At 31.9% G+C, this 72089-nt stretch overlaps 3 protein-coding genes and 1 pseudogene across 3 annotated transcripts; 1 reads left to right on the plus strand and 3 right to left on the minus strand.

The window, feature by feature from the left end:
* Positions 1–8582: 8582 nt before the first annotated feature.
* Positions 8583–15532, plus strand: LOC118062651 (casein kinase 1-like protein HD16). The gene is made up of 16 exons (XM_035076485.2): positions 8583–9220; positions 11661–11792; positions 11891–11964; positions 12093–12162; positions 12270–12331; positions 12420–12491; positions 12712–12806; positions 12920–12986; positions 13111–13240; positions 13360–13578; positions 13726–13865; positions 14094–14268; positions 14426–14516; positions 14602–14759; positions 14863–15051; positions 15135–15532. Exons 1-16 carry the CDS (start codon positions 8804–8806, stop codon positions 15192–15194), a joined length of 2151 nt encoding a protein of 716 aa, XP_034932376.1. The 5' UTR covers positions 8583–8803; the 3' UTR covers positions 15195–15532.
* Positions 15533–15830: 298 nt separating this feature from the next.
* Positions 15831–20117, minus strand: LOC118062652 (protein SAWADEE HOMEODOMAIN HOMOLOG 1). Its single transcript, XM_035076486.2, has 9 exons — positions 19985–20117; positions 19668–19753; positions 19487–19532; positions 19259–19397; positions 18206–18266; positions 17130–17181; positions 16896–17039; positions 16205–16324; positions 15831–16063 (listed from the first exon to the last, which is right to left on the minus strand). Exons 1-9 carry the CDS (start codon positions 20009–20011, stop codon positions 16019–16021), a joined length of 720 nt encoding a protein of 239 aa, XP_034932377.1. The 5' UTR covers positions 20012–20117; the 3' UTR covers positions 15831–16018.
* Positions 20118–36916: 16799 nt separating this feature from the next.
* On the minus strand, positions 36917–39356 carry LOC118062649 (1-aminocyclopropane-1-carboxylate oxidase). The gene is made up of 3 exons (XM_035076484.2): positions 38697–39356; positions 37562–37922; positions 36917–37287 (listed from the first exon to the last, which is right to left on the minus strand). The coding sequence occupies exons 1-3, from the start codon at positions 39233–39235 to the stop codon at positions 37060–37062; spliced, it is 1128 nt and encodes a 375-aa protein (XP_034932375.1). The 5' UTR covers positions 39236–39356; the 3' UTR covers positions 36917–37059.
* Positions 39357–53829: 14473 nt separating this feature from the next.
* LOC140954514 (uncharacterized) lies at positions 53830–62541 on the minus strand (annotated as a pseudogene).
* Between the last annotated feature and the right edge of the window lie 9548 nt (positions 62542–72089).

Genomic DNA, 72089 nt, shown 5'->3' on the forward strand with positions numbered 1-72089 from the left:
ATACCCTGCCACCATGTCGAAGAAAAGACAGGGCGCCATGCCCTGCAAACGTGCTCTAAGGTGGTAGCAAAGAAGCCACCACACACCTCCCTGCCCTGCACCATGATAAGATAGGGCAGGGTGCACTCTCTCCTTTTGCCTATAAATACCGAGAGGTAGAAAAGAGAAAAGGAAGGGACGAAAAAATTAAAAGGGGTGGAAGAATAGAAAAAAAAACAGATGGGGGGATTTGGGTAAAGAAAGATAAGAAATAAGGGGCTTGTGTCTCTATATAGAAGAGAAGAAGAACAGCGACAGAACCTTTGTCACTCTACTTCATCACCGACAACACTGCCACCATGAGTTACTAGCACCGCTAAGACCGTCATCAAGTTTGCTCCCCCATATCTTTCTTCTTCTTCATTTCACCCTACCTCCATTGTTCACATGCAATGTGAATAGTGGAGAGCATCTCCGCTGTTTATTAGGCTAGACAGCATCGCCCCAAACCAAAATGGCTAGGCTGGGTCTGGCCTATTCCCAAAAATTTTTTTAAAAAAAAAACTACCAAAAATCCTTTCAAAAAATTTATGATTTTCCCTCGTATTTTTCTATTAATTTTATTTAATATTGATTTATATTTTTATACCATAAAGATATAAATCTGGTATTAAAATACTAGTTTTTTCGGTGAAACATTGCAAAAACAATTATAAAACAAAAAAAAAAGGTCTTGTATTCATACATACAACCAAGTATCTCAAAAAATCATATCATATTTTCATATAACAAAAATTCAAAAATATGTTTTAGCATGCATTTTGGTTTTAATAAAATGTTTATTAAAGCCATGAGAACTAGGCCAATATTTTCAAAAAAAAACCCAAAAAAATATTTTGTTTTTTTTAGTATATGGGATTGCAAATTTATATGTGAAATTTATTCTCGATATTAAAAATGTACTTCTTTTATAGACATTAGAATGGTTAGGTTTAACCCAATAAAATAAGGATCTCCTTACTGAGGAGGACTTTTCTTAAACCATAGACGAATCAACAATTAGAAATACAATAACACCTTAGCATATATTAGACAATTAAACAATGCAGTTTACTAGTTAGGGTTCCTAGTGATCAAAATACTAGATGACGACTCTCATTCCCTCATTCCATTAATAAAAGATAAGAATTCCTTTTATATCCCCTACTTTCCTGATCTTTCCAGGATAACAAAACTTGAGAGTGGCTGATCGCCGTCAACATCGTGCGGGCACGTGCGACAATGGGTATCACAACAAGTTTGCAATTATCTATTAGGATTTTGCTAATATTTCAAATAAAAAACCTTTTTTTTTCTTGGGTTTTATAATGGTTAGTTTTTAATATAGTAAGATAAGAATCTCCTTACTAAGAAGGACTATTCTTAAATTTTAGACAGACTTTTCTTGTCATTTTAGAATGGCTAGGTTTTAACCTAATGAGATAATGATCTCCTTACTAAGGAGGATTTTTTCTGAATCTTAGATTGACTAATGAATAGAAACATAACTTAGAGCATACAACAAAACAACTTACTATAGGTCAGGTGCACTGGGGTGATATGTCTTCCCCTTGCATAACTAGTCCTCTTACCCAGACTCTCATAGACCATTGGTTTTCTATTGACCATAATACTAGGTGACGACTCCTTTTCCCCTTGTTTTATTAAGAAAGGACGAGGATTCCTTGTCCTTTCCACCCATATTATTTTATTTATTATATTTTTTTAAATTCATCATTCAACATTGTTTTTTTTTTAAAAAAAAATAGGTTTTGTGATTTTATTATTTTCTTTTCTATTGGTGATGCAAACCTCATGATCACGTGGTCACACAACCCACAATCAAGATTGAGATCTGATCTCGAAAAGTTGAAATAGGTTTGATAGGAGTGTGATACAATAGAAGCATGCCTCAAGGCACCAATACTATTGGAATGAAGTAGAATGACGAACCAAGGCCAGTTAATCTTCGTTAAGTCAGATTCAATTTGTTCAAGAACTGAAGAATGCAATAATCATTCTCACACGTTAAAACTAAAAAATTCTGAAGTAATATTTATCAATGGCTGCCGAAATTTAGATTACATGAGTTTAAATAGTTCTTGAAAAATTAACCCTAATGAATCTACTCTAGTGGACTGATTTGGCCTACTTACAAAACTGACCCAAAATCCTTAAACTACAAAAACCCCATAACGTGATCTAAACAAGCCTTAGGTTGTAGCTAACAAAATAAAATAAAGCCCATAATACCAAATACATGTTCTGCCATGAAAAGAAGAGAAAGAAATAAAATATTATAAAATTGATTCAATACTTATTTATAGCCTTCCATGCAGTCATTAATCCTAGAAACAAAAGGAAAAGGTAGCCACCCATGTTGTTTCCAAGTTATGGTAAGATTCTTTATTTCTTTTGTTGTACTAACCTCATAGCCCAAATAAGGTTGGATTGCATGTAATGGGTCCTTATTGGTGTTTTTAGGCTGGTTCGCATTAATTGGGTTATCCTAATCTCATGACCTAGTTGCAAGTTTGATAGGTTAATTCAGATTGACTTACTTGAGTTAGTGGTTTGTATGCTAACTTGGGTTGACTTAGGCCGAGTTTTTTTTTTGTCATTTTTTACCTAGTTTTGTCCTTTTATGTTTAATTGCTAAGAACTGAACTATATTGGTTTACCCATTTTAGAAAAAGGTTTTTTTTCCCCAAGTTATCATGATCAATTTCTTTTTGGTCCATTTGTTGTTGCTGCTTATTTTTTTTTATCATCTAATTAAAATAAAACCAAATCAATGTTAAAGGATATAATAAAAAAACTAATCTAAAAAAAATCAATCTAAAAAATCTGGGACTGAGTCAAAGAGATTTTAAAAATCAAATGACTAAACTAAAAGAAGAAGGGAAAATGACAAATATTAAAAACAAAATATGGGATTGAACCAAAGAGATTTCCAAAATCGAGAGACTAAATTAAAAGAAGAGAAAAAATGTGTAAGGGATATGTCATGACATGAGAAAGGTCCGCCGCCTTTAGGTGGCGCCTTATCATTCCTCTATTCTTCAATTCATGTATTCTTTGATGTCGTTGGAATCTTTAAGGCGTCCTTTTTTTTTTAGGCGACATATGTTGTGAAAATTTGATAAATCATAATCTGAATAAAATAAAATATCGAGTAGATTAAATAAAATGATCAAGTATTGTAAATAGACACAATTGAATAAAAGGTAAGGTGTTGTGGTGTAATTAAGTAAAAAGAGGAATTAAGAGACAAAAATAGAAATAGAAAGTAATGAGGGCTAATGTGTAAATAAACAAAACTTAGACTATAAATACTCCAATTTGTCTCTCCTTTAGCCGAGAGTGTGAAACCAAGAGAGGGGAAGAAATTGTGTGATTTTTCTACACAAATTCTTGTTAATTTCACCAATTAAAGTGAGTAATTAGAGTGCTTAGCTTAGTTAAACATCAAGAGAGGGTGATTTTAAGGTGGTGAGTGCCTTGGAAGAAGAAATTCAAGCTAGGGTTTGAAGAGGGAGGAGAAGAAAACTTGATTTTTTCTTGCATTCTTTCCATAAATCCTTATCAGAGGTAAATAACATGCTCCAAATGATTTATTCCTCTAATTTTATGTATGATGAAGGATTATGTAGAATTGAAATTGTCACAACCGACATCGCGGCGGCTCTAAAAATAGTTCTCTTGAATTATGAAAAAAGAACAGATTCCTGGCATCTGGTTCTTTTAGGAAAATCTGTCTTGTTTGAAGAGTCGTCACCTAGTATTATGGTCACTTGAAACCCTAACTGGTCAACAGAGATTCTATGGCTCGGGATTGGTTACATAAAAGGGAAAATATTATCACCCCTTAAACATTCTGCCTAAGGCAGACTGCATTGTTGGTTTTGTCTTAAATTGCCAAATATTTATTAATTTATGCTATGATGATTTATTTATAATATTCCTGACTCTGGCGTCAGTGAATATTCAAGCTCGAATAATTCCAACTCTGGCGTTGGTAAAAATTCGTAGCTAAGAAACAATTAGATCAATATTTTTTTATTTCTTATTCTAGCACCAGTGAACAAATAAATAAAAATAAATTTATTTTTATGCATGCATATATTTTTTTTATTTTTCTAGCTAAATAAAATAAAGTACAACGAATAAAAATAATATAAATTTAAACCGGTATTTTTATTCCTGACTCTGGCGTCAGTGAATAAACCAATAAATTTACATTATTTTTATTCATGATACACATTTTTTATTTTTTCTACCTTTTTTATTTTTCTGTTTTTTATTTTATTTTTATTTTTTTTAGGGCTGGGCCCAACTCAGCCCATATGGGCTGGGCTGGACCCAGCCAGCCCAACCCGGTCACTGGCCCAAGCTAGTGACCCGACTGGGCAAAAAGTGAAAGAAAGCAGGAAATGAATTAAAATCCAAAGTAAACAGTAACCGGTGAATTAAAAATGAAAAGCGGGGAAAGAGAAGATTACTTACCTGGTAGCTGCACTTGAAGATGTGATGACAGTAATGGAGGGCCGGCCGGTTAATGTTACTTTCTCCTCCTGCGTTTGGTTTGTTCCTTTTTCTGGTTTCCTTCTCCTTCTGCCCCTCTCTATATCACTTCTCTCTCTGTCCTTTGCTTCTTCTTCTTCGTCTTCCGTCCTCTGTCTCTGGTTCTACCACGTTCTCGGTATCGTCTTCTTTGTTCTACTGCCTCTGGTTCTGGAGGTTGGTTGCTGAAGACTGTGAAGAAAATGGTCAACGCCGGTTCTCGTCTCTACGCTTTCGTCTGATGGGCTGAGTTTGCGTCTCCTTTGCTTCTGGTTTGAGATTCTATCACCTTCAGTTCTGAGATGAAGGGATAAAGATGATGGTAGGGTTGCTCCTTGTCTCTGCGTCGTTCCTTTGCTTTTCTCTCTGGTTTCGCTTCTGCTCAGGACGAAGGAGATGGTGATAAAAGCATGACGTTCTGCCGGTTGAACGTGAGCTCCCTCTGGTTTTTCTTTGTTTTTTTTTTAGTTTCTTCTTCCTCTGTTTTTCTTCTTCCTATCCTCGGTTCTGCCCTATCTTATCTCTTCCCCCAACTCTCTCCAACCAGCCCTTGCTCTCGGTGCTGCTCGGTTTATATAGGGCTCGACGGGTGATAACGGGCGGTAGGCTAAGGGTCGACCACCGTTAAGGCAGCCATAACTGAAACCAACGGACGACGATTACTACTGCAACGTTTGGCCCCTTTTACTGTAGAAAACGGTCACTGGCTTAAAGGAGAAGAAGATGAACAGCGTCTTTAAAACGACATCATTCGGCCATTTTACGTTTTGATCCATGCGGTTTTGAACGTCTTGTAATTAAGCCCCTGGTTTGAACTGTAATTGGCCCCCTGCATTTGCACGTCTTTTTCAATTTTGTCCTTGGATTTTAATTTCACAATTTGGACCCCAAACATTAATATTTCTTCAATTAGGTCCCTGATTTCATTAATTTAACTAAATCCAAAGTCCAATTAAGTCTAAAACTTATCAATTCTCCAATTAAGCTCCTGATTGGATTAATTAAATTAATTCCAAGCTTAATTAAGTCTCAAAACTTTATCAATTCTCCAATTAAACCCTTGATTGGATGAATTAAATTAATTTCAAGCTTAATTAAGTCTAAAAAATTATCAATTCTCCAATTAAACACTTAATTGGATTAATTTAATTCCAAGCTTAATTAAGTCTCAAAACTTATCAATTCTCCGATTAAACCCTTGATTGGATTAATTAAATTAATTCCAAGCTTAATTACATCAAATTCCAAAGTTTAATTAAACCTCAAAACTTCCAATCATGTTGCCCTTAACCCAAATTTTAATTCATTCTTCATTTATTTCATTTTTTTTTTCATCATCATCATTATTATTTTTTTCATCAATTTTTTCCTTTTCAGTAAATAAAATAATAATAATAATAAAAATAAAATGGTCAAAAATTGGGTTATGACAGAAATTATGTGAAATTGTGGGATTATGTTATAAATTATGGGAATGATACAAATTATGATTGAACCATGTTAGAGTGCATGTATTAAGATTGGGTAAGTGTTTAATTTTAAATAAAAGAAACAAAAATTATTTCCTCCCTATTTTGATTGAACTTTAGGCCAAAAGAGGAAATAATTAGGGGATTTAAGGTTTTAATACAATTGTTTGGAAAATGTGGGAAGAAATAGGTTTATAAGTGTTGTTATTATGAAAGGAGTAAGAATTTTTCAAATAGAAAAGAAAAAAAAATCTCTACTTACTTCCTTAGGTTGATTTCGGTTAAAAGAAGAAAATTAGAAGAAAACAAATTGAGTTTTGATAATATTATTGAGGGATCTTGTCTTATTGAATATAATTGATGTTGATAAGTTAATTTGAATAATGATTTTTGTAAATAAATGAATGTTTCAGTTAAGCTTAATTAAGGGTGTTGAGTATATTCAATAAGTATGTAATTGGTATTAGAAATTTTACCGATACCAATAAATGAAAATAACGTAGTAATTTGTGTTGGTGCAGAGGAGGCCATAAGACCTAATCTGGAACAAGAGACCTCTTCACACACACAAACACCAGGTAGATGTTCGACACCTTGAAATAATTAATTAGTTTATTTTTTTATTATAGAAGGAATTTTATAGGTTGTAAATTCTAGTGCTGGTTATTGGAAATAATGTCCTGATAAATGGGCAAGTCTTGAAAAATTATTTCTTGGTTACTGGAAATAATACCCTGGTGAATGGGCAAGCTTTGAAAACAAAAATAAACTATTTCCTGGTTACTAGAAATAATGCCCTGATGAATGGGCAAGCCTTGAAATATATATATATATATATATATACCCTGATTTCCTGGTTGCTGAAAATAATACCCTGGTGAATGGGCAAGCCTAAAAAAATTATTTCCTGATTACTGGAAATAATACCTTGTTAAATAGACAAGCATTGAAAATTATTTCCTGATTAATGAAATTTATGCTTGGTTGAATGGCCATGTTAAGAAAAATTAATTATGAATTTATGGGATAATCACATGATATAAAATAGATTAATTGTAAAACTTTAAAGTTAAATATGTTGGTTTGTAGGAGATATTCTTGATGTTTTTATTTTAGTAAACTTATCTCTATGTCTAGATGAAAATTTATGAAATTAGAAATTAAAAATAAAATTAAGACAATTTATTTGATAATATGAAAGTCATTTTAATGTATATGAATAGTTAGTCCTTAATTAACTACTTATTAAAAGGTGCAATTTTTTTAATAATATTTAATGGGATTATGTTTTTAGGTACATTGCACCCTCGATCTGAAAATTAGATGCTGGATAAATAATTTTTGCTATGTGATTAATGTCATTAGAAAAACTAATATTTTGTTGTAATGTACTTTTATATCTAAAAATTGTAATATTTAACTTATTATCTAGTATATGATGTAATTTATAATGTTATTATTAAGTTGAATTATGATTGGTTGTATATATTTTTATGAATTTATTAGCTTTTATCATAGTGTTCTATATAAAATAGAATTGAGATATTGAAATATGCTGTAGTTTTGGAAGTTCCTAATGATGGGATGAATATTGTAATTGATGTTACAGTTGAGAAATGACTGAGTTGATAACTTGGTATCTAAAAAATACAAAGAAAACTCTACCAAAATTTTAGAAAAATAATATATTTATATCTAAAAAAAATTGGTAACTACAAATATACACATCATATATTTTGAAGTTTACAAGTTGAGATTGTTACATATGTGGCAGTAGGAGGTTTAATGTGGCTCCAACAATCTATTTTTCTTTCCTTTCTCTTTTTCCATGTCTCAAGTTTTTAATTCTTCAATTGTAGTACCTTCACTATCAATCTTTAGAAAAAAATTAAGAATTCGAATAATACTCACAAAATTAATTACTAACCCTAGGATATTCTTTTGATAATATGATAACCATATAAAGGATAAATTAAAATAAATTATCAACTCTAACTCCCAATAAATATATAATGTAAGAACTAGATTTAAAAAAAAAAATCAATATTCAAAATAAAAAAGGTTCAAAAAGCAAAAAATAATAATTGCTAAATACTGTGTATTACTATTATAATGCAATTGTTTATAGATGTGAGAGAATAATATTTTTTTCAACTATTTAGTTTATATTTGATATTGTAGTAGTTTTTACTTTAATTTTTTTAAAAAATAATTTTAAAAATATATATGTTGGTTAAACTTGTTATGAGATTGATTTTTCATGCAAAATAAATGAAAAAAAAATGGATTTTCATAAATAAAAAATAAGGTATTAAAATTTAAAATATAATTATAAATTAAATTAAATATAAAAATTATTTAGCTAAATAAATAATTTTTTCTACGTGTTTGGGTAAGAAGTAAAGCTACCGCAATAGTTTTTCCTAAAAAAAAAAAAAACCCAGCTCTCAATTCTATCCAAATCAACGTATAAACATCTGCCACGTAATTAAATCACTTTTTAATATTCCAGTTAAAATAATAAAAAATTCTCTCTTTCGATTCACTGTCCACAGCCACGGATCCCTAATTAATAAAAGGAATCCCTAATTCCTCTTTCCTTCAATCGATTCGATTCTATTCGATTACGCGATTCTCAATATTTCGATCAATTCTAGCAACTCACTCACGACGTCGTTTCGGTTCTTGATTGTGATTCTTATTTTTATTTTTATTTTAAATTGTGGATGAGAATTGGAATCAAAGAATGAAAAATGCCTGTGCTGCGTAGTCGAGTGCGCAGAGGCCGAGGAGCAGCAGCAGCAGCAGCAGCAACACCGGAGCCAGAAAAGAAACAGCAGGAGGAGGAGGAGAATCCAGTCGAAGTGGTAGAACCGATTGCGAAGAGGACAAGGAGAAGGAGGGCAGCAGCGGAGGCGGGATTGGCAACGCCTAAAACTGACGATAAGGAACATAAAACTCGCAATGAGAGGGTAGGAGTGGGTGGTGCTGTTTCAGGGGCGGTTAAAGAAGAGGAGGAGAACAGGGATTTAGAGGTTGCTAGAGAGAAGAAGGGAGTGTTGGGAGAAAAGAAGCCGATGGATGTGTTAGATAGTGGTGGAAAAAGTAATGATAAGCCGCTTGTTGGTGGCGGTGACGATGAGGGAACCGCTGCCCCTATACCCGACCAGGTTCTTTTTTTTTCCCTGAATTTTAATTTTAAGCTAAATTTGCTAATTTGAAAGTTGCTTGATGGCGATCGCTATTGTCATTGTAATTAAAAAGTTATTTTTTTCCTTAAGAATTTCGATTCTTGAAGTTGTGATCTAGTATATTTTCTTTGGTTATTATATTATTCTCTACTTCTGATTGAACAACCAGATAGTAATAGTTAATGCAGATAAAATTTTAAAAGATTCCGTCGATTGCGTATGAGACTGAGACCGCTATAGAAACCTTTTTTTTTTTTTTTAATCTGAAATGCTACTTGTTCAATCCTAAAATTCGTAAATTTTTTTGCCAAATCTTGAAATCAGCTGTGCCAAGACAGAATATTTGTAGTTTGTGAGATATTTTTTTTTAGGTGGGTTGCAGAATTTTTTAGTTTTGTTAAAGATTTCTTGAAGAACTATGAAAGTGTTGGAAAGATGTTTTTCCCAACAATAATTTTCTTTTTCATTTTGAAAAAGGGCTTTATCTTGTCTCAAGTACTGTTGTTTTTCGATGTCGTGGAATTGATATTTGGTAATTTTGTTTTATTTATTTATTTTAATGAAATAAAAAAAATAGGATTATGAAAATAGATCAGTGGAGTGCAGAAGAAAGTGAAAACTACTTAGCAAAAGTAGGCACACTGCACCCTGTAGCCCTTTTACTGGGGGATAATGCCAAAACTCTTAAATCCATGTCCATATACAGTACTGTTTTTCATAAATGGAATTCTCTGTTGGATTGATGGGGTAGTCGTTGCACTGTTGGATGGCAGATTATAAGAAAGTATAGGATTCAAAACTGGAATATTTAGTATAATTTTCAAAGGTTTGAGATGGAGAAAATTATTAAGTACTCCCGGTGTAGTGCATGTCCCTCACTTAAAAATGGGACCTATCATGATAACTCCGTGGATTCCATTTTTAGCAAGGAGCATTGTACCGGGAGCACCAAGTAATCTCTCTTTGAGATGAATGAAAGAAAATTAGGGAAATATGTTGTAATATGTTGGCCCCATTTGTGAGATAGAAAGCAACAATTGAATGTACCACTTGTCATATTGACTAATTGTTTAATTAGATGTAAGATTCAGATGTTTCTATATTTCTCGGCTAGATACTACATGCACATAAAATTATAGTTTCCAAATATTTCTGTCTAATCTAAATAAAAGTTATGGTTGCCAACAGATGGACAAGAATATAATCACATTTAAACAATGAAATACCAATTAACTATTAAAGAAAATCAATCAATCAACTAGCAAAGAAAATCAAGGGTTATTAGGAAACAAATTAATGGCAGAGTTTTTAGTGAAAGTTTATTCAGTTATTCATGTACTGTCATTAAAAGTTCCTCCTAATCTGAATACCTTGATCTTTCTGTGACTAATTATCTGTTATTATGTTGTCAAAATTGCTATTCTATAGTCAAGAGTTTGCATGAGTTAGAGAGTTAATATAACAACTTTGGTGCATAACTCTGCTGCAAGTAATCGTCAGTCCTGATTATGAAACTTGTATTTTTCATCTGTCAGAAAGGAGTAAAGACCCTGTTTTTGTGGGATTATTTAAAAAAACCCATGTTTGTCTTTAGTGAATGCAATTCTTTGTGAATGTTCATCATGTTTCCTCCTCTTGTAGAACTGATTCCTAGTTTGATTCTGCATTTCACTATGTCTACTAGGGGTTTAAAATAGGAAGAATGTTTTCTTTTTCTGACATTGATGGCAAGCATAATTTTCAGCTGTTATTGTTGACAGATTATTGTCTGTGTTGACCAAAAAATAATTCTTGTGTTTTTCCAGTCTCCGTAGCAAGTCCCTAGGCCCCTCCTTGACTTTTTTTTGTCATTGCTAATGCACTCAGCTTGATTATCATTAAAAAAGATGAAATTTTAGTTCTTTTTAACACATTTCTTTTACACTATGCCTATTTTTTTCATAGAAAATATTATTCTTGTTTCTAAATCACCTCATTATTTTTCTCCTTGTTTATTCGCTAAAAGTAAAAAGTTCTTTAGTTTGCATGGAAGCACCTCATTGCTACTTTGTCTACTCCATTTGCAGTCTCTTTTTTTAAAAAAAAAAAGAAAAAGAAAAAAATTGAATCTGCTGGAATAATGATCGGGTGACTAAAACTAATGCAGTAATCTAGGAGGCAATATGAAGAATTTACAGTGTTGTCTGTTCATGATGGCATTGATCAATTATCTAAATTGGGAGTCTTCCTTGAAAATACTTTTGTAGAGCTTGAAAAGGTAATGTGTTCAGACATGTAGAGAAAGAAATGATATGACCATTTTGTGCAGGCAGCAGCTGCTGAACTATGGCAGTACTTTTATCTGCGCTCCCCTTTACTTTTTTTTTTTTTTTCTGAATCTCTTGTGGATGAATGTAATTTCTTGGCTATGGTGCTGCAGGTTCAGGTTGAGGATTCCCCTGTGTACAAAGTAGAAAGAAAGTTGGGAAAGGGTGGCTTTGGTCAAGTGTATGTTGGTCGACGTGTGTCTGCTGTAAATACAAATGATAAAGCTGGTGCAGGAGCTGTAGAGGTATAGCTGTTGTGTTTTTATACACGTGTGATGATTGAGTGTGATCTGATCTTTGATCTCAGTGTTTTATACGATCACCTCTGAACTTTGGATTTTAGGTGGCACTAAAATTCGAGCATAGAAGTAGTAAAGGATGTAATTATGGACCACCGCATGAGTGGCAGGTTTATGAGTGAGTATTAGATTATATCCATCATGCTTTCTTATGACTGTTGCAAATTAATAATACATATTCAAATCCCTTTCCTTTTCTTTTTTGGAGCAATAATTTTGAATCCATGACTTTGTGTCCCTGCACAGCACTCTTGGTGGCAGTCATGGTGTACCACTAGTACACTATAAGGGTCAGCAAGGTGATTATTATGTCATGGTATGCTATCTTTGCGTTTGTTTCTGGCTCAAGATTGGTGGATTCCTTTAGCTGTATTTTCATCTTGTTTTGGAATTGTTTTTAACAGCAAACCCTTCTACTTGTAGGTTATGGATATGTTGGGTCCAAGCCTGTGGGATGTTTGGAATAACAATATTAACTCAAACTTGTGAGTTCAATTGCTCAATTGTTTTGTTGTCTATTAGTTTATCTTTTGTGCATAAGTTTGCTAAATTAAGTCCTGGTCTTATTGGCAGAATGTCCACTGAAATGGTTGCATGTATTGCCATTGAAGCTATATCCATATTGGAAAAGATGCACCTTAGAGGGTAAAAGTTCTTTGCATATGTTATACTGCTTTCTAATTTTAGTCTTGATAAGATGAATTGGATTGGTTTGGTCCGGCATGTGGATTGGATGATATACACTTCTATTTGTGGAACTGTTAGTTGGCTATTTATGTTATGTGTGATTAATCTGTGAATTTTTAATGTCATATTTAAATGAAAAATATGTGATTCTCAGACTACATTACACAAACCTCTGCAGTTATGTCCATGGAGATGTAAAGCCTGAGAATTTTCTGCTTGGCACTCCGGGAACTCCTGATGAGAAAAAATTATTTCTTGTTGATCTTGGATTGGGTAATTAGAAAAATGTCATTCTCATCTCTTAAATTAACTTTAAACTGTTGATTTTTGGGTATTCTGACTATCTCCATTGAACCACAATTTTCTGAATTGTTCTGGCCATTCAGCTACTAGATGGCAAGAAAGCTCAACTGGTTTGCATGTTGAGTATGACCAAAAGCCAGATGTTTTCAGGTCTGACTTTTGATTGTATCATTTTTTATATTAAGAAATTAATTGAAATAATTTTTACTGTCTTTAGATTTGTTTTAATTAAAATTTTTTGATTGTTGGCTTTGTGATAATTTTGTTCGGGCAGGGGAACAGTGCGTTATGCTAGTGTGCATGCTCATTTAGGGAGAACTGGTAGCAGGAGGGATGATTTGGAATCTCTTGCTTACACACTTATTTTTCTTCTCCGTGGTCGTTTACCTTGGCAAGGGTACCAGGTAGGTCCTTTATTTTTAGCGTGGGGAACATGTTTGTCACTTCTGGTTCACTTGTGCCTAAACAAATAACTGAAAGTTCACTCTTTTTGCTTATACTTTTAACATTATTGTGTTCTTAGGGAGAAAACAAGGGTTTTGTTGTTTGCAAGAAGAAGATGGCAATAACCTCAGAGGCGCTTTGTTGCTTCTGTCCACAGCCTTTCAAACAGTTCGTTGAATATGTGGTGAACTTAAAGTTTGATGAAGAGCCTAATTATGCAAAATGCATTTCCCTCTTTGATGGAGTTGTAGGTACAAATCCAGATATGAGACCACTTAACACAGAAGGTGCCCAGAAGGTTCACGGGTTGTTCCTTTTTTGTTGGAGTTATTAGTTGTTTTTTCTTAACTTGGACTTATTGAGCTCTTAACTTTATTTTTAATGAAACAGTGCTTCAATTTTTGAATTTCAGATGTATTTAATCTATACTTTTGGTCTTGTGAAGCTTATTTATCAGGTTGGTCACAAGAGAGGTCGTTTGACTATGGAGGAAGATGATGAACAACCAAAGAAGAAGGTTCGCATGGGCATGCCAGCAACACAATGGATTAGTGTGTACAATGCATGCAGACCAATGAAACAAAGGTACAAAATATGCCTCAGGTCATTAGTCCTTTGCCTTTTTTCATTGATTTAATCGGCCACTGTTTTGAGTCTGTTTTGCACTGTGAATCTTTTTTTAATTCCAAATATTTTAAAGTTCCATGTTCTCATGCTTATTGTGCATGATCTTTATATTGTGTTGTTCGGACATTAGAGTGGTCAAATTAACTCAAATTAGGTGAGGTTGAGAACTTTGACATGCTTTCTTAGGTATCACTATAATGTGGCTGATGCAAGGCTTGGTCAGCACATCGAAAAAGGAAACGAGGATGGCTTATTTGTTAGCAGTGTAGCTTCATATCAAAATCTATGGGCCATTATTATGGATGCCGGTACGAATTACTCTGCACAAGTCTATGAGCTCTCACCATATTTTCTTCGCAAGGTACATGATTATATCTTTTTATCTACCTGAAGCATTTCTATCACTGTTATTCTGAATGCGCTCTTGTTCTTTGGAGTGTAAGTAGCTCATTGACATAGCTTCTAAACATGTATAGTAACAATTGCATTATTATTGTTTTCTTTTTGGTTGGGTGAAGGAATGGATAATGGAGCACTGGGAAAAGAATTATTATATCAGTGCCATAGCTGGAGCCAATAATGGAAGCTCATTAGTCGTAATGTCTAAGGGTCAGTCTAAACTGTTTGAATTTTTTATTTTGTAATTGTCTCTACTTCAATTTTGTCTGATTTGCTGTATTCTTTTTGAGTTCAGGTACTAGTTATATGCAGCAGTCGTATAAAGTTAGCGATTCATTTCCTTATAAATGGATTAATAAAAAATGGAAGGAGGGCTTTTATGTGACTGCAATGGCTACCTCAGGAAGTAGATGGGGGGTTGTTATGTCCCGTGGAGCAGGATTTGCTAAGCAGGTCATCTTTGATTTTAATTTTTATTAAAATATATTGTATTCCATATAGTGTTTTAATATATTTTAGCATTGGATGGCGAACTAATTCTATGTATTAATTTCAGGTGGTTGAACTTGATTTCCTTTATCCTAGTGAAGGCATCCATCGACGATGGGATTCTGGATATCGTATCACGGCAACTGCAGCAACTTGGGACCAGGCGGCTTTTATTCTGAGTGTGCCGAAAAGGAAACTTGCAGATGAAACACAGGAGACCCTTCGAACCTCAGCTTTTCCTAGCACACATGTTAAGGTTTGTCTCTCTACATAGCATCAATTTTTCTTCAATACTAGTTTTCAGGTCTCAGGATCTAAAATTTGAGATGGACCTTGCAGGAGAAATGGGCCAAAAATCTATATATTGCATCCATGTGTTATGGACGGACAACATCATGAGCTGCATCTCGCCAGCCTCCCCCGTGATCCCATTTAAGCTATGATGGTTTTTGTCAAGTAGCATTCATTTAGGCTTAGAGAAATTTTGATTAGTATATAGGTTATCAATTTTAATAAAAAATATAGAAGCTTTTGTTTTTCCTTAAGTCGTGTCTGTCAACCTGTGAAACTAAGTGGGCTTTCTCTTGTGCTGATTGTATGCCATCGAGCAAAAGCTAGGAGGATGGCGGTGCCTCTGTTTAACTTTGTACAGTTTTTAATAATTGGCACCCTGATTAGGGCAATTTGTAAAATTTACGTTTCTATTTGGGTATGGATTCTTTCATTTTGATCTGTCATGTTGATGGTTTTTGTTTTCTAACCATGTTTTATCAATGCATCAGACGTGAATTCTATACAATTACAAGTACGATTCCACAATGCGCTTTGTGCAAGTTGATTATTAAACTCGTAGATGGCTCAAGTGACAGGAAGCTGCATTGTCAGATTAGACAGAGTTTCAAATTTAATGGGCATTCACTTCAAATGGAAGAGATGCTTAATATCGTTCATTTGGGTTTGAGAGATGACGAGCTACCTGGTACTAGTAACCTTGCTGACGGTGTGATGAGTGCAAATTCAAGATAAAAATCAATATAAGATGAAAAATTATACTTGTTTAATTATGGTCTTATTTCAAGTTGGGAGAAATTTGTTTATGAAGGCCAGTATTTACTGTTATGTGATGAAAACGATGAATTACAAAGAACATACCAGGCACCCTTCTTTTTACAAACAAAGAAATGCAATTTCCACCTCTCATCCTCTGTCCACTGCTTGAGAATCTATGGCGTTGGTCTGCCACATAACCTATCCAACCGAACTTCTTCCTGGTGTATCACATGACACCAAAGTCAGAATCAGTTTTATAGCTTCTCCACGGCCAGGAAAGAAGAAAGATGAGGATGGATAAAGACATGGAATTCTAGAACATCAAAGACACAAGCAGGTAAGCATACACACATTATTACCTCTAAGTCATCATGCTCATAACGAACTACAAAGGTGCATCTACAACCGTTTATATCATGTAATTTCCTGTTGATCTCTACAATATGGGCATCACAGTAGACTGCTCGTTCTTCTCTTTCCTGAAAATCATGCATGAGCCAAAAGCTAAGACAGATATGACTAATAGAAACTTTTAAAAAATAAAATAAGTTCTGTTTCAATGATGGGTGTGCCTCCCATTGATTCAGGTAATTGCTCATAAAACTAAATTAGCCTAAATGCAAATCAAATACAATCTTAACAGGTGGTATGATGGTGGGTGATCATAGCTGAAATCATTGGAAAAATAGATCAAAGGTGAGTCTGACCCAACATTTCCTAATTTAAGTACTTGTATGCATGAATGAATGTGTGTCTCTGTTGACCTTCTTGGAGGCCTGCGAATTGCAGAAGAGCTTGGATCCATCATTCACTGGAGGAAATGAGGATTTTGAGCTATATGGATTCATGCATGTATAAATTGACAGTGCATGCATGAAAATGGAGGATTGGACTCCAAATGCGCCAATAAAATGTCAATTGTAAGATAATATTAAACATTTAAGTCAACAAAGGGAAGACATTGTGTACTTGTTCAGCCAACAAGTTCTATTCCATAGCTTTTCAGAGAATTTGTTTTTGCTTTTCTTAAAAAAGGATAATAAAAGGTACCTGAAAGCACAGCACAAGATCGCCAACTTTGACCCTCTGACATTCTGAAGATTCTAAAGGAATAGATCGTTCCCGCACTGCCCTTCTCACATTCACCCACTCATCATCTGTATTACGAAACCCAGCAAATCTTACTCGCACTTCCTGTATTGCAAAGAAAGACTCAAAACGTTCAGCAGGTTGAGTGTTCACACAACCAACAATGAAAATATAATAAGTGTAAAATACTCTTACAAGTTCACCAGAGCAAACAACTCTATAGTTGAGGAAAGAAGCAACATCATACCTGGAAGTCAAAGACATATTTGTTACACATGCTACATTAATATAGAATTATAACAAGCTTAAAATTTTTACATTGACAAATTTACATTCACAACCAAACGAGCACTTAAAAAGAATAGTATGCATATATATATCATTAAGAAACCTGGATTGCAAGAAGAAAAAAGTAACTTTCAAGTGTATTTGATGTTTAGACATATGAACAACCAGAATATCAATATGTGAGATAAATCTGCAGAAGTTTATGAAGAAAGAAGAAAAATGGCGCATTTGTGTTGTATGATTGAATCTGACTTTCAATGCAGTTCATATATCCTCTCCATATTCCCAAAATGATGAATTTTGTTTGTCCAGTTTTTGAATTCAGAACACTAACGAAATATTTCATGGATATGTTCTCCATGCTGCTACAAGAGATCTTCAAAAATTGAAGAATGGCAACTGGGAAAACAAAAATCACTGAAAACAATTTTATTGCTTGTTTTATGATGGTGGAGCAAGCTGGTAACATAAAAAAAAATGCATATTTTAAACCCATGGTATAGTTCTTTTGGAATCTTTAAATCACCTTTTCTTTTTCTCCCAATTCAAGCAATATCCAAACTGGCATCTTTGGCCTCGGTCAAATTTTGACTAGCCTGCTCAATTTCTACCCCACATTCTAAATTTTATTCCATTTGAAAAATCCTACCCTTTTTCTGAAAAGAAAATGATAAAGAATGAATACAAGTACACATGCATCTGATATCTCATTAGAAAACAAAGATTGAGCTCTCAAGCAAATTAAAGAGACCAAAAAATGATATAATTATGTTGTTCTTCATAAATCTCATCTTTCAATGTGTTAAAATTTGAGAAATGCACATAAAGATTCCTTTTTCTTTCTATCTTTTTTTTTTTAATTGTGACACCAAAGGCTTCTTCCAAATGACGTGTTTATGAATTACTTTATATTTTCATTATTTGTGCATATACAGCATTTAAATATACACTTGTGCATTTCTGTATAGAAAGTGCATCCTCACCAAGCATTATCTTTTGAGGACAAAGCTTCAAAAATCAACTCTGAAAGATCAGAGGCATTGCCTGTATAACAATTGACAATGAAGATTACTAGATGCCATAACTTTATTTAGAAAGAGAGGAAAGGTTTCCAAATTTTACAAATACATGAAAAAATTCTATCAACAACACAGACAAAAGCATAGTGGCAATATGCTAACTGAAGATTCATAGGATAACAGGACCTGAATATGATGGAATATCGTATAAAATGTTATGAGGTTGAATCATGTTGCAACACTTTTTATCCGTGAATAAACCATACATAATGGTCAGAGTTAAGAGCAAAAGCAGCATGCTTCCATTCAAATTGAGAAAACAATTGACACAGAAGGAAAACTCAGACAGGAAAGAAGTTATTGCTGAAAGCAAAGCATATAAAAACCTCAAAACAGACAGAAGATATCAACTACTGAATCCTGCTGACCAAAAGATAGATAGCAGAATGGAAAGCCACAAACACACCTGAATGATCAGGAGGTCAATCAGAAATTACATCACAAGATAGGTTACCTCTAAAAGAGCAAGTCTTTGCCTACTAAATATGAGTCTACACAAATATTATTGTCAGTGAATCACTCTTGACGAGGTTAGGCACCATGCAAGTACATGTTCAACTATTCTCACCCAAGAATGATACAAAAGCAATTTGATTAGATTGTTGTCATTCAAAAGAATTCTAATCTACTATCAATAAGGATGAGGATAAGAGCCTGCTACTAAATAATAACCAATCCCACCCCATGATGATGCGGCACAGTTGCACTACTATGCCTCAATGGCTTATGGCCTAAGGTAAGAACTAAAAAGATGCAAAATTATTGATGCATGCTTTTTGCCTGTTTTCTTCTTAGATACCCAAACCAGAAAGCTATAATCACAGGCACAATAAACATAAGTATGTGATTGGATGATGGTGTAACGACCCGCCATTAAGGACATCTAAAAGTTTTGAAATGAAAGACCATCACTACAATCTTAATTATAGTTCCACCAATGCGAGTTAAATGCAGAACCTTTGAGCTTTTGTGAACTCTCAGTTGCACCGAAAGAAGCACTTGCATCAGAGAGATCAGCGAATAATTTGAGAGCCATATTTGAAGAAGCAACTCGAGGTTGTGACTTCTTTAGTCTATCCTGGAACCAGCTTTTAACCTAGATCACAGCAAGAGTAAGGTAGGACTTAGGAGATGACCAAGAAATTAAAAAGAAATGCCTGGAAGATTAAGAAGATTAAGAAAAACCTGTCGAGGTGTAATGGCTTGCTTTCCTGCACGACTTGGCGCTAAACTGAAAATGACACACAGTAATCTTTCACATAAACATTTATTCTAGGAAGGCAAGCACGTAAATACAACAATGCATGAATTCCTTCATATAAATTGAATAAATGGTACAGCAAGAATACCCTAAAATAGATTTTACCTAAAGCTGCTTGCAAGCTTCTCACAAAACTGCGGAGCTAGTGGTCCCTCCTCTAAGTCCTTGAACATATTCTCCATTTCCAGCATCTTTTGTAAAATGTAAAATAATTATTATACAGTAGGCTAGTCAGTTAGTAATTGAGACATCCTTTACAGCCAAGAGAAAAATATAAGCACAAAAATATATCAGAGAGCAACCCATTATTGAAAATCACAGAGAGTGAGAGAGAGAGAGAGGGTTTAAGCAGGAATTTGGAGCCTAATGTTCACAACTTAGGGCAATGATAGAAAAGAGCGAAAAAGGAAGATATATATTACCTCAGAAAGTGTGAATTCAAAATCCATGGCTGTGATGAAATGGGAACCAAAGAGAGTAAGGGTTTTGCCTTGCCTGGTTTTCTTTTGTTTCTACTTTCTACGGGATTTTGAGGTTTTAGTCCTTCAATGAGTGCTTTACCTTTTTCCACTTTTTTTAACCGTTTTTCTGCTTTTCAATTCTTCGCAACCGGTAAGAATTTTTTTTTTTCAAAAAAATTATATTTAAAATATTTTTAAGTTAAAATTAAAAGAAAAAAAATTATACATAATTAAATAAATTGATAATTATATGTGTTAAAAAATAAAAATAAAAAAAATAAAAAATAAAAAAAATAAAGAGATATATTTAAATCAAGATATTTAATCTTATAAAAAAAATATTTATTTGATTGTGTTTGATAAACCTTTTTTATTAAATAATATTTTTATATTAGCAAACGATAATAGAAATAGAAACACAAATTAAATTGATTGAATAAAATAAAAAAACTTATACAATACTGCACATATTAGAAATATTATCTGAAAATATTTTTTATTTTAAAAAATAAAAAGATTAAAAAATCATAAAAACTCTTCAAAATTTAAATGTATAAAAAAAATATATAAATAATAATTTAGAGAAAAAAATATAAAAAAATTAATTTTAAAAAAAAATTAGAAAAATATATTTTAGAAAAAAAAAAAAACAAAGGTCTCATATTGCTGGGCTTGGCCTATAACGTTAGAGCCCACGCATGGGCCTGCCTTGTTAGGCCCTTGCAACTAGGCCCTTATTTTTTTTTTGTTGGAATTGGAGTGGACTTGTCTATTTAATTTTATTTAAAAAAAAAAAAAAAACAGACTACACATTGTCTAATTAACCCCGATTCTGGCCATAATGGTTGCTGGAAAAATAGGAACTAAAGTTTCTTTGACACAAAAACCAGTTTTTCAACCCATTGTTTACATAAAAACACCTTTGAAACCATTATAAACCTATCAATGGTCAAAAAACCATCCCAAAAACTGAAATTAACACAAAACCAAAAATCAAATCGAGTTTAGATCTATTTTTTCATAAACTTTTAAGGTAAAAAAACAACACTTAATATGAACTTTTCTCATTAAATATAACTATTTGACACAAACATCGATCATTTTGATGACATAAATTGATGTCAACGATATTTTTCTTTTATCTACTATCGAAATACAACAACCTCTCTCTTCTCTCTCAACTAATGACTAAAAAATAACAAAAATAAACTTTGATATCAAAAGTGCATTTGAAAACAATTGAGACACCAAAATCCTTATAATTTGCGTTATTTTAAAATTTAGATGACCAAAATATATCTTTCCCAAAACTTTTGGCACGCTTTTCATGTTTGGTGTCTTTTTCATTTCGATCTCTATTATTTCAATTTCATTATTGACTAAGAAATCAGAAGCAATTAATTTTAAATTAGAATTAAATCACCTAAAATAAAACTTTGAGAACCAAAATGAATAATCAAATAATGAATAGGCCACTGTTTCACCATTGTGTGGGGTTTGTTGGGTAGGTTACTAAATCTGAAATTTTTGTCTGAAAGTTTTGATTTTGCGGATTTTTTAGGTTTCTTATCACAGTTCTTCATTCCTCTTTCTCTTATTTATTTAAGATTTTTATTTTTTATGTTTTAATTGTTGGTAATATATTCAAGATTGTTACTTTTAATTCATCTTCTCTTCGCAAGACTTTGAGCAATAATTATATAGCAATTTCTTGATAAAATAGAAGGTTACACAAAAACTTAACAAATTTAACTTAGTGACAAATTAGCAACTCATGAAAATAACTATTATAGTAGCTCACTGTTTTTCTATGAACAGGAATCAATCATATTAGATATTAGATGACATTTGCATAATAATTCTTTTCTTTTTCTTTTTTCTTTACTAAGTACTTTTAATAATTCTTTTCAGTAAATTTGTGTACATGCCACATGTGCATCTAGCGGGCATTCGTTATGAGATGTAGACATTTTTATATTTGATAAGTCTACGAAAGTTGATTTCCCAAAAATCTATTCCTGCGTGTGGGAATGTTATTTGTATTGAATTAACCTTTTTTACCATCAATATTTTATTATTTGACGAATATGTCCTCAAAACTAGTGATAACTGTTATCATTTTAAAAAAAAATTTACTATCCTTGTACTTTCATTTTAGAATAAAAACTATATCATTGTCGTGCTACCTTGTAAATCAAATCAATTTTGTTTTGAATAAAAGAAAATATTTAGATACTATTAATATGTTTTTAAGCAAAAATAGTTATGGAGATTAACCAAATGTGACATGATTGACATGGTAGGTTCAAAAACAACCCAAATAACTGATAAGAATGTAATTTAGCTAAAAAATCAAGACACTTTTTTTTAAAAAAATATTGAAATAACAACATAGTATATCGACTCAGATTAATTCGGGTTAACCTATAAAATTCATTACTTAGGTCATGAGACCTTGATAACCCTATGAAATTTTTTTTTTTTTATTAAAATCAATTCTTAATCAAATCAATAATGAAGGATGAAATTGAAAATAAAATTCAATTAAAAATTTGAATGGAGTCAACTAAGATTAACTTATCAAACATAAATCATGATATCGGGGTAATCTCATAGAAAATCAAAGTAAATCATAAAACTCAATTTACAATCAACCCAATATTGAAGGATAACATTAAAAAAAAAAATTTGTTAACAATGACATAAAAAACCACCTAAGTCAACTAACTAAACTCGTGGCTCATGTCATAAGATTATAATAACTTTATGGAAAGCAAACTAAAACAAATTATGAAACCTAATTCCCAATCAACCTAATGTTAAAAAATAAAATTGAAAAACAAAATAAAAAAAAAAGATTAAAGAAATAACCCTAATTACTCTGGGTTAACCTACCAAACCCTAAGTCAGGAGACTGTGATAACTCAATAAAAACAAATTATAAATTTCAATTCAAAATCAACATAATGTTAAAGGATTAACTTTGAAAAAAAATAAAAAAAAAAACAAAAAAAAACTCAAGTCAACCTAGCTAACCTGCAAATCTTGTGACCTGAATTATAAAACTATGATAACTCTATAGAAAGTAAATCAAAAAAATAATTATGAAACTCAAATATCAATCAACCCATTGTTGAATGATGAATTTGAGATTAAAATCAATTTAAAAAATTGCTCAAGTCAACACAACTAACTCGTAAAACTCGTGACCTGAGTTATAAAACTAGAATAATATCATAAAAAACAAATAAAAATAAATTATGAACTTCAATATTTAACAAACCTAATATTAGATAATAAAATTAAAAAAAATAAAAATATTAAAGATTAAAGTGAAAAGGCTTGGCATTTCACTTTTCACTACTATAGTATGCCAAAGCCTTTTAGTATATGTTAATTGTTTATTTTCCATGTAACAAGAATTCCTCAACCTGATATATGACGATTTGACATGCTATCATATGTGGATATTATTAGTTATTTAATTGAAAAATAGGTAATTATATCACATCATGATTTAAAAAAAATAGAGAAAGCTTAAAAATACAAAGAAAAAAAAAAGATATGATACTTAGATAAATTTAATTAATTATTTGATAATTGAACTTTTTTATATTTTAACATTAAACTGAAAGAATTCATATTACCTTGGACGTAGAATAGGTAAATACAAATCCAAACCTAATTTAAAAAAAACTCAAATTTACATATAATTAAAAATTTAAAACCTAAAAACAATAAGGCTTTAATCCAAACCCAAACTTGAAAATAAAAGCTCGTTTGGAATTTAGTAGTGGTTATTTTTCAAAGTGTTTTCTCTTAAAAATACATCGAAATTTTTTTTGTAATGATCGGAAAACACCAAACAAATTTAATTTAAAGCAAATAAAAAAATAAAATTTTTAAAATTTTTCAAAAGCGCTTCAAAATGCAAAAAAAAAAAAAAAAAAAAAGGCTCTAGGAATCCCTCATCCCAAAATCAAATAGGTCGTTTTAGCCTCTCTCTGCAAACTAAAACTCTTGCCTCTTATTTTTTTTCTTCCTTTCTTAGGGTTGTCATTGACTATTTAATGGCTAGACCCAAAACCTTCATCTTTCTTGTTACTTTTTTCTTCTTTTTCTTCCTTCCTTTCCCTTATCCTTATTTTTCCTTTTATCAAATCTGAATCTATATTTCTAGATCTTGATGTGTTTTTTTCTTAATAAAAGTGATCTAGATCTTTAAAAATCTAAATCTTAGTTTTTTTTATTATTATAAATTCAAATATGGACTATCTAGATGTAGATCTTTGTTTAGTTTCTCCATTTATTAGGGTTGGTTTTCATTAAATTAAAGTATGGTGCTTGTTTATAGATGTTTTGAAAATTTTGATAAAGGTTGGAAAAGATATTCATCAATGCCATCTTATTTGTGAATGCATTATGTTTGCAAAGACAATTCAATCTTGGAGAGTATTCCTATTACGAATAAAAATGACAATTGCATTGCAATAATAAAGAATCATAAGTTTGGATATTCTTTAAGAGAAAATCTGGTGAACCACCTATAATGCTATTTTAATGGAATCATCTTTAGTTATTCTAGTCATAAGGGAGTTGTTTTGTTGGTTGCATTTTTTTAAGAAAATTATATCTAATAAGAGAGTTTATTAGTTATGAGTTTGTGGTCCTATTTATTTATTAAAGTTATGTTAACTCCAAGACTTGTACTATTCATTTAAAGATGAATTTCAATTAAATGAATTTCAATTAATAATAGACACAAGGTTTATGGATACCTTCACTGTCAAATTTAATTTAACAGATTATATTCTTGTCAAAAAATAAGAATTAACATTTGGTATTAAAGCCTAAACTTTTGAAGGGAGTGAAAAATGAGAGGAAACTTATTAAGAGAGTAAAACACAAGAGAAAAGTGGGGGGGGGGGAAAAACCACTTTAAAATTGCAGCAGAAATCACCAATGGTATCTGATAACTTTGTACAACATGTAATTTCATGTTTCGATGGTCATTATGACCATTGGAGTTTGTTGATGGCAAAATTTCTAAGATCTAAAAAGTATTAGCATCTTATAAAGTATATCCTGAAAGATAAATATCAATCAATACAACACAAAAAAGAATTCATGATGAATAAAAACTAAAGGACCTTAAAGCAAAAAAAAGCTACTTGTTTCAAGCTATAGAGCATTTTATGCTTATGCTTTGAGACTATTCTTCAAAAAAATATCTCTAAGTAGATATGAGACTCCATGAACAAAAAATATCAAGGGACAACTAGAGTGAAATGATAACATCTTTAAGCTCTTTACAAAGAGGTTGAAACTCTTCAGATGAAGCCAGGAAAATCAATAGATGATTATTTCTTTAAAACACTAGCTATAACTAGTAAAATGAAACTTTATGGAGATAGAATTAAAGATGTTATTATGGTAGAGAAAATTCTATGACCAATGAGAATAAAGTTTAACTATATTTTTTGTTCAATTGAAGAGTCTAACGACATTGATTCCTTTTCAATTGATGAGCTATACAATTCATTGCATATTCATAAGCAAAAACTTTAACAATAAGAAACTATAGAAGAAGAGCATACATTACAAGTTACAACAAGAAAGAGGAAGAAGAAGAGGTAACACTAAAGATGGGGAAAGAGGAAGCATAGATGAAGCCTATGATCCAAAAGAAAAATAAAAAGGATACATTGACAAGTTCTAGGCAAAGAAGTTTTATAAATCTAAAATTAAGTGTTTTTGATATGATCAATATGGTCACAATAAATTTGAATGCTACACTAACTTCGAAAGAAATAAGATTGAAAAGGTAACATTTGTATAACCAAAAACAAAAAATGAAGATGAGGCTACATTACTGATGGTATGTTAGGAAATAGAAGAAACAACCTCAAACCTATGGCATCTGAAAACATGTTGTAGCAACCATATGTATAAGAATACATCAATGTTCTCACAGTTAGATTACTCATATAGATCAACTATGAAACTTAGAGATGACTCAAGAGTAACTTTAAGGGGAAAAGGAAACATTAGAATTCAAGCTAAAAATAATCAATCGCACATCATTATCAGTGTCTTCTATATTCCATAGTTGAAAGGCAATCTTTTATGCCTTAGATAGTTCCATAAAAAAAGTTATTCAATCATCATAAAGGATGAAGCCTATTACATCCAAGTTTAGAAGAAAGGGTTAATCACAATGGCTTAAATGACTATAAATAGAATGTTTCCTCTAAACATTCAAAGCTCACAAAATTCATATTACTCAGCTAAATAAAATGAAACTTGGTTGTGGTATGCATGATATGGACACCTGAATTTCAAATGGTTAAAAACTTTTCATGATAAGCAGATAGTAGTTCAGCTCTCTCAAATCACATGCTTAGATACAATTTGTGAAGATTATGTTATAGACAATCAAGCATTGAGATTCATTCCTACAAAAAAAAAAAAAAAAAAGAGCATACAAGCCACTACAAGTTGATCCATTACAATATACATAGTTATAGTCATCTAATTTCTAATGGGAAAAAAAATATATGCTTCATTATGTTCATAAATGACTTCAATTAGAAAAATTGAGTGCAATTTCTATAAGAGAAAATTAAAAGCATTGAAAGCATTTAAGAAGTTTAAAGCTTTAATGGAGAAGAAAAATGCTTTAGGATTCAAACCCTTCACAGTGATTAGGTAATAGAATATACTTTAAAAGAACTTGGAGGTTTTTACAATAGACATTGAACTCAAAAACATCTCACAACATCATATACACAAAAACAAAATTATGTATTAGAAATAAAGATTTGTACCATTTTAAATATGGTACGAAGCACGCTAGTGGAAAAATAACAAAAACATTATAGCCTGAAGTATTTGCAGTGAAGAATATGAATTCCGAAGAGGAGTGGTCAAAGGCCTACAATCAATCATTTTAGGATTTTATATGCTAGATCAAAATCAATAGAAACTTGATGGTAATAATGTGAAATGTATCTTTTTTGGTGTAAATGACTTCTAAAGCTTACAAATTGTATGATCCAATTTTTTAACAAACTTGCATCAATAAAGATGTAGTTTTTTATGAGAAGAAGAAATGAAGATGGGATACAAATAAATCAGGGCAACAATCATACAACTTGTCTGTTAACTTTGTTAAAGAAAAAAAAATTGTTTAAATTGATCATCAGACTACAACTTAAGATTCCTTTAATGAACATACATCAATAGAATTTGAAAGATAAAAAGAATCATGTATAAAGAAAAAACCAACTTGGATGATAGATTATATTAGTGAAAGTGAATTATCTAATGAAAAAACAACTACATACTATATTTTACTTGCTAACAATGACCCTATCACCTTTAAAGACACAATCAAAAAAACAAAATGGTATAGGAAAATGTCATAAGAAACTCAAGCTATAGAAAGGAACCAAACATGGGAATCAACAAGACTTCCTAAAAGGAATAAAGTAATTAATGTAAAATGGATTTACAAGACAAAGGGGAATGAAGTTTGTATTATAGAGAAATATAAGACTTGTTTGGTGGCAAAGAGATACAATCAAGAATTGAGAGTTGATTATAAAGAAGTATTTGCTCCAATTGTTAAACAAGATACCATCCAATTAGTTCTTTCAATTGCAGCACAACATTCATGGTCCATTTCATATTGATGTAAAATCATCCTTTTTGCACGGAGATTTATAAGATTATATGTACATTAAGTAGCCTTCTAGTTTTGTATAAAAAAGGAATGAAGATAAAGTTTAAAAATTGAGAAAAACATTATATGGATTAAAACACGCACCTAAAGCTTGGTATAGTCGAATAGAGTCATACTTCAAAAGGGAAGGCTATCATAAATATATTTATGAACATGCATTATTCATAAAGACTAAAGAAGATGGAAGATGCTACTAGTTTATTTTTATATAAATGATCTTATTTTCATAGGAAATGATGAAACAATGGTTATACAATTTAAAAGTTTAATGAAGACGGAGTGTGAGATGACAATATGGGATATATGCATCACTTTTTTGGCATTGAAGTAAAGTAGTCATCAAGAGGAACTTTCATTACTCAAAAGAGGTATGCATAAGAAATACTAGATAAATTTTAGATGAAGGACTGCAACTCTGTCATCACTCCAATTGAACTAGGATTGAAGTTGTATAAAGATGTTGAAGGAAAAAAGATGAAGGCCACTCTTTACAAATAGATTGTAGAAAGCCTAATGTATCTAACTACAATAAGTCTAGATATTATACATGTTGTTGAGTATCATAAATAGATATGTAGAGCATCCAACAAGGCTTCATCTTGGTGCAGCAAAAATAATATCTTGTTATTTGAAGAGAATGATTGATTATGGAGTTTTATATTCAAATGAGTCATCAATGACAATGTATGGATTTACAAATAATGATCATGCAGGAGATGTAGATGAAATGAAAAGCACTTTTGGTTTTGTATTTATAATGGGATTAACAACAATTTCATGGTCAACTAAGAAACAATCAATTATGATTTTATCTATACAAAAGCTAAATAAGAAGAGACTAAGAAGTTTACTTAGGATATATTCCACAAAAAGTTCTAAAATAAATATGTAAATTGGTGTCTAAAGACTTTCAGTTTAAAAGAGAGTATGTTAGGAATTAAATTTACAGTTGCATTTCAATAATAAGAAACCATAAACATGGATACTTTTTAGGAGGGAATCTGGTGCTGAGGTATTCTTTAGTAGTCAAACAACTATAATGCTATCTTGATGGAATCATTTATAGTTTTAGTCATGTTTTGTTAGTTACACTTTCTGAAAATTATAATTAGTGCTATCTTTTTGTAAGAGTTGCATTAACTTTAAGACTTGTAATGTCTATTTATAGAAGTTTTGTGTTTGAATGAACCCTTATCTTTTACCATTAGAATGAAAGAGATATAAATAATACAGTGAGTCCAATAAAATATAAGAACTAACTCCTATATCTCAACAAGGATCAAGCTAGCCTATCTTTACTGAATTACATTCAAAATTCAAATATGATGTAAATTTAAATAGCTTGATCGTAAAAACTTCTATATGGCCCCTCAAGATGGGTTGTAAGTAAAGAGGTCTATCTTGTATTGTAACTGCAGGAACTGAAAAGTAGGCAATGACTTATTGAGAATATCGGCAAAAGAAACATGAGCCATTCGAAGTAAATCAAATTGAACTTGATCTTTGATAAAGTGATAATCAACAACGACATGTTTTATACAAGAATAAAAGATAGGATTGGAACTTAATTGTTTTGCACCAACATTATCACAATATCTAACTAGAGAATTTGGTAAGCCAATTCCAAGTTCTAAAAGGAGAGAGCAAACCCAGCGAAGTTTAACAACAATGGTAGTAATAGAGCGATATTCTGCTATATGGACGAGCGTGCAATAATTGATTGCTTCTTTCAGCTCCAAGAGACAAGGTTGTGCCCTAGGTAAACCAAATAGGTATTGGTTAAAGAATAATCATCTCTATTACCAGCTTAGTTTGCATCTGAAAAGGCATAAAGCGAATTAGAGAAGCCATGAAGAGCGAGAAGAGAATCACGATAGGGTAGTAGGCCTTTATCTAATGTACCACACAAGTAGCGTAGAATACGCTTAACAAGAACCTAGTGCTCGTTGGTTGGCTTGTGCATAATTTGGGCTATTCTACTGACTGCAAAAGAGATGTCTAGTTGAGTTCAAGAGAGGTATTGCAAGTTAGCAACTATTGCATGATATGGAGTGGGATATAATAGGGGTGTGCTTGATGTTAAAGAGATTGCTGCAAAGCTTGTTGATAAGGGAATGAGAACAGGTTTTGCATATTTCATATTGTCCCATTTGAGTAAGTCTTGAATGTATCTTTTTTGTGAGAGTAAGATGCCAAGACAATGTGGGACAACTTCAACTCCAAAAAAATAAAGAAGAGAACCAAATTCTTTTAGAGAGAACTGTTGAGCAAGACATTCAACAAACTGTGAAACAAAAGCATCATTGTTACTAGTTAAGATAATGTCATCAACATACACTAGAAGATACAAGATATGACGGCTATTGTCAAGAACAAAGAGAGAGTTATTTGAGTGTGAATTCCTGAAACCAGAATCTAGTAAAAACTAACGCAATTCATGATACCAAGCCCCAAGAGCCTACTTGAGGCCATAGATGGATTTATAAAGCTTATAGACATATGTGGGATGATTAAAGTCTACAAAGCCTGATGGTTAAGCCATAAAGACATCTTTAGAAAGCTTGTCTTGAAGAAAGGCATTGTTGATGTCCAATTGGCAGAGAGACTAGCCATTACTTACTACAATAGTAAGCACAAGTTTCATTGTGGTAGGCTTAACAACAAGACTGAAGATTTCATGATAATCTATACTCGATCGTTGATAAAAGCCTTTGGCTATAAGATGAGCTTTGAACCTGTCAATGGAACCATCAAAATGTCTTTTAATATAGTAAATTCACTTACAACCAACCAGATTAAAAATGCCATTAAGGGGAACTAGTTCCCAAGTTCCATTATGAACAAGTGCATCATACTCTTTAGATATAGCTTGATACTAATTAAGGTCTTTGAGAGATTATGATATGGATGACGAATGTAGGTGCAGTAGTTTGGGAAGTGGTTTTGAGGATGTGATTTGGTGATATTGTTTTTGGCTCGGGTAGTCATGCTATATTGGGTGGGAGGTGGAATTGTGTTTTTTTGTTCGGTGGTTTGATGGGAAGGATTAGGTGATGGATGGTTTTCAAGAGCTTCCTATTGTGATGATGAAATGATTGGTTAGGATATGGTCTTGGGCAGAGGCAATTCCTAAGAGCTAACTGTAAATGGAGTGTAGTCTGTTTGTTGGGATGATGTGGAAATATAAATAATAAGGATATGTGGAATCCAAGTGTTTAAGGTAGTGAAAGTGGGACGGGTGAGAGTGTTATGTAGAGAGGTGTATGGGAAAAATGTTTCAACAAATTAAACATGGTGAGAAACATAGATTTTTAATGTTGAAGGGTTAAGATAGAGATAAGCACTTTGAGATAAAGAGCACCCAAGAAATACGATATAAATCAATTGACTAAGTTTGTGAGATACATAGACGCAAAGCCAAGGGTAACATAAATATCCAAAAACTTTGAGTTTAAAGTAATTAAGACTTTTATGGAAAATTAATTCATAGGTAGAGGAGAAATTTAGTGTAGTGGTTGGTAGTCTGTTAATTAGGTAGACAACAATAGCAAATGCTTGAGGCTAGAAGGTGATTAGAAGAGAAGCATGCGAGAGTAAAGTGAGGCTAGTTTCAACGAAATGATGATGTCTTCTTTCATAGTAGCCATTTTGTTGAGGTGTATGTGGTGGAGTGGTTAAGTGGTAAATTTCATGGAGAGAAAGATAATCTTTGAGTGTCATATATTCTCCATTATAAGAATAGAAAGTGATAATTTTATGAAAGAAATAATTTTCCATAATGGTTTGGTAATGTTTAAAGACTTTTTGAATTCATATTTTCTTTTAAAGGGGTAAAACCATATGTATTTGGTAAAATGATCAACGAAAATTGATTAGTACTTAAACATGTATTTTTATCAAGTTTTTATATCATCATTTTGCACTTGAAGTATCAATAACTTTTTAACTCTATTTTATGATAACAAGTCCGATAATATAAGATAGCTTTAATTTATGGTAAATGCTCAATTTAAATGCAATCATATCTCATAATTCAAAGGATTGATTGATGTGATTAACTATTGAAAGTGAAAGGACAAATAAAAGACTAAGCTTAGAAAAGAGATATTGATTCAATTCAAATTGAAACACTGTTCAGTTATTGGGTCATATCTAGAGCTGCAGATCTTGGATTTCAGTCTGGTTTATATAGTTAGAAAGTTAAGACATAGGCCTAAAACATTTATGAGAGTCCAAGACTCAATTCTGCCTTTTAGAAGTCCAAATCTTAGCATCAAAAGAGAAGTCTGAATCTATCCTGTAGCCTAGAAACTGTCTAGTGTTCAGCCCATATCTCGAGTTCTAGAAGTCCAAATGACTTCATTCTTGTTTTGTTGGAAAGCAAGACAATTTCCCAGAAATTTTATGAAAACTATCTATTCAAATTCTAATGTTAGCAATGATGTTTTCTGTAAACAAGAAGTTAAGGTTTGTTACCAAGTCAAGAGGTGGCCACCCACTCAAAATTAATCATCAAATCAATATTTCTGAATTTTGATATATAAAAAGAGGTATTTGTCATGCATTTAGGCATCTCGGTGTTCAAATCAAGATCATATTCTTGCTTTCTTTCTTTGTATTTTTTTAATGTTTAAGTTTTGCTTTCATTAATCTCTTGTTTATGCTTTTCATCATAACTATGTTCTTATCTAGTTTATTTATGTTTTCTTCTTCATTATGTTTAGCTAAGTTAATTATGTCAAGGTGAAAAGGGTACACTAATGGTGTTAGAATAGGTATAAGATAAACTCAACATGGACTTTAATGTTTATATCCAAGAAGGTTTATTATTAACATGTCTTATCTTTTTATATTATTAACTCTTAATACCTTGCTTGTTAAATGGTCAATCGAGATTTGTGTTGTATAACACTTGGTACAACAAATGATTGGCACTTTCATAGCTAACCATATGGTATAACCTATACATGTACTATGAAAGGAACTTGATTTGTTGTTAACATAAGTTAGCATCATGAATTCCTGACAATATTTAAAAGTATGATGTTACTAAAATAAGATAATTAATATGATCATGTTAAAAACTTATAATGAGCTATTAATAACAAATCATTCGATTAAAACCTTCTTTGTGTGTGGTTTCCAGTTGAGTAATAAAAAAAGTTTATATTATACTTATTTGAAATACCATTAGTGGATCCTCTAACCTTAACATTTATTTTTATCATTGTTTAATCCTCACATTAATCTTACATTTCAAAGTCATCTTTAACTTATTATTATTATTATTTGTAATTTATAAAGTTAACCTCCTTATGGTTCGACCTCGATTTTGCTGTGTTATTTATTACTTCGACATTCCTGCACTTGGGATAAGACATCAATCTTTTGATCTTGTAAAAAATAACATATTATTTGAAACCATCTGGTGAAGGCTAGAATTGGAGAAGATCTAGGTTGTGCAGCTGGCCACTCGTACACTCCATCCTTAGTGATGCCTTTTAAAAGAATTGCTCCCGTGCAAAGATCCTTCATATTAAAAGAAGAGGAAAATAATTTAACAGAGGCATCATTAGTAGCACAACATTGAGAAATATAAATGAAGTTCTTTTTTTATGGTTGGGATGTAAAGAACATTATCCAAGGTAAAAGTAGTGGTTGCTGTGGGAAGAAAAACAGAACCAATATGAGATATGGATAAACATGTACCATCATTTGAGCCTTTGTATGGGATATAAAGAGATAGGATGTTTAGTCAGTGGTGACATGATGGGAGGCGTACTATCCAATAGCCATGATGGTTTACTAGTGGTTGCATTAGCTATATAATGAGCTTGTGGTTGCTAAGATGCAGCGGCGTTATTTAGTGGTAGAACGCTTGTAGAAGTTAGGTGAATTGGTACAAGCTGAAAGGATGGGCAACGCTTGGCGGTATGACCTTGAATGCTACAGATTTGGTAAAATCCCTGATAAGAATAGGGTGTGTTGCACGTGTGCGGCGTCACGACAATATTCCACCCTCAAGGAAAAACATGGAATGGTATATTCCTGGAAAATATGTAAAGACAAGGAATTCTTGTCTCTTATCAGTGAAAAATTTGAATGGGAGTCACCACTTACTATTCTGGTCACTAGGAACCCTAACTGGTCTCAGAGATGGGGTACGGAGACTGGTTAGTAGTCCAACTACGCCCTACTTAAGGTAAGCTGTATTGTTTTGTCTGATATAAAGTCTTGTTGTGGTTTCTAATTGTCGGTCTATTTTACGGTTTAAAAAAAGTCCTCCTCTGTAAGGAGATCCTTATCTTATCGGGTAAAAACCTAATTATTCTAAATCGCCAAAAGAAAATGTATTTTTAATATTGGGAATACGTTTTATGTATAAATTCATAATCACTGATATTAAAACCAAACAAAATAAAATTTTTATTTGTTTTTGGAATTTTGGCCAATGTTCTCTTGACTTTAATAAACTGGTTATTAAAGTCAAAATGTATGCTAAAACACTGTTTTTTTGGTGTATGAAAAATACAATATGATTTTTTAGCTTTGAGACACTTAGCCGTACATACAAAAACATTTTTTTTTTCAATTTTTTTGTACTTTTGGAAGTTTTTACCGCAAACCAGGTATTTTAATACTGGATTTATATTTTTACGATGTAAAATACAGACCGATATTAAGCAAAATTGATAAAAGAAAATGTGCTGGAAAATTATAAAATTCTGAAGGAAAAAAAATTAAATTTTTTTGAAATGGGCCGGACTCGGCCCATATAAGTGGGCTGGGCCTAACTCAGCCCAAAACCAAATGGGAAGAAGAAGACACAGGTGCCGTTCAAAACGGCACCGTTTCAAGCTTCTATCTCTCTCTTTCTCTCTCTCTCTTCTGTGAACAGTGCATAAAACGACGCCGTTTTACCCAAAACGCGTCGTTTCATTTAAATGGGTTTTGGCGCCAAAACGCGTCATTCAAAATCAGGCCTTCAATTTGCACGTGTTTTTCAATTTAATCATTGGTCTCGAATTTCTTCAATTAAGTCCCTAATTGGCCATAAAACTTCAATATTTATGCAATTAAGCCCCTAATTTGACCAAATTAACTTCCAAAAATTATAATTTGACCACAAAACTTTAATTTCTTCTAATTAAAGCCCAAATTAACTCCAAAATTAATTTTTCTTGCAATTAAAACCTCTATAAATTCAATTAAACCTCTAATAAAATTTAATTGAGTCCATAAACTTTTGATTTTGGACTTTTCTTCCTCAAATTGAATTTTCTTTGTTAACATCACTCTCATCAGTCAATGATATACCATCAAATTTTAATTTTTATATTTTTGAACATCCTCATCAATTTTTGATCATTTTTAGGGCGCTCTAGCATCCTTTTCTCACTGTTATATTTTTTGATAATATTTTTTTATTATTTTTTTTTGTATTTTATTATTTTTTGTGTGAGGACCCAAAAATGGATTACAACAGGGTTGAGGGTGGTTGTGGCGATTTGGAGTACCTGAACTAATGGATATAGGTGGGTGGCCAGTGTTGGTTGGATGTGGACGCCAACTTATGGAACTTGTAGAAAAGAAGTGATTGGGATACCAACTGGTGTTGGTCTTGTGTTGTCGCCAATTTGTGTTGATGGTATTGGTTATGTTTGTAGGATTAATAAGGCTAGGAATATACATTTTAGATTTGGTTGAGAGAGAGGCTTCAAAGGATAAGAGTTTCTCATAGAGTTCATCGAAGGTTATTGATGTGTCACGAGCTTAGACAGCACAAACAAGCTCGTTGTATTCATCACCTAGTCCATCCAATATCTTCTCTATAAGATCTTCTTTGTCCATTGGTGCGTCTAGGATAGCCATTTCATCTGCACGAGCTTTGACAGAGTGAAGAAAATCAATGATAAGTATATAACCTTTGGTGATATTTTTTAGAAGGTTCTTGGTTTGTTTGATATGGACTGGGCTGGTAATAGAGATGATTAGTCTTCAATTAGTGCCTATTTGGTTTACCTAGGGCGCAACCTTGTCATTTGGAGCTCAAAGAAGCAACCAAATGTTGCACGCTCGTCCACAAAAGCATAATATTGCTCTGTTGCTACAAAAGCATATATATTGTGATAATGTTGGTGCAACGCAATTAAGTTCCAATCTTGTCTTCTATTTTCGCATGAAACATGTCACTGTTGATTATCACTTTATCAGAGATCAAGTTCAATTTGATCTACTTCGAGTGGCTCATATTTTTTCTGTCGATCAACTTACTGATATTTTCACTAAGTCATTGCCTACTTTTAGTTCATATTGTTACGGGACAAGATAGGCCTTAACGGTCACGAGATGGCATGTGTATTTGCTAGAACTGTCCATGCTTCACGAGATGTATTTGCTCGAGTAAAGCATGAAATAATAGTGGGTGATAAAGAATTGATGAGAGCATTGAAGATTAAATGATCTTGGCAAACCTAAATGTTGTAAGCAACATCTGGTGTGACAATATTATTTGTAGTTAGAGTTTTGGGTGGACATGGTTTGGATCCATCAATATATCCAAGAAGATCATAACCAATGAAGAGCATTTCAAATTGGATTTTCCATGAGAGATAGCTAGAAGACGTGAGTTTGAGAGGAGCTTCTGCAGCTGTGTTGATTGTGAAAATTTGGGATTCATTGATGTTGAGGAGAATGTGTGAGCTGGATGGGCTAGTAATCACGGTATGTGAGGAGGAAAAGAGAGAAAAAGAAATTAACAGGATAGGAGGAGCTTTGATGCCATGTAAAAGTTTTGTGTTTGAATGAACCCTTGTTTTTTACCATTAGAATGAAAAAGATATAAATAATACAGTGAGTGCAATGAAATAATGTTATATCTTCTTTGAATTACATTCAAAATTTAAATCTGATGTAAATTTAAATAGCTTGATTGTAACAACTTCTATACTATTTAAAGACAAAATCTAGTTGATAATAAACAAAATGTTTTCTGGAAACTTTCACTGCCAAAATCAATCTAACATATTCTATTCTTATAAGAAAAACAAGAATTAGCATTTCCTTTTTATCAGTATCAGAAAGCTAGTTTTAACTCTTGTTTCTTATATTTATTATATGAAAAAATAATGTTATATCTGTAACTTTCATCGGTATTAATTAATAAAATACTGTTGTACATTAAAAAAAAAAAAAAAAAAAAAAGCCAAAATCCAAATGAATGGGAAGCACAAACCCAATACCTATCGAACCAAAACTGAATAGATGAGCCCATCAGCATTTTTTGATAGCATCAAACCTCCTTGTAAAAATAAACTAAGAAATGGCATACAAGAGTCAAAATTACAGCCACAATAGCTTGTTGGCCAAGCGAAACAGTCTTCTTCCCCTTGCTGGTTTTGGAGCTGCTACTGTTGCTGCTTGGAGGAGAATAGAGAAAAGCCATTGAAATGCTGTCCTGATCCTCACCTTTAAAGATTGGCCATCCGAAAACATGCTTGTACTGGCCGCCACTCCACACCTGTTAAGAGAAGAGATATGATTAGATTTAGCTATCCCAGCATTAAACAAAAGGAGGAGGAAACATAATGAAACCGGAATTGATATTAAAGGTTGGTTTTTCATGATGTTGAGGTTAATTTCCACACTTGCCATATCATTACTATCACAGTTGTAAAGAGGGCATGCGTGGCTTCATAATGAATCGCTTCAAGTTAAAAAAATTGACATACAGGAGCAAAAGCTAGTCCAATTATTCTACTATTTTAAGCAATTTAAAAAACAGTAACTAATACCTGTGCTCGATCTCCAACTGTGACAATCAATGCGTCTTTATCTGGGCAGAAAGACACCCAGCCTTTCTTGGAGTAAACATGAAATTCTGATGAACCATCACATATATGCAAGCACAAGGCATGAGAGTAGTCAGTTCCCCTTATTAGCATTCTCATCACGTCATATCCCAGGGAGCCAGCCCATTGATCAGCCAGAAAGTTACGTCCATGCTTGTATAGGCAACAGACTGAGCCTATGAGATCTTGCCTCTGCATCATATCATTTCCATTCATTGATTTCCTCGGACAATTTTCATGGAGAATTTGGAGGATTTTCCTGGCCACTTTCTCTATATCAGATGAAAGGGTCTCCATTTTCTTGCTGCGAATTATGAGAACTTGGGCATAAGATGTAGCTTCATTGTAAGTTTGCAATACACTGGAATTCATATTTGAAAATCTGTTGAAGAGATAGATACAGATACTGCAAAACTGAAGTAAATGCAATGAAACATATTTCCCAGTGGCAGCTCTGCTCTGCGCTCCATGTTCTGTATCCATTGCTTTTTACCTTGTCTAAAACTGGCACTGATCACTGAGACCAGTAGTCGTACAGGCTTGTCTTTGGATATTGTATTATGTATAACAAGAAAACCTTCATGAATTCATCGAAACAATCCCCAGATAAAAGGAAGAAAAAAGAACGAATATGGATTAACAAGATCGTTAGTACAATTTTCATGTGCAGGTTAATTACCAAATTCAGATATTAGTTAGTATTCACCAGAAACCATGCAACATTATGGAAGCATGCCCAACATTTTTAACAATAACGGCAAATGCAGCACTAGTTGAAAGATTTCCCATTTACAGATGAACTCATGGACTTATTGTTTCTGTGGTAAGAAAAATAAAGAGAAACAAGAAATACTATTTAGATCGCTGAAAGATTGTGGTCAAAACTACAACAACTTAATAATCTATTCTATGTTTGACAGACAGGAAGAAGATTGTCAAAACTAGAACAACTTGGAGAGATAACCCAAAAAAACAACAAAAATTCACACAAACAGACACACACAAGAACAAATAATGCCACTGCCAAAGAAGAAGAAAATATAAGGACTTTTTGCTGTTGTTGTTGGGTAGTTATTACCTGAAATTTGAATATCCAGTTGGCCATATTCCCTCCATATCCAACTTCAAACTCTCATCTTTACACCACACAAACTCTTCAGTTACTTCACTCTCGGCCTCCTGATGATCACCATGAACTTCCTCGAATCCATATGGCCTCTCCAGTGACCTCGAGACTGCCTCCTTCTTTTCGGGAGGCAGCTGAAAGATTCCGGCTGCTGTGACCGACACCAACCTTATAAATTCACTTGGAATTCCAAAGTTAACTAGTTGAAAGCACCCAATTCTTGCTATTGAATCCAACATCCTCAGAACTGAATCACTTTCCCCAGAAATCAGTGATTGACAATCAATTCTTGGGGGTGTTTCGACAATTTTCTGTCTTGGAAATATCTTATCAGGTAAAATCAAATCCGGAACACGTAGTGAGTGCTCAAGAAACTCAGTTAGGACTTCGTCATTGGTCACGGATGATCTTCGGCCAGAGGCGATAGGAGAGGGCGGCGGGGCTCGGAAATCAATGGGATTTTCTGGCATGGATTCAGGTGAAATAGCCATCAAATATGGCGCAGTATTTGCTGCTACTGCTTAAGACGACCGATTATAAGTTTGCTAGCTTGTTAAGTGTACGAATCTCCTTTTTCTTTTTTGAGTAGGAAAAAAAAAGGTCTTAAGCAGCAGCAATGATGGCATGTCATGAACATTGTAGACATTTAAAGAATCATAACTGGCATGGTTTAACTTTCTTTTGATATACTTTTCTTTCTTTTTTCTTCTATCTTGCTTTACAACTTTCACATTGATGCTTCATCTCTTTCATAGCTATTCAATGGCCTGGCTGATGAGGGCTCACCGTGTTACTATGCTGAACCACAGTCCTTGGTCCGAAAGTTCGTTCTACAAAAATGTACAAATATTAGACTAATTAAGTACCGCAGCATTAATGTTTAGTTTATAAGCTTTGTACCTTTCAAATTAAACTTATAATTGATATCAAATTCAATATTAGCATACATATTAAGAATATATCCAAATTTACAAAAAAATATATATAAATAAAAAAATAAACTTATAATATATTATACTTAAAAGCATGTAAAATAATTACTTGTCCAAGCTCTTAGCATTTAATCATGTTAAATTTTGTTGCTTCACATGATCAATCATTTGTTTTTTTAAAAATGTTATTACTCCTTAATTAGTGCAAGCATAATATATACAATAAATCTCATAAGATTCCAATAACATCATGTTGTTTAGATATTTTAAAAAAGATCCATGAATTATCAAGGATATATAGCTTAAACATTCTCTACAAAGACTAAACTTAAACTCTAATTGTGAGAAAAAAAATAGAAAACATAGAGCTTCAATCAAAAGAGAATAAACTAAAAAATAAAGATGAAGAAAAGTATGTAAAATATAGAAAGTTAGTGCAAAAACACTATTCTTCAACCCTTTTCATAGAGGATTTTGGAATCAAAACCGATAAAAAAATTAATTCTAGTAATTACTAGAATTAATTCTGCCATTGTTAGTCTTAATTTCCATTTAAATTAAAATTAAACATGACAATTTTATCTTTAAATATGATGTTTTATTTGAATAAAATCTATATACAAACTATTCAAGTTGAAGAAACCGTTAAGACAATTTCTTCATGAGCTAAACAAGTTAATAAACTGATAAAAAATAATTTTTTATAGGCCAAAATATTATCAAACTCAAACCTAAGCTCAAAAATAGGTTGGAAAAAAAATTAATTCTTTACATTAAACTGAAACCTAAGCTCAAAAAATAGGTTGGAAAAAAAAATAATTCTTTATTGTCCCAAAAATTAGTTTTACATTAAACCCAAACCAAGCTTAGGTCTAAAAGTCTATTTTGCTTAGATGATTTATTTTTTTAAAATTTTAGGTAGTTTTTTTTATTTAATTTTAACTATTCATCTTTCCACCATATAAACAAAGAGAAAATCTTCTTCCTTTTTCTTGTTAATGTGGAACAGAGTTTTTGTATTTCACAAAAATTTATTAAGAGTTTTTTTTTTAGATCAATTTTTATTTACTTATAATTTATTTTAATCATATTAATATTTTATATTTTATATCAAAGAATAAATCCTAAAAAAGTTTTAATATGGATCCGTTTTAGTTTAGCTTCAAATAAGTAGATTAACCATGATTTAAAACATTTATTTTTTTTTTTAACAAAGTTCAAAGAATAAAGACAAGCATTCTACATATTTCAAATGTTGAATGAATAAAAAGAGTCGAAATAAATTCTAAAGGATCACCACTTGTCTTTATTCAAACAATCCCCTCTAAAACATAAAATGAAATAAATAAAAAAAGAATAACAAGTTTCTTGGTTTTGAGGAATTCAACACAGATATTTAAAAATCGGATGGTCTATTTCAACTCTGTTGAGTGTATTTCTATAATTTTTTACTCATTTACCAAAAAATATGTAAGACATGAGAAATTCATAGTAGTTTTAGAAAGAATTTATTGTGAATTTTAATATTAGATTACACTTTTGTCCTTTACCAAATATACCAAAAAGACTAAATTCAAAGGTAAAATAGTATTTTTCACGTGATGTAGTTATCATTTTTATTTTCTTTTCAGATTTCATAATTTTGGCATGGTAAGTTTACGAAAGTACCCTTGTTTCCAAATTAATTAGATTTTTTAAAGGGATATTTTCATATTTTTATCGTGGTTGTTTCCCTATAATCAAATGGGTTAAGGAGTAAAAAAATATTAAAAATTAAAAACACAATAAATTTACAAAATGACCCTCAATTTCATAATTAATTTAGGTTTTGGGGGTCATTTTCATATTTTTCACATGGTTTTTTTTTATTATAATTAGGTGCGTGGAGGGGTAAATTAGTCTTTTCAATAATTAAAAAAAATTATTCAAATTCCAAACCTGTAAAGCAAAGCTTCTGAAAAGTGTCATGTTAGTCAATTATTCACGCCATCCTTATTCCTTATTCCTCCAAGGCAGCATATGTTTGGTTATGCTGGGCAGATTGTCACTGGAGTTGTTTTTATTCTTTTATTTTTTTTTTCCCTCTCTCTCCTCCCTTAAAATTTACACCTAACATTTGAAGTTTTAAGGCAGTTCTTTTGGTTGGGAATGTGTAAGAATCATCCCTTATCCTTTTGAATTTTTAATTTGTGACCTTGGACTTTTCATAAGTTTTTTTATTTTTTTTTTTTCAATTGCATCTTTCAATATAAAGTTTCTATTTTTTTTAATTTTTCAAATTTGGTTGTGATTCTTTTTCTTTTTCTCCATTTTTTCTCGCCTCTTTGTGAACTTTCAATTGTTTTTAATTCCGTCCTTTAATCAAAATACTTAATTGGTTAATTTTTTTAGATCTAGTTCTTATTCTCTTGGTGGTTTATTCTTTAATTCTCTTATGAAATTGTCTTTTCTCTTAATTTAGCTCTTCAATTCAAAATTATATGTTCTCCAATTTGTTTTTAATATAAGGGAGTCATCACCTAATATAATGGTCACTAAAAAATCTATGGTCTGTTATAGTTTGGGTAAAATGACTAGTTATATAAGGAGAAGGTGCATCATCCTAAGTGCATATTAGCTTTGCATGGTAAAACTACATTGTTTATTGATTGTTAATATAAGGGATGTTTCTATTTGTTGGTATCATCTAAAGATTCAAAGCAAATATTTCTTCATGAGGAAATCTTTAACTTATCAGGTTGAATTCTAACCGTTTTAAGGCTCTTAATTTTAGTATCATATTTATTTTCTACTTTGTATCTTTAATACCTAATAATATACTTTACATTGTAATTTTATACTTTTAAATATTAAAGTTCTACAACTAAATCTTACACTTCAAATATTAATTTTTTAAAAAATAATTGTTATGGGATTTTTTATATTTTGGCTAAACACTAATAGATAATCATAAACTGGTTACGATACTCATTTTGTATTTTTTTAAAACTTGATAAATTGTGATTTTATTTATAAAAAAAAAAATGCATGAAAAACTTTTAGGACTTTGTCGTATGCATGAAAATGTTTTTTTGAAATGAGGAATTTTTTAATTTTTTGTATTTTTTTAATTTCAGAGAAATATCAGGTATTTTTAATATCAAATCCATATCTTACAAAGTCTACAATCCAATATTAAATGAAATATCTAATATTTTTAATATCAGGTTCCATATCTTACAAACTTTCAGGATTTTGTTGTATGTATGAAAATAAATTACTTTTTTTTTTTAATTTTGGAAAATGTTTTGATTTTTATTAGAAAAATCAAGTATTTTGGTATATATCCTACAATGTAAGTCTATTAAAAAAACATGTGAGGAACCCACATATAATTTCAAAATTGTTTGTGACTTTTTTTAGATTATTTTTTTTGAAATTTGTAAGGGTCTATATGGCTACACAAGCAAATAAAGATAAATTAAAACTAAAATGAAGAGGCTTAGGGCATGTTTGGATAAAGTTAGAGGCATTAAAAATGCCTTAAGGGTATACTTGTTAAACACGTTATAAGTAGCCAAGGCAGGCCTTATGTTTGAAGGAAAAATATGGCTTGCTAAACACGCTCTTAAGTCTGGATTGGGCTATTAGGCTTGAGGCTCAAGCCTACTTGTACAAGTTAAGCTCAAGCCCAACCCACTTGATTTGTTCGGCTAACAGACAATGTAACAAACTTTTTTTTTATGATGTGGGCTGAACCTAGCCCAGCCATATGAGTTAAGCTTAATTGAGCCCACATAACTTGGTTACTGGCCCAACCAAGTAACCAAGTTATGTAAAGTTTGCAGAACATGAATTAATTATGTTCTGCATGCTTTTAACAAAACAAAAAGGGGAGGTTAAAATGCAAGAATGTCAAAGAACTTACCTAGCCAGAAGGGTATGTTGCTGGGTGGTGGTGTTTTAAACGTGGCATGGTGGCATGTTGGTAGAGCTAATGGTGTTGTTATAGGGGTTTGCAGTGGCTGTTGGAAGATGTAGAAACTGCATTAAAAGAGGAAAAAGAAACGTGGATGTTGTAGTAGGGAGTTATCATAGTTTGTTGCAATGATGGTTGTGGTAATGCTAACCCAAGCATGGAGGAGCTTTTTGTTGCTCACGGCAATGCTGTCGTGGAAAGAAAAAAAAAATGGTGGAAGTGTAGGAAGGGAGGTTGTTTACTAGGTTAAAAAAAAAAAAGGGATGAAAGATGTTGGGTAAAGTTGTTTTTTAAGTGGTGATAGTGTTTTTTGGAATGCAAGAGAAGTTTTTCTCTCCTTTTTTTTTAGAGAAAACTAGGAGGGTTGCTTTCATTTTTTGCTCTCTTGCTCTCCCAACTTTCTCCTTCTCTTTTACATGAAATTCATCCTTATTTATATGATATTAAAGAACGACATAAGGTGTTTCTTGGGAATAGTTTGTGACCATTAATTTGCTTGAAAATCATCTTAATTTTTTGCCACAAATTAGCAACCTCAAGTACTGTTAAAGCTAGTCAGGTCAGAGGTTTTTGTTGTTTATTACGGCAGCTGCAAGGCTGTAAACCGGAAAGAAAGGGATAAGAATGTAGTACAATGTTAGAGAGTGAAGATAGTGTGTCTGTAGTCCTGTTTAAAGGATGAATGGAGCATTAAATGGACTCCAATAATGGTTTCACATTCAGCTTTTCTAACATTAGGTAGGGGATGTAGAAATAAAATCAGACAACATGTAGTCTAACACTATTATTTTTATCACTTTTGTTGACCAAATTACGTCATTTAGGTCAAAACAACATTAAAAGGCCCTATTTTACTTAAATGAAAGAATGTAGTTTTTTTATATATATATATATATCTAAATTATGTCATTAACCTATTTTTTTTTAATTTTAGCCCCTAATATTTTAATTTAGTCAAATAAGTCCTCAATTGAATTTTGATTCTAAGAATGAATTCAATTTCACCCTGGCCGAGTTTCAAAATGATTCCCTGAGTTTAGTGCCTTTTTCATCTTGGTCTCCAGTCTTGGATATTTTTCATTTCATCCCTAATTGACCTTCAACTTCTAATTTCTTCAATTTTGGCCTTAATTAACACCTCTAAACTTTGATTTTCTTGTAATTTTATCCATGATTTCATCCAATTGAGTTTGGAAAAATTAAATCTGGTCCTCTTAAATTCCAATCTTCTCATTTATGACCAAATTAAGCTTTCAAACTTAATTTTTCACCAATTAAGTTCATAATAAAATTAATTTGACCCATTAAAAGTATAATCTTGTCTTTGCACTGAATTAATTCTTTTAATTTGACCTACATTAATTCTTAAACTTTTAATAAAGCCTATGATTAATTCAAATTGGCCTATGAAAAGTCTAATGGGTGAGGGCTAGAATGTGCACTATCTAATGGGAAAGGGCTATAAAACACTTAATAGAAAAATTGATAGGATAAAAAGCGCATTATCTAGTATATAAAGGTTGAAAAACGCACTCAAAAAGAGAATATAGGGCTAGAAAGTGCACTATCTTATATACGAAGGCTAGAAAACACACTTAAAAGGAAAAAGATAAGGCTAGAAAGCGTGTTATCTGGTATACGACGGCTAGAAGACACACTAAAAAAGAAAGAGATAAGGCTAAAAAGTACACTATTTGATGGGTGAGGGCTAGAAAACACACTCAAAAGAAATGGATACGGCTAAAAAGTGCACTATCCGATAAGAGAAGGTTAAAAAATGCACTATCTAATATGTGAGGGCTCAAAAGCGCACTTAGGAAAGAAATAGGTAGGGTTAGAAAGCGCACTATATAGTATGTGAGGGCTGGAAAACGCACTCAGAAGGAAAATATAGGGCTAAAAAGCATAATATATGGTATGTAAAGGCTTAAACATGCTCTCAAAAGAAAACGATAAGGCTAAAAAGTGCATTATCTTATATTTTTGGGTTATTTCCCAAAAAAATTCTTTTTTTTTTCCCAACCTAAAAAAAAAAAGAAAAAACTAAATAGTGTTGTTTTGAACGACATTGTTCTCCTCCTTCCCCTGCACACGCAAAGACAAGGGAAGAAATGTTTTGTTCCTCTATAACGCCCATTTCACTCTCTCCCCCTACTTGCAAAAAACCAAAAGAACTGACATGACCCATGCCCCTCACCTATAACAGAAAAAAAAAAAAATAGAGCGACAAGCCCTACTTGTGGCTGCCCAAGGGCCGCACAGACACCCCCTACCCCTGTGTCATGACTGGACAGGGGTAGTAGACCTCTCTCTCTATTTTTTCCCTATAAATACCAATAGAAAGAGAGGAACCAAAGGGGGATGAATGTGAGAGAGGAGGAAGAATTGTGTGAGATTATAAAGAGGATAACGAAGGGGAAAAAAAAAACATAACAGAAAGAAAGAGAGAAACAGAAGGGAAAAAGAGACTAGAGTTGACAAGGGGTGAAAATAGAGAGAAAGAAGAGAGGGAAGATTGAAAAACAGGAGGTGACAGAAATAGAAGGCAAGGAAAAAAAAAAAGAACTATTAGACACCCTCAACTCCCCAGTCCGCCACCGCCACCGCTAGCAGCACCATCATCGACAGCAGCTCCACCATCATCAGAGACTGAAGAAGAAACATAGAAGTAGGAGAACAGAAACAAGGAGAAGAAGAAAACACAAGAAAACAAAAAGAAAAAACAAAGAAGAACCATCGTCTGGAATCCCCTATCCATCGCATGATTCTTCTTCAACACTGCCACTGCCTGTCGCAGTCAACAAAAGCACCGCCACCGCTGCCAGGTCAGCTTCTTCTCTTTCATCATCCTCACCTCCTTCACTATTCTACATGAACAATAAAGAGTGAATTAATTTCCTCTTTATTATTCACGTGAACAATAAAGAGTGTTCCATTGCCCAAAATGAGTGGGTCGAGTCTAGCCCAGTCCCAAAAAAAAATTAAAAATCATTTTAAATTTTTTTTATTTTCCCGCGTATTTTTTTGTCCATTGTTATTAGTATTGGTTTGTATTTTTATATCGTAAGGATACGAATTCGGTTTTCGTTAAAACATTGCAAAAATGAAAAAATAATATCTTGTTTTCATGGATACGGTCAAGTCTTAAAAAATCATATCATATTTCATACGACAAAAAAAATAAAAAAAATTTGTTAACATGCATTTTGGCTTTAATAACCAGTTTATTAAACCCACGAGAACTTGGCCAATATTTCAAAAATTCTTAAAAAAATCATTTTGTTTTCTTTTAGTATCTGGGATTATAAATTTACACATAAAATATATTCCCAATATTAAAAAGGTATTTCTTTTATTGACATAGAACGGTTAGGTTTTTACTTGATAAGATAAGGATCTCTTTACCAAGGAGGACTTTTCTTCAACCATGGACTGGCCAACAATTAGAAAACATGACAAGACCTTAGTTTTTCATCAAAAAATAAAACAATGGAGCTTACCTTAGGTAAGATGGATTTGGGGTGCTAATACCTTCTTTTTATGCAACTAGTCTCCGTGCCCGATCTCTGAGACTAGTTAGGGTTTCTAGTGACCAAAATACTAGGTGGCGACTCTCATTCTATTGATAAAAAAAAATTCCTTGTCTTCCCCACATATTTACCAGATAGATATAGTATCTTGAGAGTGGAATATTCACCACAAGGATTCTTTCCTTGAACTTCCTACAACGGTCAAAATATGATGCATTGTGATTAATATGCATGTATTCTTTTTTTAGAAATATAGATCCCTTTTATTCCTTAGCTCTTTCTTTCAAAGCTTTGATCTTCGTAACAAGCTTTCATGGCTTTTTCACTTCTACATACCCGAGCCATAACTCTTAGACTTTACCTCTAGGAAGAAATGCTCATTTAATGATCTTAGATGATACCAACATACCTCATTGTCTAAAAACCTTTATCTAAAAAATTATGACTTATTCCTTGATGGCTTTTCTCAAAAGTTATTGGTGCATTTGAACAATTCTGCTTCTCATTCTCTGTTCTCCTAGAAAAGGAGTCATGGAGCCAGCCACTATTGTTTTCTTAAGTTACCCCTAGATTGATCATGCCCAAGTATTTTTATCATGTTTTGTTTGATTGAACTTTCTCAAGGATGACTTCACATGGAAAAAGGCTTGACTATTTACAAGAGATTGCTTTTGTAGGAAAAATTTTAGAATTTCAAAGCTAGTTCCAAATGCAAGAACTATTTTGATTCTGGTTTAAAGCAAATTTGTTCCAAAAAGAATTCAAGCGATCCTTATGAAAAAGGTTTCGTGAGAGTTGAAGATCTTTGTTGTTTTTTATATATTTATGAAAATGTGAAGTGACCTTTTGTTTCATGTTTTATTGGTTAGACAATTTTAAGTTAAGAATTTCAGAAATAGGTCTTTAAAGCGTTCATTTTACTTGTATGAATAATGAAACATAACTGAGGTTTCTGGAAAAAACTCATTTTCACATGGGAAATCATCACTTACCAATCTAGATTGATTGCCTTCGTTTATAAAGGGCTTTATTAGACACATAACTTGGGTTTTGGCTTTTGGCAATGAAAAACATTGGTTATTAAAAGCTCAAAAGGTATTTAAAATATCTCAAGATGAAAGATCACTTAAGTTTATTCCTGAACCTTTTTTTTTTTGTAAAGGGATTCCTAGATCTTAGGGTTGACTTTGTAAAATAGTTCTACATGCCCTTAACATTTGTACTATTTGACTATGAATGTCATCATTGTTTTCAATTTGTATGTCATGCTCGACCCTTTTCAATTATTTGAATTTCTTCATTCCCCTAACTTTGATTAGGCACCTTTGATCATTAAGGATTATTTTGTAAATTCTTCTGGTTTTAATCCACATGCTTGCCCTATTGTGGGATGTGATCCTAGTAGGAGTTTATTTTTAAGAAAAAAACTTACTAGGCTAAAACAAAACTATAAATGATTTTCGAGTGTTGTGAAATGATTATCAAAGATGGTCTTTTCTTATTTCAAACGCATGCATTTAGGATTGATAAGCTTTATTTTCCTTTATTTTGGCCATGAAAAATTGATTTTCATTATGATTATAAATCATTATTCATTTAATTAAAACTCAGCTTCAATGTTATTTTATGGTGTTTGGTTTATCTTTCAGGTTTGTAAGCGTTTGGTTATCTTATTAGAAGATCATTTGAATTTTTAAAACTCATTTTTTAAAAAAACCAACACCAATTAAACTTTGACATTTGTACTAATACCTTTGATTACCCAAAAACCTTTACGAAAACACAAAAACAAGGGCTTATAATATCATATAAAATTTTTTTTTAAAAATACACCAAAGAATTTTTTGCCAAACTTTGACTTTTATTGATTAATAGACAAAGTACATCATGCATAGTATTTCTTTACAACATCAGAGTTAACAGGTTTAGGCAAATTATTTTCGTCCATCTTAGTTAAAAATTAGTGCTCATCTGAAAAAAGCCTTCTTCACCTTGTAAGGTCCTTCATTGTTTGGTACCCATTTACTCTAATCTTCCCTAATGTTGACAAGATCTTTATCAATATCAAATCTCCCTTTTTAAATACTCTTCACCTGACCTTCTTGTTGTATGTCTTAGCCACTCTACTTTGGTACAACTAGTGGTGACAGTAAACAATTGATCTATTTTCACTACTCAGATTCAATTACTCAAATTTTAGCTTTGCCCATTCTGATTCTTTTAGCTCTGTATCTATTAGAACCCTTAATGATGGAATATTTACTTCTAAAGGCATCATTGCTTTTATCTTATATATCAAAGAGTAAATAGTTGCACCCATAGAAGTTCCGACTCCGGTGCGATACACTTAAGATATGCACAAAAGCATCTTATGCCAATTCATATAGGTGACCACCATCTTCCGGATGATCTTCTGGAGATTTTTGTTAGTTACCTTGACTACCCCATTCATTTTGGGTCTGTAAGGAGAAGAATTGAGATGCTTAATCTTCTACTTAGTGCAAAGCTCATCAATTAGCTTCCTGTTAAAATTATAAGCATTATCAGTTATCATTCTTGTTGGCACACCGTAGCGACAAATCAAATCTTTGTTAATGAACCTCTTGACCATCTTTTGTGTTACATATGCGTAAGAGCTGGCCTCTACCCATTTAGTGAAGTAGTCGATGGCTACTAAGATGAACCTATGTCTATTGCTAGCTTTTAGATTGATTGGTGTTATAATATACAATTCCCATATATCAAAGGGTGACACGACCAAAAGCTTGATGTCTTCTCCCAAGTGTAGGAGTGTCGAAGTAATAAATAATCTGGCAAGACCGGGGTCGAACCACAGAGAGGTTAATTGTATAAATTATAAATAACAAGACAACAACAACAACAACAATAACAACAACAACAATAATAACAATAATAGTAATAATAATAATAATAATACTTAGTACGTGACGTTGTTACACCTGAGAATGATTTAAAAGATCGAGTCACAGGTTTCCAGCCTATATACTGAGTTTATGAAAAGATCAAAGATATATATTATATAATATAAACAGAATGTAAATAATAATAATAATAATAATAATAGTAGTAGTAGTAGTAGTAGTAGTAGTAATAGTAATAAAAGAAGATGAAGATGAAGAAATTAATGAAACTTTGAGATGAAAGATTAACGTAAGGATTAAACAACGATAAAAATAAATGTCAAGGTTAGAGGATCCACTAATGCTACTTCAAACAAGTATAGTATAAGCTCTTATTACTCAATTGGAAACCACATATAAAGGAGGTTCCAATCATATTATAAATTATTAACATGATTACATTAGTTATCTTATTCGAATAAAGCCAATACTTGTAAATGTTGACAAGCATTCATGATTATAACTTATGCTAACAACAAATCAAGTTCCTTTCATAGCTCAGTTGTCGGTTATACCATACAGTATGGGCTATGAAAGTATCAAGTATTTGTTGTACCAAGTGTTATACAACATAAATCTAGATTAACCATTTAGCAAGCAAAGTATTAAAAGTGAACAAGATAACAAATATAAAACATGTTAGTTTCCAACGTTAAGGTCCATGTTAAGTTTATATTATACTTATTCTTACACCATTAGTGTACCCTTTTTACCTTGACATAATTAAGTTAGCTAAATATAAATGAACAAGATAAGAACATAAATGAGAAAGAAGTTAACTAAGTAAAAGAAAGGAAATGAAGTGTATAAACTTGATATTAATGAAAGCAAAACATAAGCAATACAAAGAGAGAAAGCAAGAGCATGATCTTGATCTGGAACCCAAGATGCCTCAATACATGGTAAGTGCCTCCTTTTATAGGCCAAAATTTAGAACTATTGATTTGTTGACTAATTGATGAGTGGGTGGCCACATCTTGACTTGGTGACAATCCTTATCTTCTTGTCTGAACAAGATGTCATTGCTAACATCATAATTTGCCCAGAATCCTTAGGAATGTTCTAGGAAATTGTCTCAGCTTTCCAAAAAAAAAAGATGAGGTCATTTGGACTTCTAGAACTCAAGAAATGGGTTGAACACTAAATGGTGTCTGGGTTGCAGGACAGCTTCAGACTTCTTCGTTGTTCCTTCAATTTGGACTTCAAAATGGCCTTTGTAAATCTTGGGCTCCCCATGAAAGTTGTAGGCCTTTGTCTTACCTTTCCATCCATATAAAATGAACCTAAATCCGAGATCTAGAGCTTCAGATATGATCCAATTACCGAGCAGTGTTCCGGTTTGGACTACACCAGCATCTCTTTTCTAAGTTTGGCCATCTCTTTGTCCTTTCACTTTCAATACTTAAGCTCATCAATCAATCCTTTTATTTATGTGATAGGCCTGCATTTAAGATGAGTATTTACCATAAATTAAGGTATCTTATAGTATCAAACTTGTTATTATAAAACATGCTTTAGTTAAGGAGTTATTGATACTTTAAGTGCAAAAATGATGATATAAAACCTTGATAAACATGCACTTTTAAGTACTAATCACACCCCCCAATAAGCTTATTACTAGTCCTTAGTAATCAAAAGCGTTAAAATAGAGAAACAATTCGCAAGTTCCACAAAGCAAGGCATTTATCATTCAACTTCCATTAATCTATCCAGATAAACAAACTCTCATTAAATTTATATTCCTGCTTCATACTTCTTAAACAAGTTATTAATAAACCTTCTTTTTATGTGTTCAATATATGAAAACATAGATGATGGGGCTTTTGTTGGAAGAAAACTATATTATGTTCAAATGTTTAGGGTAAACTTCCTTGGGTTGGGATTATTATTATTATTACTTTTTTTTTCTCTTTTTTTCTCTTTTTTTATTTTTATTTTATTTATATACACATACAACTTAAAACACAATGTATCTTTAACCCATGTAACGAGTTTTAGGCTAATGACTCCCAGACCAGTTGGTCTTAGGGCATTAGGTGTTGAGACACCCCTACAAGCTTAAAAACTCGGGTTGCAGATATTGATACGTAGATAGTGCAATGTTTGATTCCCTTAAGCTTTTCTCCTTAACCCATGTAACAAGCTTTGGGCCAATAGCTCTCAAGTCAGTTGAATTTAGGGTATTAGGTGTTAAAACACCCCTTTGGGCTTAATTGCTTAGATTAGGGAGGCTACGAAACCAAACTTATCTACGTTTTTATTATCATCAATATTATTAAAAAAAAAAAATTATACACTATCCATTTCCCTTAGTTGTTACCTTCAACAAAAGAACATAAATAATGTAATAATCCAATGTGCAACCCACAATCATATGTTAAAGTGTGTGTGTGAAAATGATGGTTTAATAATACTTGTTAAATGAGTATATGAGCAGAATCAAGTGATAACAATGCGAGAGTTTGTAAACCTGAATATTTCAAGAAGTATTCTAATAGGCCTTGTTATGAATATTGCAAATAACCATTAGAAAATTTTTACTAAGATGCATCTCAAGAATAATTCCTCTTTACTCTTCCATCCTAGTAATAACAGTTTTACCAAATGGTTTTTTAAAAACAAAAACAGTTAGTTGGATAGTTTTTTTTTTTTTTTTTTTTTAAAAAAAAAACTACTACCCTCTCCCCCCAACCAAAACAAGACATTGTCCTCAATGTCTTAGGTAAAAAGATAGAGTATAGAAGACATTACCTGAAACAACGAACAATGACAAACCTGAAACACACTTAAACAAATATAAGAAGTAACAAAACAAAATAATATGCTATTAATAAAACCACAAGACACAATGTTTCACAAATGAAGGCTCAAATCTAATCTAAGCTTTTTACGGCTTTCCTTAATTGACCAATCTAGGCGACTCATGCAGGGATCAATGACAGTGATGAAAGATTGTAGTTGGTTAATCAATTGTTCAGCAATAGCAGCAGAGATTATGATTTGTCGTGCCGAAGATGTTAGAAATTCCTGTTCCACAGCTTGATCAAAGAAAGATAGCAACTTATCATAAAAACCATTAACATTTAACAAACCTATAGGTTTATGGTGAATGTGCAATTGGCCCAAGATGAAATATGAAAGATCTCTTCCAATGTGTTCAGACCACCTGGTAAGGCAATGAAGGCATCAGCATGGCTAAACATGGCGTTCAATCGATCAGACATTGTTGAGGCATGTAGTTCCTCTCCAATTGTTTTTCCAATGATGTCCCTATTTGCTAAAGCTTTGGGGACAACCCCCAAAACTTGACTGCCTCCTAAAAATACAGCCATTGACACACCTCTCATTAACCCAAGGCTGCCTCCCCCATACATTAAATGAATCTTTCTCTCAGCTAGTACTTGACCAAGATGATTTGCTTATTCTAAAAACTCTTTTTCTTTCTCAGGGCTGGATCCACCGAAAACACAAATATTTCTTATGTGATGACTTGAGGAACCTATCATTTCTACACACTTCTATATTTGATGAATGTATGGAATGAGTAGAAATGAAGGGAAGGAAGAGAAAAATTTATAAATAAAAAAGTGAAAATGCAATCATACCACCTATATGTAGGCCAGCTGTAGTCTCACACTCTCTCTCTTTATTTATTTATTTTGACAAAGTATGTATGTACAGGTAGTTGTAATTGTGGCTCACATCTTCCCTTGGTTTTACGTCCAAGAACGGCTTAAACGCCCTCTATGGGTCGGGGATAGGCTTCCCATCCAGTTTTCTTAAAAACTGGCAAACAAGGTCATTTTTAGTCAGATTCCCAAGACTAAGTCGATCATGTTCTTTATGGAATTGTGGCCATAAATCATGAATTACATGTTGCACATCTCCACTAGGATGCGTCTCAAGGGTCAACAAAAGATTATCTAAAGACCCCTTACTCAGGCCATCCTTAATGAATTGTATTTTATCTTCACGGTTTACAGATACCATTCCTAAAGAACAACATGTCGCATTACAAGTCCATCTGGCACATCTGTGACAGACTTTCAGTTGTTTTGCACGATGTTTCTTTGCAAAAGTGCTTTTACCTATTCCAGGCATGTGTGAAATGAAAGAATTGGAGGACTCACCTGATAATCGAACCTTTGCTTCAATCAGTCAATGAATATCTTCAGGAATTCCATGGTTCATTAACAACCTCAATCTTTCACACCTAGCACGGTAAATTTTTGTAATCGCATTCTGAGGCAGAGCGGGAAAATACTTTTTCAATTTTTCAAGAGTGGTGTCCATTTTCAAATGAGAATTGGAGAAGAGATTCAAAGAAGGGAGAAAAAGCTAAGAATTGTACAAATATATACAGATATTTGTTATTTGGGAAATTGAAAGAACCGACTTAAGTCACGAAGTACCGTTATCCGCCATTTGACCGAGGTGAGAGAGAGACTAGCAAAACAATAGATACAACAAAACACAAAACAATGTGAGAAAAAGAATCAATCTTTATATACATGATCACTCAATTGAATAGAGTCATTTTCAACCGAAAAATTGTCAAAATAAACTTTCAAACCATGCCCATTTACCTTGAAAACATTGTCATTCTTTGGATTCTCAATATCACAGACCCCATATGGATACACATGTTTCACAATAAAAGGACTGCTCCATCTTGATCTTAGTTTTCCAGGAAATAAATGGAGTCGAGAATTATAAAGCAAGACTTTTTGACCAACATTGAATGTTTTTCTCAGTATTTTCTTGTCATGAAACTCTTTAATTCTTGCTTTATGAATTTTTGAATTGTCATATGTATCATTTCTTATTTCCTCAAGCTCATTTATTTGCAATTTTCGCAGCTGACTAGCATCATCAAGGTTTGAATTGAAAGCTTTAATAGCCTAATAAGCTTTATGTTCAATTTCCATAGGCAAGTGACAAGGTTTTCCATAAACTAGTCTATAAGGTGACATACCTAATGATGTTTTATAAGCAGTTCGATAAGCCCAAAGTGCATCATTAAGTCTTAAAGACCAATCTTTCCTATTAGGGTTCACTGTTTTCTCTAAGATTTGTTTGATCTCTCAATTAGCAAGCTCTACTTGTCCACTTGTCTGAGGGTGATAAAGGGTGGCAACTTTGTGTGTGATTCCATATTTCTTCATTAAAGAATCAAATGGCTTGTTGCAGAAATGTGTTCCACCATCACTTATCATGGCTCGAGGGATTCCAAATCGGCTCAAAATATTGTCTTTCAAAAACTTTATCACTGTTTTGTGATCATTGTTTCGACTTGGAATTGCCTCTATCCATTTTGAAACATAATCTACTGTGACTAATATGTACACGAAACCAAATGATGGAGGAAATGGACCCATAAAATCTATACCCCAACAATCAAAGATCTTAATGACAAGAATAGGATTTAAAGGCATCATGTGACGTTTTGAAATAGATCCTAATTTTTGACAATTTTCACAAGTCTTACAGAATGCATGTGAGTCCTTGAACATAGTGGGCCAGTAAAATTTTGACAGTTGTCTTTCTTGATGAGAAATGACCCCCACATGCCTCAGAATGATAAAATTTAATGACACTACTTACCTCATTGTCAGGAATGTATCTTCGAAATATTTGATCAGGACAATATTTGAATAAATAAGGGTCGTCCCAATAAAAGTTCTTCACTTCGTTCAAGAACTTTCTTTTATCTTGGGTACTCCAATGAGCTGGCAATTGTCCCGAAACAAGAAAATTAACAATATTAGCAAACCAAGGCATCGTACAAACGAAAAGTAAAGATTCATCGAGAAAATAGTCATTGATTGGTGTGATGTCAGATTTTGAATCTGTTGTCAATCTTGACAAATGATCTGCAATAATATTTTCGGTGCCTTTCTTGTCTTTGATTGTGATATCAAATTCTTGAAGTAACAAAATCCACCGCACCAATCTAGCCTTAGAATCTTTCTTAGAAAGAAGATATTTCAATACTGCATGATCACTAAAAACAACAACAGATGAGCCAACCAGATAAGACCTGAATTTATCACAAGCAAATACTTCTGCAAGTAATTCTTTTTCAGTGGTAGTGTAATTCATTTGAGCACTATTTAAAGTTTTACTTGCATAGTAAATCACATAAGGTTTCTTATCTTTTCTTTGTCCCAAGACAGCACCCACGGCATAATCACTAACGTCACACATTATTTCAGAAGGTAATGACCAATCAGGAGGTTGAATAACAGGAGTAGAAGAGAGCAAGTTTTTAAGTTTAACAAAGGCTTCTTCACAATGTTCAGTCTATTCAAAAATATTATCCTTTGTTAGAAGGTTACTCAAGGGCTTAAATATTACACTAAAATCTTTGATGAACCTTCTGTAAAAACCAGCATGTCCTAAGAATGATCTAACATCTTTAACAGATTTTGGTGTTGGTAAGTTGGCAATTAACTCGATTTTAGATTTGTTAACCTCAATTCCTTTCGATGAAACAATGTGACCAAGTACAATGCCATTTGTTACCATAAAGTGACATTTTTCCCAATTCAATACAAGATTCTTTTCTTCACACCTGCTCAAAACCTTTTCTAAGTTAGTCAAACAATCATAAAATGAATCACCAAAAACAGAAAAATCATCCATAAAAATCTCAAGAAAACGTTCAACCATATCACTGAATATGCTAAGCATGCATCTTTGAAACGTGGTTGGTGCATTACATAATCCAAAAGGCATCCTTCGATATGCAAAAGTACCAAATGGACATGTGAAAGTAGTCTTCTCTTGATCTTCCAATGCAATTTCAATTTGATTGTAACCTGAATAGCCATCTAGGAAACAATAAAATTCATGACCTGTAACTCTTTCTAGGATTTGATCCATGAAAGGTAAAGGGAAATGATCTTTTCTAGTCATAGAATTAAGTTTCCTATAGTCAATGCACATGCGCCAACCAGTAACAGTCCTAGTTGGAATTAACTCATTTTTCTCATTCATTATCACAGTGACTCCAGACTTTTTGGGTACAACTTGGGTAGGACTTACCCATTTGTTGTCAGAAATAGGATAAATGATTTCAATATCTAGAAGCTTAATGACTTTATTTTTCACTACTTCTTTCATATTAGGGTTAAGCCTTCGTTGCATTTCTCTAGAGGGTTTAGCATTTTCCTCCAAATAAATCCTATGTGTGCAAATCAAAGGGCTAATTCCATTTATGTCAACTATGGTCCATCCTAATGCATTTTTGTGCATTTTCAGAGTCTGTAATAACTTACCTTCTTGATGTGCATTAAGTTTGGAAGAGATTATTAACCGGAAAAGTTTCATTTTCTCCCAAAATTGAGTATTTGAGATTAAATGGTAACGGCTTCAATTCAGGTTTTGGTGGTTGAACACTTGAAGGTATGGGCTCAATTGATCGTGGTAGCAATTCTTCAATTTTTGATCTCCAATTGCATGCCTTTGATTCCTGAAAGTAGACCATTTACAAATCATCAGATTCATCAATCTCAGTTTCACTGGAAGTGGTTTGAAATTGGTCATGAACTAATTTTTCAATAAAGTCCACTTCCTGTAAATCATTATCATCTCCAGGTTGCTTATAAATGTTGAAAATATTCATCTCCAATGTCATGTTTCCAAATGATAGCTTCATCAGTCCATTCCTACAATTAATCAATGCATTAGAAGTGGCAAGAAATGGACGTCCTAAAATGACAGGAATTGAATTACATGCTTCAACAGGTTGGCTATCCAAGACAAAAAAATCTACAGGGTAAATGAATTTATCAACTTGTACTAACACATCCTCAACTATTCCTCTAGGCACTTTTACACATCTATCGGCAAGTAAAAGAGTTACAGAGGTTGGTTTTAACTCACATAGATTGAGACTTTGAAAGACTGAATATGGAAGTAAATTCACACTAGCTCTAAGATCAAGTAAGGCTCTTTCAATTTTATGTTCTCCAATAAAGCAAGAAATTGTAGGACAACCAGGGTCTTTATATTTCAAAGCATTATTGTTTTGAAGAATGACACTTACTTGTTCGGCTAAAAAGACTTTTTTTTTCACATTCAGTTTTCTCTTCACAGTGCACAGATCTTTCAAAAATTTAGCATAGGAAGGAACCTGTTTAATAGCATTCAACAAAGGTATATTGATCCTTACCTATTTGAAAGTTTCAAAGATTTCAGAGTTGTGATTGACTTTCCTTTGTATGGTCATGGCATGAGGAAATGGAAGTGCTGCGGGGAATTAGCCTTCTCTTTGCAATGTTTAGGTTCAACCCCTTCCTTACCCTCAGAGATAGACTCATCATCTTTCTCACAAGGTTCAAGAATGGGTTTTTCAATAACCTTACCACTACGAGGAGTGATGACTGATTTGACTTGATCCATGTGTTGGCTTCCACAACTACTCGCATTTGCATTGTATTGCCCTTTTGGATTTTGTTGTGGTTGAGATGAAAACTTACCTTTCTCTTGGAAACTGAGAGCAGATGTTAATTTTGCAAGAGCATCTTTAAAATCTGTCATGCTTTGAGCAAGTTGAGTGTTGATTGTCTCCTGCTTTTCAATGAATGCATGCAATGTTTCCTCAAGATTTCTTCTAAGAGGTGGAGCATAAGGAGGTGCATATCCATGATAATTTTGAAAATTATGGTGTGCTTGAAACGGTGGCTGTGAAGTTTGTGCATTGTTGCTATCACTCTTCCAACTGAAATTTGAGTGATTTCTCCAACCAGGGTTATATGTTTGTGAGTATGGGTTATGATTGGGTCTTTGGAAACTGTTTAAAGCATGAGCTTGTTCATGGAGGCATTGCCTAAAAGAAGGCAAAGTTGGACAATCATTTGTTGAGTGTTCCTTAGTTTCACAGATTTGACACACAATGTCTTGAACAGATTTTAATTGACCACTCTTTTTCAATTCAAGTGCTTCGACTTTTCTAGCTAAAGATGCAAACTTGGCTTGGAGGTCATGATCTTCCCTAAGGTGGTGCATACCTCCACTAGATGTATGAAGTCGAGTTTTACTTGGTGCCTCATAAGTACCTGTGGTGTCCTAATTTTGAGCATTTTCGGCTAGCAAGTCTAGATACTTCATTGCTTCATTAGGGTCTTTATCTTCAAAAATTTCATTGCACATCAATTCAACAATTTGCCTATCTCTAGGTGTTAAACCTTCATAAAAATGTGAAACCAATCTCCATGTTTCAAAACCATGATGTGGGCAAGTATTAAGCAATTCTCGATACCTATCCCAACATTGGTAAAATGTTTCTCCTGGCTTTTGAGTGAAAGTGATGATTTGTCTTTTGAAAGAGTTCGTTCTGTGAGACGGAAAAAACTTCTTTAAAAATTGTTATTGCATTTCATCCCAAGCACGAATAGATCCTGGTCTCAAATTTTGTAGCCATGTTTTAGCTTTATCTTTTAATGAAAAAGGAAAAAGCTTTAATCTAATGGTGTTCATGCTACAATTTGAGTCATTATAGGTATTACAAACTTCTTCAAATTCCCTTAAATGCAAGTATGGATTTTCTAAGTCTAAGCCATGAAAAGATGGTAAAAGTTGAATAATTTCTGGCTTAAAATTAAAATGAGATGCATCAAGAGGGAAAACTATGCATGAGGGTGCACTTGTTCTTGTGGGATTCATATGATCTCTAAGTGTTCTCATATGGTTATTCTCATTATTCTCATTATGAAGTGATTGATTATCCTCTTCAGCCATATTTTCTGAAAATGATGAGGATACCCTACAAAGTCGACCACTTAATGTATGTGACAAAACTCTCATGCACGTGTAAAAAAAAGAAAAGAAAAGAAAATGAGACAAAAGAAAACAAGAGTTAGAAAAAATAAAAAGTGAAAAGAGAAAATAAAATAAATATTATAATTTATACAAGAATTTACCTGCAACGGCGCCAAAAACTTGACACGACCAAAAGCTTAATGTCTTCTCCCAGTGTCGAAGTAATAAATAACCCGGCAGACCGGGGTCGAACCACAGAGAGGTTAATTTTATAAATTATAAATAACAACAACAACGTACATTGGAAATTAATGAGAACTTTGAGATGAAAGATTAATGTAAGGATTAAACAACGATAAAAATAAATGTCAAGGTTAGAGGATCCACTAATGCTACTTCAAACAAGTATAGTATAAGCTCTTATTACTCAATTGAAAACCACACATAAAGGAGGTTACAATCAGATTATAAATTGTTAACATGATTGCATTAGTTATCTTATTCGAATAAAGCCAATACTTGTAAATATAGGCAGGCATTCATGATTATAACTTATGTTAACAACAAATCAAATTCCTTTCATAGCTCAGGTGTCGGTTATACCATACAGTATGGGCTATGAAAGTACCAAGTATTTGTTGTACCATGTGTTATACAACATAAATCTAGATTAACCATTTAACAAGCAAAGTATTAAAAGTGAACAAGATAACAAATATAAAACATGTTAGTATCCAACGTTAAGGTCCATGTTAAGTTTATATTATACTTATTCTTACACCATTAGTGTACCCTTTTCACCTTGACATAATTAACTTAGCTAAACATAATGAAAGAAAGAAACATAAATGAACAAGATAAGAACATAAATGAGAAAGAAGTTAACTAAGTAAAAGAAAGGAAATGAAGTGCATAAACTTGATATTAATAAAAGCAAAACATAAGCAATACAAAGAGAGAAAGCAAGAGCATGATCTTGATCTTGAAACCAAGATGCCTCAATACATGGTAAGTGCCTCCTTTTATAGGCCAAAATTTGGAATTATTGATTTGTTGACTAATTGATGAGTGGGTGGCCACATCTTGACTTGGTGACAATCCTTATCTTCTTGTCTGAACAAGACGTCATTGCTAACATCATAATTTGCCCAAAATCCTCAAGAATGTTCTAGGAAATTGTCTCAACTTTCCAAAAAAAAAAAAAGATGAGGTCATTTGGACTTCTAGAACTCAAGATATGAGTTGAACACTAAATAGTGTCTGGGCTGCAGGACAGCTTCGGACTTCTTTGTTGTTCCTTCAATTTGGACTTCAAAATGGCCTTTTTAAATCTTGGGCTCCCATGAAAGTTGTAGGCATTTGTCTTACCTTTCCATCCATATAAAATGGACCTAAATCCAATAACTAGAACTCCATATATGATCCAATTACCGAGCAATGTTCCGGTTTGGATTGCACCAACATCTCTTTTCTAAGTTTGGCCATCTCTTTGTCCTTTCACTTTCAATACTTAAACTCATCAATCAATCCTTTTATTTATGTGATAGGCCTGCATTTAAGATGAGCATTTACCATAAATTAAGGTATCTTATAGTATCAAACTTGTTATTATAAAACATTCTTTAGTTAAGGAGTTATTGATACTTTAAGTGCAAAAATGATAATATAAAACCTTGATAAACATGCACTTTTAAGTACTAATCAAAGGGCCAAGGCAAGGTCATATTAAACAACAAAGTTTGAGGTGTATTTATCTTGTCACCATATATCTGAAACTTGTGGTATTTTCTAATATAGTCTACACAATCCTTCTCTATGGTCAACCAAAAGTACCCAAATCTCTACATTTTCCTTGCCATCATATGCTTGTTAGCATGAGTGATACAGATTCTCTCGTGGATTTCTTGTAATGCTTCCTTCTTATTTAGACACCTGAGCAAAGTTCCGTCAAACGACTTCTTATATAGGGCATCTCCATCCAAGTAATAATCCGTGACCATTCTCCTCAAAATATTTTCATCCACCTTAGAGGCTCCTGAAGGGTATTCTTGGTGCTAGATAAGCCTCTTGACGTCACTGTACTATGGTTTTCCATCTAATGATTATTCAAATGAACATCAATGAGCTTAGAGATTCCTGATTTTGATGCTTATTGGTTGGATCCTACTCCTAATACTAATCTGTGTCATCGAAGTTATGTTTGCCAAAACATCAACAAACTAATTCTTATCTTTACTTATATGAGTGAATTTTATCTCCTTGAACTCATAAGCTAACTTTAAGAGATAATCCTGATACAACTTTAACTCTCATCCTTAGTTTTCTATTCTCCCTTTACTTGGCAGATAAATAATAGTGAATCTCCATAAACATCAAGTTTCCTAACTTTTAACCCTAAAGAAACTTTAAGACCAATGATGCAGACTTTATACTCAGTCATATTATTAGTACATTAAAATTGCAACCTTACTAAAACAAGGTCCTATTGTTTTTCTGAAAAATTATCATTGTTCCTGATACATTCACTGCTTCATCAAAGTACATGATCCACTAGTTATTCATCTCACCATCATCTTCAACTGGTAGCACATCCTCGTCTGGAAGGTCAAAATTCAATGGCTCGTAATCTTCAACAACACGATTTACCAGATAGTTAACGATTGCGCTTTCTTTTATAACTTTCCTTATCATATAAACAATGTCATATTCTGCTACCAACACTTATCATCTTGCTATCTAGCTTGACAAGTAAGGCTTTTCACAAATATATTTGATCGGATCCAGTTTTGAAATCAACCAAATTGTGTAGTGCAACATATATTGTCTAAGCCTTTTTGCGCCCCAAACCAAAGCATAATATAGCCTTTCGATGGCAATATACTTTTGAATTATACAACAATTAAAATACTTAAATATAAAAGTAAATTACATTAAAAATAAATTTCAATATATTAACTTAAAACATAAATGAGTGAGTTTGTTTACTTGGTTAAGTGAAATTTGACAAGAAAATAAACTAAGAGAGGAAAGCTAAAGTATTGAGAGAGTCATTGTGTTGGCAAGTTGTGGTGGCTAGATTTATGAAGGTTGATGGAGGTTTTACAAGAGAGAGTGAGGTATGGGTGATTATTAGAGAAAAAGAGAGTTTTATTTATGGGATTTGTGGAGGCTAGGTTTGAAATCAAGAGCTGGTCTAGTTGAATTTTTCTTTTAAAATCACTCAAGAAATTTTTGTTGGTGATTTGACACATTAGAAATGCTAACAAAATTCCAAAAAGAAAAATTTTTGTTTGTAATGACTGACGGAAAATTTCCATCACATGTTTTTGCTGGCTTTTTTGTTATTTTTTTTTATTTTATGCTTGCAGGAGGAGTATTTAAATTAGTGATCTTGGAGTGGATGATTTTTTTTACCACTTGAATCAAACATCTAGCATAAATAAATGATACGTTAAATTATTTTAAATATTCAACTCAAATCATAAATAAGGTTTATTTAAGTATTTTAAATAATTTTATCAACTTTTCAATGAGTTTGTTTAGATTGTAAGTACATGACTCGTACAATAAGGTATTTTGTATTAGAGTGCTATTGTTTGTTTTTGATGAGGTGATATATTTACATTATTAATTTTATTTGTGAAATCCCCTTAGATATGTAATTAAGGATGTGAAAGACCCCACATTTTTTACTTGGTTTATAAAATTACCTTTGAAAAAAGAAATCTTTGTACCAAAATATTATTTCTAAATTCATTTTCTGAAGCATCTCATGCATAAACAACGCAACTCACATTTAAAAGCTTAATGCTCTTTAGGAATATATGCATTTTATTTTATGGTTTTTGAGTTAATATCACTTAGTCTCGAGATATTATTAACTCATGTGGTAACTGTTTGTTTTCCATGTTATTATAAGTTATAAAAAGAGATTAGGAGAACCAAATAATTTCTTACAAATGTACTGTCGCATGTATGGCGTCACAACAAATATTCCACTTCAATCTAAATGTATTTATTTGGAAAATATGGGGAGATAAGAAAATCTAGTTTTTTATCAGTGGAAAATGAAATGGGAATCGTCACCTAGTATTTTGGTCACTAGTAACCCTAACTGGTCTCAGAGATCGGGTACGGGGACTGGTTGCGTAAAAGGAAGGTATTAGCACTCCAAATATGCCTTACCTAAAGTAAGTTGTATTGTTTGATTATCTGATAAAAAGCTAATGTGCTATTTAATTGTTATTCCATCTATGGTTCAAGAAAAGTTCTCCTCAATAAGGAGGTCCTTATTTTATCGGGTAAAATTCTAACTATTCTAACGTTTATAAAAAAAAAAAAAACTATATTTTTAATATCAGGAATATGTTTTACGTATAAATTCATAATCTCAGATACTAAAAGAAGTTAAAAATATTTTTTTAGAATTTTTGAAATATTGGCCTTGTTCTCATGGCTCTAACAAACTTGTTATTAAAGCCAAAGTGCATGCTAAAAAAAAATTTTTTTTAATTTTTTTTTTGTATGAAAATAAGATGTGATGATTATTTTTCTTATCTTTGAGAGACTTGATCATATGCATGAAAACACAATATTTTTTATATTTTTTGCAATGTTTTAACGAAAACCAGGTATTTTAATACCGAATTTATATCTTTACAATATAAAAATACAAACCAATATTACACAAAATAGATAGAAAAATACACGAGAAAATCACAAATTTTTTTAGAAAAGATTTTTTGGAATTTTAAATTTCTTTTAAAAAATTGAATTGTGGATTACTCTCCACTGTTCACGTTGCAACGTCAACAATGGAAAACACCGAAGAAGAACAAAAAGAAGAAAGGGAAGGGGAATGAGGCTGACCTATGGTGGAAGCTTGGCTACAATGAAGAGGTTCTGCCAGTGGCTCAGTAGGCTTCGGTAGACGAAATGGTAGCCAGTGTCGGTTGTTGGTGAAGGAAGAAGAAAAGTTGCAGAGGAGAGAAGCGTGGCGATGCGCTCACTATATGAGATGTTTGGGTGGTTGCTTGTGATGGAGATGGAGGTATTCAAGCCGGTGGTGACAATGTTGGCGGCTGAACGCCACAGTGGAGAGAGAGGGAGGGAGGGAGGGAGGTTCTGCTGGCAACAAAAACCAGGTTAGGGAGGCTGGTTTTTTGGCTATCTTTCAACCCAAATTTCTTCCTCTCTAGAGCATAAAGATTAAATCAATTTATAAACGGTGGAAAAGGGACACATTGTCTCTTCTAGTGCAAAATATCAACCCTCGGTTCGACCTGAAAGCATCCCAACCATTGGCTCAAAGTAGCAATGATGAATTGTCAGTTTTGTACAGGAAAAATGACTGGTCGAGTTGGTCACTTTGGGGCAGTGCCACCGCCTCTACAGCCTCAATCAGCCAGAACAGATTATACTAGAGTGTATTCAAGTGTCAGGGGATTGTTTTCGTGCAAGTTTCATCTAATTTAGGGAAGAAACAAGGCATCAAATGTCTTGAGAAGAAGGCCCCTCGAGCAAGCTCTCTAAAGAAGAAGATAAACAGTAACTTGTTGTCAATTACGCTTTAGTCATTCAATTTGTGATTTATCTCTAATTACATCCCTGATTGGCTTCAAACTTTAAATTGTGTTCAATTTCACCTTTGAAGAACTTCAATTCAAGCCCCAGATTTCAGCGTCTTTTTCCCATTTAGGTCCTTGGTTTCTGATTTATTCAACTAAGTCCCTAATTGGTCATCAAACTCTAATAATTATGCAATTAAGCCCCTGATTTGACCACATCTACTCTAAAAAATTCTTATTTAACCCTAAAACTTTAATTTTTTCCAATTAAAGCCCAAATTGACTTAAAAATCAACTTTTCTTGCAATCAAACCCTTTATAAATTCAATTAAACCTCCAATAAAATTTAATTGAGTCTATAAATATTTGTTTTTGAACCTTTTTCTTCAAATTAAATTTTTTTTGTCAATAGGGCTCTTCATCTGTAAAAAATATACTGTTAAATTTTAATTTTTGAACTTTTTTAAGCCTCCTCAACCAATTTCTAACAATTTTCTAGGCGCTCTGATATCTTCTTTTCATTGTTATTATTTTTTGGATTTTTTTTTTTTTTTAGTTTGAATAGTTTTTTTATTTTTTTGAAAGAGAAAACATGAATTTAAAGAATAATCTAAAATTGAATTATGACAGTACTAATAAAATTTAAATGGTTGAGAGAGAGAGAGAGAGAGAGGATAGTACCATCAAGCCATTCCTTGAGGCCAGTTCATATGTGGGAAAAATAAAAATATTGCCACACCTCTCTTCCACGCAAGGAGACCTGATATATTAATTGTTTTCCTTAAATTCTTGACTATATATTTTTCTCAAGGAGAAATACCCTTAAGTAAGTAATAGACCTCTTGGATTATAGTGATCATGACTTGTTCTTGCATTTAACAAGTGAGTGATCTTGCTAGTTGCTACTTCGTTACCTGAAGGTTGAGCTTGTGGGCAAAAGCATCTACGGACCACACAACGATGAGAAATGTCCAAGCGATTTACATAGCGAAAAGTGCTCATATATTTGATGGGCCTTGTAACCCGAGGGTCCTCAAATTTAGGATTAAAAATGAGGTTGGGCTGATAATCATTCTGGACTTTTTTCTGGGGAAAAAAAAAAGTCACTTTTTCTATATAAAAAAAATATCATTTCAGCTTCATGTTTAAAGCCCAAGACACACCCAACAGTTTTGGTTCGGCCTAGCCATACAAGTGACCTGGGACTCAATCTCTCATTCTTCAATGCCCTCAGTGTGTCATTCTTGCTGGCCTTTTATGTAATTCATGCCAGTGTTCTGGTAGTTCAACCAAACTTATTAGAGGATACTAGTTTTTACAGCCAGCGGTACGCTGTGTTGAAATTAAGATTTTTTTTTTAATGCAATAAAAATTATGTTGATCATATAAAATTATTTGGTATTTTTCTAATCACGGTTTACCAGCTAGTCTTAAAATATTCTTAAAATCTCATGACTCAACTCTTCACTTAATTATAATATAAAATTAAATTGTGTGAGAGTTTTACTTATATAATCTATTTGACTTAGCCTTTAAAATCTTGACAGGTACAAAAAAAAATCTAAGAATGAAATTAAAAAAATAAAAGTGATAAGATACGTGAAATTAACAAGAAAAAAACCTTTTGGTCAACTTCTTGCTTAGTCATAATTTAAATTTAAACTATGTAAAAGTTACCCTGATATGATCTAGTAGACTTAGTCAATCTGAAGACAACTTGGATAAATATATAAAAAAAAATCCAAAATGAAAATGAGAAAAATAAAAGAAGTCGTCACCTAGTTGTTTGGTTCAGCGTCATTAGGAGATCCGAATGGACTGATCTTAAATGAAATTCTAAGGTAAGGGACTGGTTGTGACTAGAAAAAATATTAGCACCCTTAACGCAGCTTACCTAAGGTAAGCTGCGCTGTGTGGTCTAAATGTGGCTTAAAGGTATTGATGGGTTTTTAACCGATGGTTCGTCTATGGCTTAAAATAAAGATTTATTCTCATTAATAATTTTGGCATTTCAAACTTATTATGGGCTCGTATGCCCAAATGAATTCCTGGGGAAGAATTCATATAGATGTCTTGACATAATTCATATATCTTAGAAGGTAAAAGAGTTTTTCACAACTCATATATTGTGGTGAAAAACACTCTCAATTAAAATTAGTAAATACCCAAAATAATTATGAAATAGTTATTTGGATTAAGAAGTTCATCAATGAATTAGGTTGGTTCCTAGCATTGTTGACCCAGTTGTCATGTATTGTGATAACAATGGAGCCATTGTATAAGAAAAAGAATCAAGGTCTCATCAATAATTCAAATAAGTACTTAACAAATTCCATTTGATTTGATAAATCAATGAAATGAAAGATATAAAGATAGAGTGAATACTCCCTAAAAACAATTCTAGAAAATCCGCTTATTAAGTCATTATCCATATAAAAGCATTAATGTTGCATGGTGCAATATGGTATTAAATACATGAGAGATTGCCTTTATTGTAAATGAGAAATTGTTAGTTTAATATGTCTCGTAGCCAATCGGTTGGATGCACATAACATTATTATTTTAATGTAAATATATATTTACAATTAATAAAGGTTTAATTTATCTTTAATATTCATATAATATTAGATTAATGAATCTATAGTAAAGATAAAGTCCATGGAATAAAATGTTTTGCAAGGAAAATTATAATTTTTTTGTAATTATAAAATTTATATTGCATCAAAGCATTATTTCTAAAATATTCATAGTCGATGCTCTTTTAAATATTAGACATTTATTAGAGCATAAAGACTTGTACATATTATGTTTTTTTCCTTATAAAAATAAGAAGTTGTTATCATGAGTTGAGGTATAAAGAATACTTAGAACTAATATGTAGATGTTTATCATAATATATGTATACTAAACTAACTTGCATGAGAATTCTTTATAGAGAAATCATATGTATCTATGGAAAGACTCACGTGACAGTTGTGTAAATGATTCTTAAACTTAAGATCACTAAATTATCTTATATAGAAAATGATATACTTTGATCTTGTTACATGTTATCTTAATCAAGGTAACGAAGAGGCAGATATTAGGTATAACATAAATTATATGAAGGTACTTGAGTAATCAAAAGATGATTCATCATCTTATGTGAATTAGGAAAAATATTATATATGTTCTCAAAGAGTATTGGTTAAGAAATCCTTGGCTGATGTGGAATGAGATTTAAAAAGAGTTTCAAATCTTATTCAAATGATTAATGACTATTATGTAAAGAACAAACATGATTTAACATAGCAGACATAATTCATACTTTAATGTTAAATCAAAACATTATTAATGAAAAGATATTAATTGCACTGAGAAACCGGTCACTAAAAAGTTAATTCAAATCGTTAATGATTTTTTTAATATTTGGGGGGATCAAGACACGTTGCTAGACAATACACTTAATCTTCAAATATAAATTAGTTGAATTGATAATAAATTAAATTATTTAATTTATTCAATTTTATTTAATTAGAATTATACTTTATATTTGGACCAACATATTAGGAACTTAATGGGTTATACACATGAAGAACCATTAGTCAAAAAATTAAACTGAGATAATTTAATTAAGTATGACTTGATTAAAATATATTTTAAAAATTAAAGACTAGAATATAATTAATATAGAGATTATATTTATAGACCTAGAATAATCAAGTAAGACTTGATTAAGTTAATTTTTAAAATTCACTTGAATTAATATATGGATATTATTCAAGGAAAAAATTAATATTTTATCAATTTATAGAGTTTTTTAGATTTTTTTATAAATAGTAAGTTTTAGCTCTTATTTTTTGTGTGATTGTCTATTTTTAACAAATCTAGGTTAAAATCTGGAGTCCAATTAATATAATTTAACAAACACTATTTGTTTTTAAATATTTTGAAGCTCAACATATATAACAATTATTTATCTAATATAACTTTAGTTTTACCCGATAACACAGTACACAGGAACACCAAACGCGTCTATTTATATGGAATGTGTTGGCACTGTCTTTCTATAATTAAATTAAAAGAACTCTAATTAAGCCTCTTAATTGAAAATATTTAGATAGTATAAGTTTTGGAAGGCCAGTGTGCTCAGAATCGCGTTAGAACTATAGTTAACCTGAAGCAGCTTTGACGAATTGAAGTAGCAGCTTGAAGAGTTTGTCAAATGATCAAGTCCTCACGCGCCTGAACATTATCTCCATATTATAAAACTTCCAAGTACTAAAATATTCAGTTGATGTATCTGTTTTCTTGGACTTTAAACTAATTATTTGTTATACTTAGTAGAAGATTAGCAGTCCAAAAGTGGTTATTTTTTAAAATATATATTTTTCAAAAATATATTTAAATAATATATTTTTTATTTTTTAAAAATAATTTTTAACTTCAGTATATCAAAATTATTTGAAAATATTTAAAAGATATTAATTTTTTTTAAAATTAAATTTATTTTAATATATATATATAATATATATATATATATATATATAAACAAACCGTAGCTGAGTAGATGGAAAAAGAAAAGGAAATGTCTAGCAATGTCTGATGTGTTTGTATGGTGTAAATGCAATACTTTAAACATGTTCCTCTGACACCCTTTTTCTTCTCTGACTTTCACGAGGAAGAAAAATCTAATAGTGATGTGTGCTCTTAGAAATTATCAACCATATAAAAAAAAATATTTAAAATTGATTTTTAGGTGGAAAGCTGTGAACATTCTATTTATTATTCTCCGCATGTCTTGAAATTTATTTAACATCGCAAAAGTTCTTTACACATTGATATATATCACATATTTAACTGATTTAATAAAGCTATACTTCTATTCCTAGCATTTCTCTATTTTGATTGCTCATTATGATTTTTTTTTTTAAATTAGATCTAACCTTTATTTTTATATTTTAGAAGCATTTAAAAAAAAATTAATTATTATTTTAATTTTTTTATTTACTTTAAATTAATATTTTTTTTAGAGTTTTCAGATCATTTTAATATGCTAATATCAAAAATAATTTTTTAAAAATAAAAATATTTTATTTTAATATATTTTCAAATAAAAAATATTTTGAAAAGTAACCACATTTCCAAAACAAACAAAATTTCATATTAACTAAGATAATTTTTGTATGATTTAAAGACATCTTCTTCATATCAATTTAATAAAATTTTCTAAATAAAATTTAAACCCATGAAATAAAAAAAATAATAACTTTTTAAATATCAGAATTAGTATTAGTCATGGCTCTTTAATTCCTTAATAAAAATGGTATTTTAAATGGCAGGTTGATGTCATGTGAGCTACTGAAACCTCACAAACGGGATCGAGGTATTTTAAATATTACTTTTTTTCTTTCTTTTCTAACTCTCAATCATTTTTCAGTTTCGGTAGAATTTATGTTAGTCTTTTTATTTTGGTCAGAAATAGGCTACGCAACAAATACTAGTTAATGACGGCTTGTTGGTGTTGAATATGTGTTTGCCACTTTATATTCTTTTTTCCATTTTACGTTGACCGTCCACAGTCTATAAAACTATAGCTTTGGGTGGTCTCCCGGTGGCTCGACCCTTCACCAACCCAGGCTCAAGTGGGCGTGTATATCACCACGTTTATTGTTACTTTTTGCCTAACATTTCGGACTTTTCTATCATTACAAATTAATTTCACATATGTTCTGTAGAAAGTTTTTATATTTAAAATATTATAAGTTCTATATGCAAGGAGTGATGGAGATATTAATGTACCTAACTTTTATTATAGGAAGATTTTTTTAATTATTATGGTTGTTCGGGCCAGTTTGTGTTTATCTTGACTAATTTTACGAGCCCTGAAGTTAACGACTATGTAAGTTTAGAGTGACCCTGAGATTTGTGGGATCTGAACTTGTGATTTTTAAAAAACAAATTTAAAATCTGACTAGTTGAATTACACTCCTTAAAATTTATTATATATATATATATATATCTTCTTTGACATATTTCAAATCAATATGTCAATTAGTCCAATCACTCTTGTTTTTTTTTTCATCACTAGCTAGCAATTAATAGCATGATTACACGAAACTAGAATTTTAGAATTGGAGGTATCAATACACACAAAAATTGGAGTAATTAAATCTGAAAATAAAATAATAAAGGAATGTAAGAAATTATATTTGGGATGCAAAATAATTATCTTCTATTAAATAACCCATAATTTGAATGTTTTAATTATATTTAAAAAAATATTTAGATCAAAGTATGATTTTATATATATATATATATATTTGAATAGTAGCTAGTGATGGTATCAACTATGTTGAAAAAATCAGTCATGAGTTCTAGAACCTTAACATATAAGCTCTAGATAGATTTGATGATATTACAAGTCCATATAATATGTATTTTGATAAGGAAATTTGTATGATTTTGATTTGGACAATTGTAGGTAGTACAGGTCTATTTGTTCATATATATGGTCAACCAATTCTTCATTATTTTTTTTTATTATTATTATTTATAAAGGGAAGAAAGGATACATAACATATTTTTATTGATTCCAATTTGAGACTTTATTCTCGAACCTTTTATTTACATTAGAAATCTTTTTACTTTATTTTCAAAAACTAAAAACAAAAGATATTAATTTTTATTTAT

The sequence above is a fragment of the Populus alba genome, chromosome 1, assembly GCF_005239225.2.
Source record: "Populus alba chromosome 1, ASM523922v2, whole genome shotgun sequence".
Lineage (NCBI taxonomy): Eukaryota > Viridiplantae > Streptophyta > Magnoliopsida > Malpighiales > Salicaceae > Populus > Populus alba.

What these genes read in the sequence shown, in the direction of transcription:
- LOC118062651 (XM_035076485.2), top strand. Translation starts at nt 8,804, where the DNA reads ATGCCTGTGCTGCGTAGTCGAGTGCGCAGAGGCCGAGGAGCAGCAGCA. An exon ending in TACCTTGGCAAGGGTACCAG is followed by an intron (nt 13,241 to 13,359) that starts GTAGGTCCTTTA and finishes TTGTGTTCTTAG; the next exon opens with GGAGAAAACAAGGGTTTTGT. An exon ending in TTCCTAGCACACATGTTAAG is followed by an intron (nt 15,052 to 15,134) that starts GTTTGTCTCTCT and finishes TGGACCTTGCAG; the next exon opens with GAGAAATGGGCCAAAAATCT.
- LOC118062649 (XM_035076484.2), bottom strand. Translation starts at nt 39,235, where the DNA reads ATGGCTATTTCACCTGAATCCATGCCAGAAAATCCCATTGATTTCCGA. An exon ending in ACTGGATATTCAAATTTCAG is followed by an intron (nt 37,923 to 38,696) that starts GTAATAACTACC and finishes CATAATTCGCAG; the next exon opens with CAAGAAAATGGAGACCCTTT. An exon ending in CAGTTGGAGATCGAGCACAG is followed by an intron (nt 37,288 to 37,561) that starts GTATTAGTTACT and finishes TTCTCTTAACAG; the next exon opens with GTGTGGAGTGGCGGCCAGTA.
- LOC118062652 (XM_035076486.2), bottom strand. Translation starts at nt 20,011, where the DNA reads ATGGATTTTGAATTCACACTTTCTGAG. An exon ending in AAGCCATTACACCTCGACAG is followed by an intron (nt 19,398 to 19,486) that starts GTTTTTCTTAAT and finishes GCTGTGATCTAG; the next exon opens with GTTAAAAGCTGGTTCCAGGA. An exon ending in ATGAGCATGATGACTTAGAG is followed by an intron (nt 16,064 to 16,204) that starts GTAATAATGTGT and finishes GTGATACACCAG; the next exon opens with GAAGAAGTTCGGTTGGATAG.